A 72,089-nucleotide genomic window follows, 5' to 3' on the forward strand; every position below is an offset into this window, starting at 1 on the left:
ATGTTGAATGTTACACGGCTTTGCCTACATTCCAAGGACAGCTGAAAAATGTACAACACCACATTGTCCTTGAATAAATTTCAGTCAATCGAGGCAGCTGCGTCAGGCCACTTGCGTGTGGGAATGAGTTGGCCAACACCTGTTTTAGGAGCCCAACGGGCTGCCTGAAGTTGAGAAGCCACAGGACCTTCTTTGCTCAGGAATTCCTCGTGTGGAAATGGCCAACCAGAAACCAGCAGCAAAATTCATATGGTGACAATAGGACCATGAATGCACTTCCCGGCTCCACACCAATCCTGCTGGATGTTACTAAACCAGTGGTTCCCAAAGGGTGCTGCGCGCCACACTGGTGCGGCGAGAGAGGATGGCAAGTGTGGCAGGAAGATTCAAGGACAATCAAAGAAACATTTCAACATGGATTAGATATTTTCCAAAGTGATTGTTTTATACTTTCTGGATGTCCCATGACCATATTATAATGTAGTTGTGTTCTATGCTATGAATCAAGCACTGCTAGGAGTTGTTTTTTTTTGTTTTTGAATGTATTTCTTATCAATACAAAATTCGGTGTGGCGCAAGCAAATTTTTATTCCGAAAGTGCGGCCCAGTGAAAAAAGTTTGGGAACCGCTGTACTAGACATTACTGTTGCCTTTCTGCTGCCTTTCCCAAAGACTCCACCCCCACCCACCTCCTCCCCCAACCCCACCCACCTCCTCCCCCATCCTTTCACTGTATTGCTATCAGCAAAGCAAACAGCAAAGATCCAACTTCTGAAGTGAACTGTGGAGGATCAACACATGCTGGCAAGTTGCTTAAATTACTGAAATTAGGTCTAAAGTCCAATTTCAGACCAGATTCAGGACTCCTGTTTGGGATGTATGTTGTCCGTGTAGCACTGATTCCAGGCCTAAAACGCAATATGTGTCGCAGCACAAGCATAGAAGGCACTGAAAATGTGTGTAAATTGATGTGTTTCCCATATGTGACTTGCACGGTGGCACAGTGGTTAGCTCTGCTGCCTCACAGCGCCAGGGACCCGGGTTTGATCCCCGGCTCGGGTCATTGTCTGTGTGGAGTTTGCATGTTCTCCCTGTGTCTGCGTGGGTTTCCTCCCACAGTCTGAAAGACGTGCTGGTTAGGTGGATTGACCTGAACTGGCACTGAAGTGTGGCGATTAGGGGAATTTCACAGTAACTTCATTGCAGTGTTAATGTAAGCCTTACTTGTGACTAATAAATAAACTTGAACTTTATTTCAAAAGTTCTTCATTCACTCTATAGTGCTTTGGGATACGTTGATGTTATGAAAGGCTCTATGTTAATATCAGATCTTTTTTTCCAGATTGAGTCAATACTTTAGTTATATTTGTTGATGCTTAGACAAAATTCTGACTACAAGAACAGTCTTAATCACTTATTTTTCATTAGTTCATTAGGATTCCAACCATTTAAGGAAGAAACTGACATTGTAAATTTTATGGAAATATAGGTACAATTTCCAAAAACGCTCAGGATCATGCTGGATTTTGCTGGATTTTGCCGGATTTTGAATGACCAGCCCGTGCAGTGCCTGAAACTATTAAAGACGCTGAATAGAATGAAGGCCCCCCGCGGGGCCTTAAAAAGACCCTGACATTAATACCCACCTTAAAACTAATGTAGACCCTGAAACTGATACAGACCAGCACACCATTTCAAAAATATCCAGTTTCCAGATTATTCCAGTTTCCTGACAGCTAGAGTTTGGGGACTGTACCTGCAGGTTTTTCCATTAGGCATTTCTGATGTAAACAGCTTAACAATTTCCACACCTCATACAAACTGGAACGTGGATATTTTACTCTCGCCCATTCTGAATTAATGTAGTTCAGATCTAACAATTACACTGAATAGTGATGAATTGGAGAGCGTGAAGAATGCCCACAGTGGTCTCCTGCCAATTTGTAAGTTTGAAAACCATTATCCTTTTTATACAGTCCCACCTTCTTTAATCTTCTCTCAGTTTTGTATCACTTAGAAATGTGACCAGTTTGCATTGAGTTTTAGCAGCTGAGACATTAATGTGCATTGGGAAGAGTACTGAATGCTGGGGCTCTCCATTCGATATATTCCCCAACCTGAAATCACTCCCTAAACAAGTACCTTTGACTATTCATCCACACCAAGGATTTACCCTGAATTTCCATTTCTTTTAGCTTCAGTTGCAGCTTTTCATAAGGATTTCCTTTTGTAAATTTTACCCCATATCACTGTGCACTCAACATTTAAAAAGGCACATAAATAATTAGAAACGCAGCACGGTGGCACAGTGGTCAGCACTGCTGCCTCACAGCAAGAGTTTTAACAACACCAGGTTAAAGCCCAACAGGTTTATTTGGTAGCAAATGCCATTAGCTTTCGGAGCGCTGCTCCTTCGTCAGATGGAGTGGATATCTGCTCATAAACAAGGCATACAGAGACACAAACTCAAGTTACAGAATACTGATTAGAATGCGAATCTTTACAGCTAATCAAGTCTTAAAGATACAGACAATGTGAGTGGAGGGAGCATTAGGCACAGGTTAAAGAAATGTGTATTGTCTCCAGACAGGATAGCCAGTGAGATTCTGCAGGTCTAGGAAAGCTGTGGGGGTTACCGATAGTGTGACATGAACCCAAGATCCCGGTTGAGGTCGTCCTCATGTGTGCAGAACTTGGCTATCAGTTTCTGCTCAACGACTCTGCGCCGTCGTGTGTCGTGAAGGCCGCCTTGAAGAACGCTTACCCGAAGATCAGAGCCCGAATGCCTCACAGCGCCAGGGACCCAGGTTCAATTCCCGGCTTGGGTCACTGTCTGTGTGGAGTCTGCACATTCTCCCTGTGCCTGCGTGGGTTTCCTCAGGATGCTCTGGTTTCCTCCCAGAGTCATGATGTGGAGATGCCGGCGTTGGACTGGGGTAAACACAGTAAGAAGTTTAACAACACCAGGTTAAAGTCCAACAGGTTTATTTGGTAGCAAAAGCCACAAATAAACCTGTTGGACTTTAACCTGGTGTTGTTAAACTTCTTACTGTGTTCCTCCCAGAGTCCAAAGATGTGCAGGTTAGGTGGATTGGCCACGCTAAATTGCCCCTTAGTGTAAGGGGCACTAGCTAGGGTAAATGCATGGGGCTATGGGGATAGGACGTGGGTGGGATTGTTATCGGTGCAGACTTGATGGACAGAATGGCCTCCATCTGCAGTGTAGGATTCTATGAATAACAATCATTTATCTTAGGTGCCGGAGGACAACCAGTTCTTATGGATTTGTAGCCTATAAATAAATTAGCATCTTCAGGAGAAGAGGGAGCAAAAGAATTGGCAAGAAAAAATAATAAAAGATTTAAAAGAAACTAATGGTACGAGAAATGGTTCTGTTCTGGTAGAGGGCAGTCTGGGAGTTGGTCCCAGTCCTGAGTTTGGACAATCTGTTTTGCTGATTACCCTCGTGAAGCCTGCTGCAGCCAGTTCTAAATCACGGCCTATCCTGTGACCAGCCTCGGTTCAACCCTGTTGCTGCAAACAGGAAGCACAATTGTAGCAAGCTTTGTCAGCATTTCCCCTGGCCAGGAATGGAATGTCCTACACTTCTAAAGTAACTCTAATCTGTTGCCTGGAGCCCACATTGCGACATGCACTGTGTTGCTATTTCAAAAATGCTCAAGGACTTTATGTACAATAGTATGTTTCTGTTTCCCTTCATGAAAGGGGCTGGGTTTCCACGTTAGGCACAGTTGGGATATTGCTTCCAAAATATTTATGCAGTTGTGTCGGTTAGATTGCAATTCAAGTTTCCCATTCAATTAATTTGCATAACCACGAAAGTAAGATTCCATAAACCAGCACATAATAGACGTAACTGTTTTTTTTTCCATGAAAATGTATTTCTTGGTGTATTTAAGCGTTGTAACCTGGTGCAGTTTCATAATGCAGCTGACAATGTGCATATCACCAAAAATCGATATTTTTAGTAAGTGCCCAGCCCTGTGAGTAACCTGATTTAAAACTACAAAAAATACTTTAACAAAACAATGTGCAACCATTTAATAGTTGATGTGCACTAATCAGTTTCTTACATTTGATATGTTTGATAACAGCTGAATACACTGGATACTGCAAAGGCTATGGGCTTTGACAATATTCCGGCAATAGTCCTGAAGACTAGTTCTCCAGCATTTGTCGCACCCCTAATTAAGCTGTTTCAGTATAGAATCATAGAATCCCTACAATGCAGGAGGCCATTCGGCCCATCAAGCCTGCACCGACCACAATCCCAACCAGGCCGCATCCCCATAACCCCACGTATTTACCCTGCTAATCCCACTGACACTAAGGGGCAATTTAGTATGGCCAATCAACCTAACCCGCACATCTTTGGACTGTGGGAGGAAACCGGAGCACCCGGAGGAAACCCACGCAGACACGGGTTGAGCGTGCAAACTCCACACAGTCACCCAAGGCTGGAATTGAATCCGGGTCTCTGGCACTGTGAGGCAGCAGTGCTAACCGCTGTGCCACTGTGCCGCCCCAATGACAATTTGGAGTTGCAAGTTGGTTGTTATCCATCAGCCATGCCCTGAGAAGCATCCACCTTCCTCCCTCCTTCCATCCCTACCTCTAACTGCAGCCAATGGCAAATGGCACAGAATGAATGGCAGTGCCACACTTTGCTGGGATCTCGACGTTTTGAGACCCATGAGTGGAAAGCAGACCTGCAGCAATGCGGGCTTAACGATAGAAAGTAGAACACAACTGAGCATCTTTGACATCCAGTTGCCTCATAATTATTAGAATGTCCCTTGAGGCAGCCACATGCTGAACTTCTAATAGCTACAACACGCATCTACTCAACAATATGGAAATTCGCCTAGGTATGTGCTGTACACAAGAAACAGGACAAATCCAACCCAGCCAATTACCACCCCATCAGTCTACTGTCGATCATCAGCAAAGTGGTGGAAGGAGTCATCAACAGGTGCTATCAAGAGGCACTTACTCAATAATAATCTGCTCACAGATGCTCAGCTTGGGTTCCACCAGGATCATTCAGCTCCCCTCCTCATTACAGCCTTAGCTCAAACATGGACAAAAGAGCTGAATGCCAGAGGTGAGGTGAGAGAGACTGCCATGACTTAAAGGCAGCATTCGACCGATTGTGGCATCAAGGAGCTCTAACAAAACTGACGCCAATGGGAATTGGGGGAAACCCTCCACTGTCAGAGTTGTAGGTGGCACAAAGGAAAATGGGTGTGGTGGTTAGAGGTCAATCATCTCAGCTCGAGGACATCACTGAAGCAGTTCCTCAGATGAGTTTCCTAAGTCCAACCATTTTCTGCTGTTTTATCAATGACCTTCCTTCCATCATAAGGTCAGAAGTGGGGATGTTTGCTGATGACTGCACAATGTTCATCACCATTCACAACTCCACAGATAATGAAGCAGTTCATGTCCAAATGCAGCAAGATCTGGACAATATCCAGGCTTGGGCTGACAAGAGGCAAGTAACATTTGAGCCACACAACTGCCAGGGAGTGACCATCTGCAACAAAAGAGAATGTAATCATCACCCCTTGGCATTCAGTATCATTACCATCACTGAATCTCCCACTAATGGGGGTTATCATTGACCAGAAAATGAACTGGACTGGCCATATAGATACTGTGGCTATCAGAGCAGGTCAAAGGCTAGTAATCCTGTGGCGAGTAAGTCACCTGCTCACCCCCTGAATCTTGTCCACAATCTGCAAGGCACAAGTCAGGAGTGTGATAGAATACTTTCCACTTGCCTGGATAAGCACAGCTCCAACAACACTCAAGAAGCTTGACACCATCTAGGAGAAAGCAGCCCAGGTGATTGCTACCCCTTCCACGAACATTCAGTCTCTCCACCAACGTAGCAGCTGTGTGTACCACAGTGTTATGAATTCTCCTTCCTTGGCCATCAAGATGCACTACAGGAAATCACCAAGGTTCCTTAGACAGCACCTTCCAAACCCATGATCACTACTATCTAGAAGGACAAGAGTAGCAGATACCTGGGAACACCACCACCTGAAAGTCTGAAAGATGTGCTGGTTAGGTGAATTGACCCAAACAGGCACCGGAGTGTGGCGACTAGGGGAATTTCACAATAACTTCATTGCAGTGTTAATGTAAGCCTGACTTGTGACTAATAAATAAATAAAATAAACACCTGGAGGTTCCCTTTCAAGTCACTCACCATCCTGACTTGGAAATAGATTGCCATTCCTTCACTGTCGCTGGGTCAAAATCCTGGAACTCTCGCCCTAACAGCACTGTGGGTGTACCTATGCCCCAGGGACTGCAGCAGTTCAAGAAGGCAACTCGCCACCACCTTCTGAAGGGCAACTAGGGATGGGCAATAAATGCTGTTCTCGCCAGCAACACCCACATCTCATAAAATTATTTTTTTTTAAATGAAAAGACTTCAAAAATGTGTCTGCTAGTGTCTGTGAACTGAGGAAAAGGAGCACAATTTGAAACACGTTCTCCAACCAGGGCAATTATTCCAATTCTCTTCCCGCACCTATCCCGCACTAAGGCAGAATTTCATTTGTTTCCATAGCTAGTAATTCCTGAAACATGTCAGTAGTTTGTTGCCACTCCACATCAAGGATGGCTGACCAGGAGTCTCTCCCACTCTCACAGCCTGCCATTGGTGTGTTGGAAGGATTTGCAGATTGACATTTAACCTGTTTGACCATGTTATGAATGCTCCTTCCTGGACCATCAAGTCCTGGGGTTGGACAAACGCAGAGCTTCTGGCTCAGAGGCCGGAACATTACGCACTGCACAAGACCTCCTAGAGTAATTGTTGGAATCTTACAGTTTTGACCAGGGCATGGCCAGTTTCATAGGAGGCACCTGATCCAGGTAAGCTGAATCTTAAACCAATGGAAGAGATCACAGAGTACATTAACATTAGTGGTTTTGGCGTAATTCACGTCAGTTTAAAGTTCCCCAATTTTTTGCACTGACTTTCCTGATTGAAGGTTGATAATGCTAATTTGACAAGCTTAAACAAATTGTAACTAGCCAATTATGCTGTTGTGAAAGATGGGAATTAAAATAAAATAGGTCTGATTTGAAAACATATACATAAACCATACATTCAAGCAGTTACAATATTTAGTGCCTGGTTGGCTGACAACCTAACCATCAATGGTGGGATGAAAGAAATGGGAGGTCACAAGAGGCCAGGGATGGTGGAATGTCGAGTTCCTGTAGAGTTTTATAGTTGGAGGAGGTCACGGAAATATCTAAGGGTGAGACCACTGAGGGATTTGAATACAAGGGTGAAAATTTTTTGATTTGATTTGTTATTGTCACATGTATTACCATAAAGTAAAAAGTATTGTTTTTTGCGCACTGTACAGACAAAGCCAACCATACATAAAGAAGGAAAGGAGAGAATGAAGAATGTAGTGTTACAGTCATAGCTAAGGTGTAGAGAAAAAACAACTTAATGCGAGGTAGGTCCATTCAAAAGTCTGATGGCAGCAGGGAAGAAACTGTTCTTGAGTCAGTTGGTACATGTTCTCTGACTGTTATATCTTTTTCTCAACGGAAGAAGGTGGAAGAGAGTATGTCTGGAGTGCGTGGGGTCCTTGATTATGCTGGCTGCTTTTCCGAGGCAGCGGGAAGTGTAGACAGTGTCAATGGATGGGAGGCTGGTTTGTGTGATGAACTGGCTTCATTCACGACCTTTTGTAGTGAGATTATGAGACTTTGGTGAACTGGGAGGCAATGTAGGTGAGCAACAACAGGCATGATGAGTAAACAGGCCTTATGCCAGGTTAGGGTATGGCAGCATAAATTTGGATTCGCTCAGGTTTATTGAGGATGCAAGGTGGGAGGACAGCTAGAAGAGGGTTAGAATACTTGAGTCTGGAGGCAGCAAAAGCGTGAATGAGGGTATTGAGGCAGCAGATTGGGCTGAGCCTGGGTGGGGGTCAGAGCTATGGGTGCCAGTGATGGATGATGTTAAGGAGGTGGAAGGAGGTGGTATTTGAGATGGAAAGGTTATGAGGTTGATAGCTCGGGTTAGTGACAGGCAAAGGTGCACATAGTGTGACTCAGCTCGAGACGCCAACCAGGAAAAAGATATAGTCAGTGAGTAGGGAATGAAGTTTCTGCTGGGGGTAGAAGTCAGTGGCTTCAGTCTTCCCAATGTTTAATTTGGGAATATTGCAGCTTATCCAGGACCGGATGTTGGATAAGCTGACAATGCAGAGACATTGAAAGAGTGGAGCAAGAAGTAGAGCTAAGTGTAGTCAGCATACTTATGGAACCTGCCATGTTGCTAAACTAAATGAGTGGATAGAAAATAGGATAGGACTGAAAACGTCTTTAGACATAGAGGCCCAGGGACAAGAGGAGAAGCCAGTGTAACAGATTTGCTGACTACCACTGGATAGGTCCAATGGCAGCTCCATGAGGTCATGTGAACAATGACAACCATGTCAAAGTCAACAGACAGTGAGAAAGATGAAGAGGGTTTGTCTGCCACATTTACGGTAGCATAGAATGCACATTCTGAGCTTGGTAAAGACAGTCTCCAGTGCTGTGGCAGGGCAGAAACCTGATTAGAAAAGTTCAAATATAAAGTTACAAAAGAGAATGGCATGTTGGAGTTTAAAAGGATGAGGGGGGATCTTATTGAAACTTACAGGATACTGCGAGGCCTGGATAGAGTGGACATGGAGAGGATGTTTCCACTAGTAGGAAAAACTAGACCCAGAGAGCAGAACCTCAGACTAAAGGGACAATCCTTTAAAACAGAGATGAGGAGGAATTTCTTCAGCCAGAGAGTGGTGAATCTGTGGAACTCTTTACCGCAGAAGGCAGTGGAGGCCAGGTTATTGAGTGTCTTTAAGATAGATTGATAAGGGGTTATGGGGAAAAGACAGGAGAATGGGGATGAGAAAAATATCAGCCATGATTGAACAGCAGAGCAGACTCGATGGGCCGAGTGGCCTAATTCTGCTCCTATGTCTTATGGTCTTATGGATACAGGAAATGGCAACATGTTGAGGATTTTGGAGAGGAATTACAGATCACTATGTATGCTGAAATAAAATTCCTTAAATATTTTAATGAAAACTTCTAAAATTCATAAATTCTTCTTGTATTGCCATTTGCATGTACTTTTGAATATAAATGGTGCAAATGTTGTGATATGGGAGTTCTTCCCTCTTGGGAGATGCACTTGAATTTGACTGCAAATGTTCTATTACTCCACTGGCAGGAGTTGTCCATGGCCTCCAATTGTAATTTATAGTAATGCCTCTTATTGCAAAAAATGCAGGAAGAGAAAAAGACTTTCACTCTATGTATTTTTCTGATTTTGATACATTTGCTGAAATTATTTTCCAGTACCAGTGTATAATCAAGTACAATTCAATCCAAATTTTGAAACAGCAAAGTATTGCAATCGTAGGGTTGGCCTACATTGCTTAAATATATTACACTTGAGGTTTTAATGACGAAAACACTGGAGCTTGTTTTTGAAAGAGTAATTAAAGTTTATTTCAATCGATCCTCTGTGGTTTCAGAGAATGTGCACCTTTAGCAACCTGCAGAATTAGGTGCATTGGCCATGCTAAATCCTCCCTCAGTGTGTCCCAACAGGCGGCACGGTAGCACAGTGGTTAGCACTGCTGCTTCACAGCTCCAGGGACCTGGGTTCGATTCCCGGCTTGGGTCACTGTCTGTGTGGAGTTTGCACATTCTCCTCGTGTCTGCGTGGGTTTCCTCCGGGTGCTCCGGTTTCCTCCCACAGTCCAAAGATGTGCGGGTTAGGTTGATTGGCCATGCTAAAATTGCATCTTAGTGTCCTGAGATGTGTAGGTTAGAGGGATTAGTGGGTAAATGTATGGGGGTAGGGCGTGGGTGGGATTGTGGTCGGTGCAGGCCCGATGGGCCGAATGGCCTGTTTCTGCACTGTAGGGTTTCTATGATTTCTAGGCCAGTAGGGGATTTTCACAGTAACTTCATTGCAGTGTTAATGTAAGCCTACTTATGACACCAATAAACTTTTAAAACTTTTTTAAAAGTATGCAATTGCAAGACGATGACGAATTGACTCAGTGCATATTAATTTTAATGCATTCCCCTCCTCGCCCTATAAGTCGTTAATTAGAAAATCAAAGGTCATCTTGTTTCAAAACCACCCTCGCTTAAATTCCCCCCTCCCATGCAGACTTTCCAGGTTACTGCTTTGGAAATGATGAACAGGATGCATAACTTTGAATGCCAAATACAACAGCCCCTACCAACTTTTTTTTGGACTGTCTGTTCCCGTGCACACAGTACACCAACGAATGGGACTTTCTTTAATATGTTCACACAGCTTCCGAAATTTCCACCCACTGCACCAAACCTCACCACAAAAAAAACCGGAAAAGCTCCAGTAAATGTAATCCAAAAAAAAATGAATGAATGCAGAATAATAAAATGTGCATAGGACACAAATCATATCGGTGCTAACAGTAGTGAGAACTTTTTTTAAATTACAGGGTCTTCCTTCTGGGATGTCCTGTGCATTTCTGACCTGAGGATATGGTAGGGATTTTCCCCCCTTTCCCCATTCGGTACATCTTGGTTTTTTTTCTAATTGAACACACTAACTGCTCTGGAATTTCCCAGCCAAAAGCACAGAGACACTTTGCGGGGACTGGGCGGAGACATGAAACTCCGCCCCAAATAGGATTTCATAAAATCGCTGCTTGCAAAGTAACCTCTACAGTCCAGAGTTGTGTTGCAGAAGAATTTGGTGTCGTGTTTCGCTCATTGCCTTTCCTTTTGAGGGTTTTTTTTGTTGGCTTCTCCTTCACTGAGGAAACTTCTGGTGCAAGAAGTGATGGCCGATCCCATGTTGTTTAATGTAGATGAGCAGAGGCAGTACGGTGGGAAGCTGGATTATCCGGGCGGCTCCGTGCAGCCTGGAGCCGGGAAGCAGGCTCCGCTGTGTGAGGAGCGCTGTGACAGTGGCATCGGCTCAATGAATGAGAAAGACGAGGAGGTACTGCGGGAGATCCGGGAGTTGAGCCTGGCTGACAAGCCACAGGCACCACAGTACTGGAAAGACTTCGTCTCGGAGGATGGAGACACGTAAGTCATCTGGAGACCTTTTTTAATAGAATAAGATTAAACTTTAAACTAATAAATAAACTTTAAGATAACTTGTTTTAAAATAAATTCAGATGTAGAAACTTAGAAATGTTCCCAAAAATCGCGCATTGGAGAAATTCAGTTGAAGCTAGCTGGAAAAAATCCTCTAAAATAGCTGAATGTTTCCAAACACCCCAACCAGTTTAAAGGAAGATAACCAAAGATTAAGTCCACGGTGTAAAGTGAATACTTAGTGATGGCGTTTTACTCCGATTGTTTGTATTTTTGAAAGGGTTTAAAATGAGAAGGTTATAGAAATGAATCTCTTGACGATTATTTTAAAAAAAACCCGTCGTGTGGCGGCGCTGGGCGGTGCAGTTCCTGTTCGAGGTTGGAAAGTCCCTGGCAGGCAGCCAGCTCAGTGACTGATAAATATTTAACTGTGGAAAGTACCCAAAAAACCCGAGCTTGCGCAATCCTGGAGAGTTCCAGTGCTGAGTTGCTGCGCCGAATTCCCCTGTTGTAGCAAGTTTTTTTTTTAAAGTGGCATTCCCCTTCTGTTTTTCAGATTTCTGCATTTGGCCATTATCCATGCAGCCAGTGATATTGTGTTGGAAATCCTCAACAACACCCGTGCTGGGGATCCGTACCTTCACCAGCAGAATAACCTGAAACAGGTAAATATTTGTAACTGATTCACAACGGGGTTTTGTACTGAATTTAACAGGAGTTTTGCATTGTGGTTTTAAACCTAATGAATTGGCGAGGGCACTGGGGCTGATTATAATGTCAACGCATTGTTCTCGCCAGGAGCAGCTAAATGGGGTGGTTCCTGTTTACACTGGAAAGTCCCCAGCATATTAATAAATGCAATAGCTGGCTGCTGGAGCATTACTAACTCCTGTATGTTGCAGCTTTCTTTAGTTCACTGTTTCCATGGTTTGATCTGCAGTATTCTAACTGGCATTCTTCGTGTTTTTTTATTCAGACTCCCATGCATCTGGCAGTGATCACCCAGCAGCCTGAGGTGCTACGTGCTTTGCTGTGGGCTGGAGGAGATCTGGGACTCAGGGACATTAATGGGAACACTCCTCTGCACATTGCTTGTGAGATGAATTTGGCCTTGTACGTGAAGACCATCAGTGACTTTCTAACCAGACATGATATCCGAAACCTTTTGGACAGCAAGAACTACAATGGTAAGGTTCTCCGCTATATGGTTCAAATAGGAATTCTAATTTTCCAGAATAATTTCTACATTTTCAAAATTTAAATTAGTGTGAAATGCAATTTTGGATTTTCTTTAAAATCAATATCTGTAGCTATCCTTTAGCTAACTGGTTTGGAAGATTCCTGTTCTTGACAATAAGCATGCAACTTAAAATTTTAATATAATGACCAGAAACTTAATGGGCTAGGATTATTTGACGAGTTACTTGCATATAGTTAAGACTTTTCCATTTTACATTATAGGTCTTACATGTTTGCAGTTGGCAGTCAAGAAAAGACTTCATGAGATGGTGAAATATTTAACTCAGCTCGGGGCTGACATTAACGCTCAGGTATTAATTGTTTATTTTCTAATATCTCAGTTGGCACATTGAGCAGTGACTTTCTGGTTTTCTCTTGCATGGCAAGTACTAATGGTGAGCTTTGTTTTCTCCACAGGAACCATCAAGTGGTCGGACAGCCCTCCATCTTGCAGTGGAAGAGCAGGATCCTGAGATGGTGTCACTATTAGTGCACTGTGGAGCAGACCCCAATGTGCTGATGTACAATGGCTGTACACCTTATCACCTGACCTTGGGAAGAGATGCTTCCAGAATACAGACAGAACTCCTCGGGGTGACAGATCCATCTCTATGCAGAGTTTGGGAAGAAGAACAGATGTGGGAATCTGAATCACCTGAATGGGATGTAAGTATGCTGAAAATGAACTTATTTAACTGCTGAAGAGTAGAAATAATGTAATTAATATGGTGCACGTCTAAGTAAGCATACTTTGTAGATTAATACCATCACCTAATTATTTGTCTAGTATAACTTGAGGTAATGACATGATAATGTTTGCCACTGGAATTGTTGCTAATGTGTAATTCATTATTTCCTAGGCATCCTTTTCTTATGATGACTGTGCAATTGGAGGACTCCCACTCAGGTGTTGAAGCTGCTCTTTGCATTGCTATTCCTGAAATTTCTGTACATCAATTCATCTGCAAAGAACTGGCAATGCGTATTGAAGTGTGGTTACCCAATCATTTAATTTGATGAATATCTTCAAATGACGAACACTAAGATTTCCAAGTCAGGGTCAGGTGGCCAATGTCTTGCCATCCTAAATAAATTATGAGCCATCCAAGAGCAGAGAACAGTGTTCCAAGCCTTGCTGTAAATGAGATAGTGTAAAGTGATCATTTGTATGCACTGTTTTCAATTGCTATAACTGATAGCAGGAGACTGAAATGTGTAAGTTTTTCTACATTAAGTTTGTGCATATTTTTAATGTATAGTTTGTAAATGTGTAAAATATTGTAATTATTGTACATATTTTTCTACCCATAAGACCATAACTGAAGCATCCTTATTTATTTTTGCCAAATAAAGATTATGAAAATAAAAACTGTTCATGGGTTGAGATTGTGAATTCAATTTAAGTTACTATTTTTCTTAGCTTCCTAATACTTTTTCTTTGAACTTGCACCTCATAGAAAAGAATCCCCTCTGTGCAGAAGAGGCAATTTAGCCCATCAAATCTGCACCGAATCTCTGCAGTATCTTACCAAGGCCCTATTTACATAACCCCACACTAATGGCTAATCTATCTAACCTACACATCTTGGGACTAAGGGGCAATTTAGCATGGTCAATCCATCTAACCTACACATCTTTAGACTGGGAGGAAACTGGAGCACCCGGAAGAAACCCATGCAGACAGAGGAAGAATGCGCGAACTGCGCAGTTACTCAAGGCTGGAATTGACCGGGTCCCTGGCACTAAGGCAGCAGTGCTAACCACTGTGTCACCCTCCTGCACTTAATATTGTTTTGAGTATCTATGATTATAACTTCCAAATTGACCAAAATTCCTAATCTACATCTCCAGTTATCAGTACTACATTATAGCTAAGTATTGTGGAGAATTGAAAAAGTTCACTCGACAAAGGGTTAGAAGAAACAGCGTTGTCATTGGGATAAGTCAAAACTTGTAATATATCTGATTAGTAACCATCCAGAGGAACTCCATGTATGGAAAATAAAAATAAACTTTTAAAAATTAACAGATATAACTTTTCATTTGCAGTTGAACAATTCTATTTCATATATATTGTAGAATCCCTACAGTGCAGAAAGAGGCCATTTGGCCCATCAAGCTTACATCAAAAGCAATCCCACCCAGGCCCTACCCCATAACCCCATGTATTTACCCTGCTAATCTTCCTAACTAAAGGGCAATTAAGCATAGCCAGCAAACCTAACCTGCACATCTTTGGACTGTTGGAGGAAACCAGAGCGCCCGGAGGAAACCCACGCATACACGGGGAGAACGTGCAAACTCCACACAGTCACCTGAGGTCAGAATTGAACCTAGGTCTCTTGCACTGTGAGGCACAGTACTAGCAACCGTGCACCCTTTACCATCTGTATGGAGTAATGGTTGAAGTGCTCCACAGCAAAATGGAAGTACGCGCCTTCCATTATTCAGGCCCTGGGAAGAACTGCAGGTGAATGGAATATGGACTTTATATCCAGCAAAGTACCTAACCCCAATTGCTATTGCAACACACACTGGATCTCAAGTTTGTGCGTGCAAGGCCTTTATTAGTCATGTTCATGTAGTGCAGTGTGAATTGGATATTTAAGAGCTGGAGATGGGTGGCAATTGCCCCTTTCCCATTATGAAAATGGGAATGACATTGCAAAAGACAAAGATATAACAGAAAATGTTTAATATTTGTATGTGGGTGGTTACACAAGGGGACACAGGTCCAAGGTGAGGGGGGGCAAGGTTCAACACAGATGTCAGGGGGACGTATTTTACACAGAGGGTGATGGGGGCCTGGAATGCACTCCCAAGCAAGGTGATTGAGGCGGACACGTTGGGATCATTTAAGACTTATCTAGATAGCCACATGAACAGACTGGGAATAGAGGGGTACAAATGAATGGTCTAGTTGGGCACATGAGCGGCGCAGGCTTGGAGGGCCGAAGGGCCTGTTCCTGTGCTGTATTGTTCTTTGTTCTTTGTTATATACTTAGATTGAAGTACAGTAACCAGATTAATTTTTAAGCATTTAGGATAATAAGGGAGTAAGATAGATGTTACATAAGAAAACTACAACATGGTTTGTTGTATCTGGACACATCTTGGAAATACACATTAGATCTGTCAGTTTCTAAAAAGGTTTACATTTCAGGCATGGATCCTTCATCAGACTAAAGATTTCACACAAAGGCTGGGCCTGCTACATGCTTCCAAAAAACCTGCAATCCAGATTTCCAACATTTGCAATTTCTCTTCATTTTACAAATTAATTCCCTAGAACATAGAGAATGTTGTACAGTTTGTTTTCTGTTTATGAAATCTGGCACATTTTAGAAGAAGTCACATCGCTAGAATAATGGAGATGGCATTCTAACAATCCTAATAGATTGAGATTTTAAATTGTGATTATATTACATTTGGAATGAACGTCCTGAGAAAAAGTGAATGTAATTGCACTGATATTTAGATCAGGGTCACAACCAATGATAGATGCTGGTCACCTTTAAGCAAGTTTTTGGGTCTTTGTCTCAATGCAGCAAATGCAAGTTCAGGTGTTTGCTGAAATTGGACTTGAGTTTAGTTATTTCACACTTAGAAACAGCTCCAACAACATCTTATGGAGACAACTTTATGAAGACAAATGAGATGATGTACATGGCTAAATAGTACGTGTTAAATTTTACATTTTTAATATCATGTAGAACCTAATTGTTGTCCACTTGGTCGGGACGGCACTCGGCTGGTTCTGAGCTCCCCAGTTATAATTCAAGAATCATCAACAATCATTTCTCTTCTTGCTCCTGATTCTGGTGTCTCCTAAGGATCGATACTTAGCAGTCCCCTGTTCCTTAGCTACATGGCGACATCATCTGAAAATGCTCTTGACGATATCCAACTGTATCTCACCACCAACACTCTCAACCCCCACCATAGTTTTTAATTTGTCAGACTGGTCATTGATGTCCAGTACTGGGCGAGCAGAAATTTCCTCCAACTAAATACAAGGAAGATCAAAGCCATAGGGTGGGATTTTCCAGCTGCACTCGCCCAAAAACTAGAAAATCCCACCTGAGGTCAACGGACCTTTGCAGGGTATACCCCCGCCCGCTACGATTCCCGTGGTGGGTGGGATGGGAAAATTCCACCCAATGTCTCAGCCTCTGTTCCTTAGACATTAATTCCATCCTTCACATTTGAAATTGCTTGAGGCTGGAACAGATTGTTTGCGACCAAGGTTTCACATTTGACCCTGAGATGATCTTCTGACCACCTGTCTCAGCCATCACTAAAACTGATTTATACCTTCCCAACATTACCCAAATCTGCCCCTGCTTCAGATCATCTCCTGCTGAAACCTTCATCCATGCCTTTGTTATCTGTTGAATCAATTATTTCAATGTACTCCTGACCAGCCTCTTATCTCCCCCAGTCTCTAAACTCACAGTCATCCAAACTATCATTGCCTGTGTCCTATTTTGCACTAAGTTTTTTCATCTATCATATTCATCTCTGCTCGCTCATCAATGCTGGCTCCTGATTGTGGAACACATTGATTTTAAAATTCTTATCCTTGTTTGCAAATTCTCTCCCATGGCCTCCTCTTTATCTCTGTAACCTCCCGCAGCCCCACAAACCTCCAATTCTTGCTTTTAATTGGTCTGTTATTGGTGGCTGCTATACAAGTTACCTAGACCCTAAGGCCTGGAAATTCCTCCCTAAACCTCTCTGACTCTCAATCTTCTGTTAAGATGCTTCTTAAAACCTATCTCTTTGACCAAGATTTTGGTCAACTCCTCATGTGATTCGGAGTCTAATTTTGCTTGATAATGCTCCTGTGAAGTCCCTTGGGACATTTTACTTTGTTAAAACACAAGTTGTTGTTTGTTATTTTCTCCCTTTTAAAGATTGGCCTTTGACTCTACTGATCTAGCCACTCATTTGCCAGTTTCTACCCTCTGACCAGAACGTGCCTTTGCTCCATTTAGCAGTTCTTCAAAGCTGAGAGACATTTGCTCAAACCATCTTCCTTAGTTGGACTTGCCTGGATTTTCCCTCGAAAAGCCTATAAAATAATTGACTTTTTGTTGTCTTGAGTGAGCATGCTAAAATTCAAATATTTTGGAAAACTTACTCCAGCCAAGTCATTGGCCAGGATTTTCTTTTGTATCAGAGGGAAGTAGCAACTCATGGTATCAATACAGAGAAAGTACAGGGATCCTGCAATAGAAACAAGGTGTTTTCTGAATGTTACTTTAAAACTGTACTGGAAAGATTAATCTGTCTGCTGTGCACAGGTTTTCCTAAACTCTATTATAAACTTTAATGTTTTGAGTAAAGTCAATCATTTCAAAGTAATGGTTGGGGTCCGAAAGAATGCTGATTGATGGCTGTTTCAAAGCCACATGTGTTACTGCAGCCTCTTTGTTGCCTTGGGATACAGTGAGAAAAATATATTTTGTTCAGAGAAACTGCAAAATAGAACAGGTCATTACTGATACAGTAATCACATAATAATCCCCAGTTATAGTCTCGACATGTCATGGTTTTCTACTCACGGCACAGTGGCACAGTGGTTAGCACTGCTGCCTCACAACGCCAGGGACCTGGGTTCGATTCCTGGCCTGGGTCACTGTCTGTGCAGAGTCTGTATATTCTAACCGTGTCTGCGCGGGTTTTCTCCCACAGTCCGAAAGACGTGCTGGTGCATTGGCCGTGCTAAATTCTCCCTCAGTGTACCTGAATGGGCACTGGAGTGCGGCGACTAGGGGATTTTCACAGTAGCTTCATTGCAGTGTATGTAAGCCTACTTGTGACATTAATAAATAAACTTAAACTTAAACATCACTCTAAAAAAAACTTGAATTACCATTTGTGAATGGTCCTTGTTGTGATCTTCAAGAACAAGCCTCTCTGTATCAATGCATGGCTATTCATTTAATAATCACTAAAATGAGGTTATATTAAAATAGATGGAACAGAATGAATCTCTTCTGTTAATCAAGGATGATGTGCTGGATTTTCAAATGCTGGTGGGAGCAGGAATAAGTGCGGGTGCACATTTTTGTTTATTATTCATTTGTGGGATGTGGGTGTTACTGGTTGAGCCAGCATTTATTGTCCATCTCTAATCGACCTTGCATTGAGTAGATCGCTTGGCCATTTCTGAGTCAACCACATTGCTGTGTATCTGGAGTCACATGTAGGGCAGGCCAGGTAAGGATGCCATATTTCCTTCCCTAAAGGACATTATTAAACTGGATGGGTTATTACGACAATCAACAATGATTTCATGGTCATCATTAGAATTTTAATTGTAGATTTTTATTGAGTTCTAATGTCACCATCTGATGTGTTGGGATTTGAACCCAAGTCCCCAGTCCCCTGACAATAACACTATGTCATCACCTTGCAAAGTACATTCCCTAAGGGCAGCACTGGATCCTGCGAGAGCAAAAACAGAAAACGCTGGAAAATTTCATCAAGTCTAACAGCGTCTGTGGTGGGAGAATAGAGCCAACGTCAGCCTGACTCGAAACATTAGCTCTGTTCTCTCTCTACAGAAGTTGTCAGACCTGCTGAGATTTTCCAGCATTTTCTGTTTTAGTTTCAGATTCTAGCATCCGCAGTATTTTGCTTTTATCTTTATGTTTAGTTCACTAGATCCCGCTGCCGACAGAACATGATTTAATTTTCAAAGGGGAGAGGGATTCTGAAACCTGCACACCTCACACCCCCCAATCAAATGCTTGTTGAGTTCATTGATAAGCTCAGGTCTCTGGGATGGGGATGCATTTTGAATTTTCAATTGTTGGGCATGGGGAGCATGCAGCATCTGGGATGGGTCAGGATGCAGCTGGTAGGGAGTCATGTGGGAACCCTGATCTAAATATCAGTAGGGAGCCATGCGAGCTAATGGTGAGACTTGTCAACTCACTTAAAAGGAGAATAAAGCATGGTTGGCTGACTGGTGGTGCAGAGTTGCCATCGTCTGTGAGCAGAGTCTTGTATTTCCCACCAATGAGAGATTGAAATCTTGAGAAGGATGTCTTGGGCGGAATGGTGGCACAGTGGTTAGCACTGCTGCCTCACAGCTCCAGGGACCCGGTTTCAATTCCCGGCTTGGGTCACTGTCTGTGTTGAGTTTGCACATTCTCCCCGTGTCTGCGTGGGTTTCCTCCCACAGTCCAAAGATGTGCGGGTCAGGTTGATTAGCCATCTTAAATTGCCCCTTAGTGTCAGGGGGACCAGCAGGGTAAATATGTGGGGCGAAGGGGATAGGGGCTGGGTGGGATTGTGGTCGGTGCAGACTCAATGGGCTTAATGGCCTCCTTTGACACTGTAGGGATTCTATGATGCTAGATTGCTGTTATCAGGGTAGGAGAAGTCGGCAGAGGAAGCCTTGGTGAAGAAATGAGCAGGAGCTGAAGGAATTAAGATGACATTTTACAGCGTAGTGAGCTTCCTCCTGATCAGGAGGAGGACAGGTGAGCACAGCTCCAATCTGAGAAGAAGGTGCTATCCAAGGCACTGGGGGTACTCGCAAATGACAGAACACGAGTGCCGGAGGAGGCTGCACTTGTCGGGGCAGTTGACTTTGGACATTTGTGCTCTGTTCTAGAATGTCCTCTGTTAGTGACTCAATTAGGGCATCTGAAAGCTCTGCCGCTGCCCAGGCCAGTGCTGGCCTAATCAGCATCCTCCTGCAACATGTCCCCAGCAATGGCAGGTCCAGTTATGTTTGTCGCTGGCCTTTCCAAAGGGCCTTCAGTTTCTATCATCAGTCTGCTCCCGGTGACGCTGATTGAGCCAGTTCTGTGTTTTACATTGGAACATAGCGTCTCATAGCTGGAGTTGTGAGCCAAAATTATCGATTCCAAAACCTGGATTGAAAATCCAATCTTTGGAGATCTTTTGCATTAAAGATGCCACAATGAATAATCATTTATTAGTTTATTCAATCTGCTTCTTACTTCCATATGTTGTTAACCTGTTTTAATTCCCTTTCATAAATACATAATCTGCCAATGGCTCCAGGGGCGCTGAGACCAATTGCTTACCCAGTTCAAATCAGTGGACTCAACACAGGTCAAGGACAGTCCCTGCAGTCTTCTTGTTTGTATAGGTTAACATCATATGATTTATATTTATGATGCACTTACGCATGGAACCCAAGCACTTTACTTAAAAATGAGATCCTTCGTAATGGACTTATAGTGACAGTTGACATGAAACCAGGGAGACTAAAATAGGGAAAGGGGAAGGGAAAGAAAGACAGGTGTTAACACAATAAGAGGTTAGAAAGTCATTTGGGAAAGCTGCAACAGAAGGAATGGGGATGCAGAGAAAGGTTTTCTAAGGTAAATGAAAGAAAGCTGTGTTCAAATTAACTGCAGGAAAATGAAGAAAATGTACAGGAGTGTACAGTTAGATCAGAAAAAGAAATCTAGAGAAAAATCTCCAGTCTCTTATTAAAAAAATCAAAAGGACAAACCAACTTACCGTGGTTCTGCTGCTGAAATGAAATAATATAAGTTGATCACTGCTAGCAGCTGGAAGCAATGCCACAGTAACATTTCCCAGAGAGTATAATAGTGAATAATGACAGCCATAAAACAGAATTAGAGCATCATCTGATTCACACAGTATATAATGAGGTCTTTTATAAAGATTCGCAGAATCATTCTGTGGTTTCTATGGAGAATAAAGAATACCTCAAGAGTGTTACAAGGCTGCAATCTAATGAAGGGGCCCAAGTGACATTATAAAACACAAGAACAGTTGTAACTGTTATTTGAATGCTGAGATTAGGTTTGCAGGTTGGGGTCTAATAATAGATTTTTCCCTTGCTCTTTCTTCATTACTCATTTTCTAGCAATTTTCCTCTCAACCTCAGTCAAAGAGCAAGTTAATCCGAAACCAATTGCACACAGTATTCCAAGTGTGGCTTTACCAATGTCTTGTACAACTTTAACAAGACGTCCCAACTCCTGTATTCAATGTTCTGACCGATGAAACCAAGCATGCCGAATGCCTTCTTCACCACTCTGTCCACCTGTGACTCCACTTTCAAGGAGCTATGAACATGTACCCCTAGATCTCTTTGTTCTGTAACTCTCCCTAACGCCCTACCACTAACTGAGTAAGTCCTGCCCTGGTTCAATCTACCAAAATGCAACACCTCGTATTTGTCTAAATTAAACTCCATCTGCCATTCGTCAGCCCACTGGCCCAATTGATCAAGATCTCATTGCAATTGGAGATAACTTTCTTCACTGTCCACTATGCCACCAATTTTAGTGTCATCTGCAAACTTACTAACCATGCTTCCTATATTCTCATCCAAATCATTAATATAAATGACAAATAACAGTGGACCCAGCACTGATCTCTGAGGTACACTGCTGGTCACAGGCCTCCAGTTTGAAAAACATCCCTCTACAACCACCCTCTGGCTTCTGTCAAAAAGCCAATTCTGTATCCATTTAGCTACCTCACCCTGGATCCCGTGAGATTTAACCTTATGCAACAACCTACCACGCGGTACCTTGCCAAAGGCCTTGCTAAAGTCCATGTAGGCAACATCAACTGCACTGCCCTCATCTACCTTCTTGGTTACCCCTTCAAAAAACTCAATCAAATTTGTGATTCACGTACATTTTGTGAGTAGCATGGATAAAAATTCAATTTACTGACCTTTGATCCCTATCCTTTGATACCCTTACCAAATTAAAATCTCTCATTCTCAGTTTTGTAAATTTCAACTGAATCGGCAGACATAAACATTTGGGGAAGAGAATTGCAGGTTGTCCCCACCCCTAATGTGTGAGAAAGAGTTTTGGATTACACTCTTTGTAATGATGCACTTTCAGAGACTCCATTAGTGAAAGTCCAAAGGATTTATTAATAAGAATTGTTCAGCAGCTGCACAGCTGCACCTCAGTCTCCGCATGTCTCTCGCCTAAGAGATGACTCCACCCCCTGGGGTGATTACCCATTCTGGCTCCCAATTTGTCCCCCAAGCCAAGTGGCCCTTACGCTGCTGTGTTGCCCTCAAGGGGACAATCACCACAAATCACCACATTCTTCAACGGCCCATTTCTAAGTTTAAGATTGGGCCTCCTTTTTTTTGGATTATCTCAACAATGTCTCTGTATTTACTTTATTAAGTCCGTTTAGAAATTTAAGCACCTCAATTGGGTCATCTCTCAACGATCTGTGGTCAGGTGACACATGACCTTCAGGATTGTTGCAGAAATATTGATATTTTTTCATGAGCATGGATAAAATCTCAAAATGTGGAAGCCAATTTTAAACTCAGTTGGACTCTGTAATTTGCAAACTGCAGAGCTGGAACAACCAGTTCTCATCCAGGCCTTGGACAATCAAATTTCCATTGAAATCAAACAAGCCTGGAACTGCCTGGCCAGGTATTAACAGCCACATTGTTTCAGAATGAACCAGTGTTTACACCTCCAGTGAACCTGCTTTGTTAGAAGAATGCTATGCAGACTTGGTGGCACCCAGAGGCCAGAGGCATAGCGTGATAAGGATAACGCTTGACAGTTGAAGGTTCAAAACCATGCTTGTGACCTCCAAATATGAAAAGTAGTCACCTCACTGGATCTTCCTGCTCCCACCCGATGCTAGCATTAGACACAGAGCACAGAATCATTGAAAAGGGTACAGATAGGGGGATAAAAGGAGCAACCTGGAGCTCCAGCTTTCTCTGCCTTATGCACCTTCTTCAACAGCATCTCCAGAAAGCACCTTCGACTGGCACCCGAGCAGCCCATCATCTCCAGCTCCTTGTACCTCATGGCAAGCATCATCAGACTGACCAGACCCAGAAGACGACCCCAGTGAGATGACCCGAAGACCAGAAGCAGTCCTAGGCAAGAGGGGAAGCCCAAATGGACAACTGCAGACCCTGAGACATCAGCCAATGCTCAAAGACCGATGAGCAGCCTGTCCCAGCCTTTATGAACGGATATTACCAGTCTTTTCAGACAAACAGTTCAAATTACAGTTCAGATCACAGTTCAAATAGAGTGATAGGGTGTGGATAGGGTGTAGCAAATCCTTGGAAGCACATGTTAGAAGTAGATAGCTAGTGTAGATTTAAGACTGTTTACTTAGGGATTTAAGATTCTTTACTGAAGAGTCCTGTAAAGAGATTGATAGAGTTAGATAGAGTTTAATTAAAATATAATAGTAGTGTCTGATAAATGTTGTTTTTCCTTGAGAAAGTGGTCAAAAACGTTGTCTTAGAACTTTACCTGACTCTTGTCCCCTTTTTACCACACAACACACCTGAGTTAAAAATAGTTACTGCAAACTGGTCAAGGTTAGTTAAGGCACATTTACCCACTTTTTCACTTTACAACACATCTAAACTCAAGGGAGTGCAAGCTAAGGTCATTCAATCTACACTCATTATTTAAATATTTAAGTAAATTTGGTGACTCTGGCCTATGACTTTTCCAAGGTTAATGGGTGGAATTTTCTGGCCATTCACGCCGGTGGGATTTTCTGGTCCCACTGCAGTGATCGGAGATTTGGCTGAGCGCCAAATTCTCCGCCCTTGCTTGCAGCAGCAGAGGGATGTGAACAGCCGGTAAGATCCCGGCCCTTATGTCCTTCCTGAGGAGCAGTGCCAAAAACTGACGTAATGAACACAGATGGGATCTGACCAAGGCAACTGAAGTATCATTTTATCATAGAAATCATAGAATCATAGAAACCCTACAGTGCAGAAAGAGGCCATTCAGCCCATCGAGTCTGCACCGACCACAATCCCACCCAGGCCCTATCCCCATATCCACTCGCTAATCCCTCTAACCTATGCATCCCGGGACACTAAGGGGCAATTTAGCATGGCCAATTAAACTAACCCGCACATCTTTGGACTGTGGGAGGAAACCGGAGCACCCGGAGGAAACCCACGCAGACACAGGAAGAATGTGCAAACTCCACACAGACAGTGACCCAAGCCAGGAATCGAACCCAGATCCCTGGAGCTGTGAAGCAGCAGTGCTAACCACTGTGCTACCGTGCCGCCCCGAAGATTTTATCATCTTTGTATTCCCACCTTCTTTAGATAAAAGCCTACTGGCCTTTTTAAAAAAAAAATTCTACTAACTTTTAGTAATCTTTGTGCCCAGACATACCGTTACCATGTCTAGTCTGTAAGGGGAAATACATTTCTGGGATTTTTCAGTCTACTGTTCCTTTTTAGCAATAAGTACTTGGGTGATTTCCACCCACTGAAGCATGCAGCACATCTTCCTGAAACTGCAGATTCACAACCGAGAGCTTATTTCCCTTTTATTGGGAAATGGCAAGTACATAAAAGGGAATTAATCATTCTTATTAGGTTCAGATCTGCATATTTTCAAAGGTATTAGATTTTGATGACATTCCCTACTGATTTTATTCATCCCGGGGATGTGAGCATTGCTGGCAGCGCCAACATCTATTAATGAGAACGCAAGAAATGGGAGCAGGAGTAGACTGTATGGCCCCTCGAGCCTGCTCTGCCATTCAATATGATCCTGGCTGATCTTGTTAGAAGATCAACTTCATTTCCCAGCCCATTCCTCATATCCCTTAATTCCCTGAGAAAACAAGTATCTCTCTATCCAAGCCTTACATATATTCAATGATGGAGCATCCACAACCCTCTGGGCCAGAGAATTCCAAAGGTTCACAACCTTTGAATGAAGTAATTACCCATCATCTCAGTCCTAAATGACCAGTCCCTTATCCTGAGACTGTGCCCCACATTTTAGATTCCCCGACCAGTGGAAACAATCTCTCAGCACCCACCCTATCAAGCCCCTTCACAATCTTTGACGTTTCAATGAGATTGCTTCTTATTCTTCTAAACTCCAGAGAAAATAGACCAATTTGCTCAGCTTCTCATTATAGGACAACTCCCTAATTCCAGGAACTAATAATTTAGTGAACTTTCATTGTGCTGCCTCCAATGCAAATGTATCTATTCTTAAATGTGGAGACCAAACCTGCACAGAGTATTCCAGATGTGGTCTCACCAAAACCCTGGACAACTCTAGCGAGACTTCTTGATTCCTAAACTCCAATCCCCTTGCAATAAGTGCTATTTGCCATCCTAATTGCTTGCTGCATCTGCATGCTAACTTCCTATGTTCATTGTACCCACACACCCAAGGCTCAAGAACATCAACACTCATAAATTTCTAATCTTTTACAAAATGTTTAACTTTACTACTCTTTCGACCAAAGTGAATAACTTCACACTTCCCTACATTATAATAGATCTGCCATCTTGTTTCCCACTCACTTAATCTGTCTTTATCTCTTTGCAGTCTCTCTGTGTCCTCCACACAGCTTATCTTTTCACCTAGCTTTGTATCATCACCAAACGTAGATGCGTTACTCTCTGTCTATTCATCTAAATTATAAATATGGATCAGGCTTGTCCAAACCCTGGTCTACAGGCCCCTCCATGTGGCTCCTGGGGCAATTGTTGAAAATGCTGGTAGGACGGGTCAGTGAGCTTGAAGAGTTCTGCAGGGGACTGCTCCTCCAATCACAATCAGTTTTGTTCCCACATTCTCTTCCCCAGTTCCTCCCATGTTCCCTGACTCAGGCTGTGCTCCCCCCAGTTCTCCTCATGTTCTCCCAGCTCAGGCTGTGCTCCCCCCAGTTCCCCCCATGTTTCCCTGACTCAGGCTGTCCTCCCCCCAGTTCTTCCCATGTTCCCCCGGCTCAGGCTGTGCTCCCCCCAGTTCTCCCCAAGTTCCCTGACTCAGGCTGTGCTCCCCCCAGTTCTCCCATGTTCCCCTGGCTCAGGCTGTGCTCCCCCCAGCTCCCCCCATGTTCCCCGGCTCAGGCTGTGCTCCCCCCAGTTCTCCCCAAGTTCCCTGACTCAGGCTGTGCTCCCCCCAGTTCTCCCATGTTCCCCTGGCTCAGGCTGTGCTCCCCCCAGCTCCCCCCATGTTCCCCGGCTCAGGCTGTGCTCCCCCCCAGTTCCTCCCATGTTCCCCCAGCTCACGCTGTGCTCCCCCCCCCCCCCCCCCCGTTCCCCCCATGTTCCCTGACTCAGGCTGTGCTCCCCCGGTTCCCCCATGTTTCCCTGACTCAGGCTGCACTCCCCCCAGTTTTCCCCATGTTTCCTGACTCAGGCTGTGCCCCCCCCAGTTCTCCCCATGTTCCCTGACTCGGGCTGCATTCCCCCCAGTTCTCCCCATGTTCCCCCAGCTCAGGTTGCACTCCCCCCAGTTCTCCCCATGTTCCCCCAGCTCAGGCTGTGCTCCCCCCAGCTCTCCCCATGTTCCCTGACTCGGGCTGCATTCCCCCCAGTTCTCCCCATGTTCCCCCAGCTCAGGTTGCACTCTCCCCAGTTCTCCCCATGTTCCCCTGACTCAGGCTGTGCTCCCCCCTGTTCTCCCCATGTCCGTCAGCTCAGGATGTGCTCCCCCAGTTTTCCCCACATTTTCCTGGCTCCTCTCGCTTTCTCTCAATTTCACTCCATTTCACCTGATAGTTCCCTCATTCAACCAGCTCTCAGAGTTTCCCTTGGTCAGCACACATATTTGAGTACTGCTAGACCTCAGGCCTCGTTCCAGGCCACTCTTCTGCTCTCATTGCACCTACCCCGCCCCTGCAGCCGATTTGATGAGTGAGGGCAAGTTAGTGAGTGTGAGGGTGAGTGAGGGAGTGAGTGAGGGTGGGTGGATAAGTGAAAGTGGGTGAGTGTGATGGTGAGTAAGTGTGATGTCCAACTGTTGGAGGACCTATAGACCACTCCCACTAGTGTTTTCTGACTTTTGCTATTTCTAATTTCTACCCAAAAAAACATATTCCACTTCATGATCTTCTGAGCCAGATCCCTTCTCTCGATTCTATGTCATTCTTTACTACCAGACCTACCCCCACTCCATTACCAGGATGTTGCCTGGTATGGAAGGGCTTAGTTATGAGGAGAGATTGGGTAAACTAGGGTTGTTCGCACTGGAAAGACGGAGGATGAGGGGTGATCTAATAGAGGTGTATAAAATTATGAAAGGTATAGATAGGATGAACGGTGGGAAGCTTTTTCCCAGGTCGGTGGTGACGTCCATGAGGGGTCATAGGTTCAAGGTGAGGGGGGGGAGGTTTAACACGGATATCAGAAGGACGTATTTTACACAGAGGGTGGTGGGGGCCTGGAATGCGCTGCCGGGCAAGGTGGTGGAGGCGGACACACTGGGAACGTTCAAGACTTATTTAGATAGCCACATGAACGGAGTGGGAATGGAGGGATACAAAAGAATGGTCTAGTTTGGACCAGGGAGCAGCGTGGGCTTGGAGGGCTGAAGGGCCTGTTCCTGTGCTGTATTGTTCTTTGTTCTTTGTACCCCTCCTCCATTATCAGACCTACCCCCTCTCCACTACCAGAGCTAACCCTCCACTATCAGCTACCCCTTCTCCATTACCAGACCTATCCCACCTCCACTATCAGACCTATGATACATAAATATACTACATATAATACATAATATAATACATACAATACATAAATACATAAAGGGCAAAAGAGTAACAAGGGAGAGAGTAGGGCCTCTTAAGGATCAACAAGGACATCTATGTGCAGATCCACAAGAGATGGGTGAGATTCTAAATGAATATTTCTCATCAGTATTTACTGTTGAGAAAAGCATGGATGTTAGGGAACTTGGGGAAATAAATATTGATGTCTTGAGGAGTGTACATATTACAGAGAAGGAGGTGCTGGAAGTCTTAAAGCGCATCAAGGTAGATAAAACTGCGGGACCTGATGAAGTGTATCCCAGGACATTGTGGGAGGTTAGGGAGGAAATTGCGGGTCCCCTAGCCAAGATAATTGAATCATCGATAGTCACGGGTGAGGTGCCTGAAGATTGGAGAGTGGCAAATGTTGTGCCTTTGTTTAAAAAGGGCTGCAGGGAAAAGCCTGGGAACTACAGGCCAGTGAGCCTCACATCTATGGTGGGTAAATTGTTGGAAGATATTTTGAGAGACAGGATCTACAGGCATTTAGAGATGCAAGGACTGACTAGGGACAGTCAGCATGGCTTTGTGAGTGGAAAATCATATCTCACAAATTTAATTGAGTCTTTTGAAGGGGTAACCAAGAAGGTAGATGAGGGCAGTGCAGTTGACGTTGTCTACATGGACTTTAGCAAGGCTTTTGACAAGGTACCGCATGGTAGGTTGTTGCATAAAGTTAAATCTCACGGGATCCAGGGTGAGGTATCTAAATGGATACAAAATTGGCTTCTTGACAGAAGCCAGAGGGTGGTTGTGGAGAGTTGTTTTTCAAACTGGAGGCCTGTGACCAGCGGTGTGCCTCAGGGGTCAGTGCTGGGCCCACTGTTATTTGTCATTTATATTAATGATTTGGATGAGAATATAGTTAGTAAGTTTGCAGATGACACCAAAATTGATGGCATGGTGGACAGTGAGGAAGGTTATGTCCAATTGCAGCGGGACCTTGATCAATTGGGCCAGTGGGCTGATGAATGGCAGATAGAGTTTAATTTAGACAAATGCGAGGTGATGCATTTTGGTAGATTGAACCAGGGCAGGACTTACTCAGTTAATGGTAGGGCGTTGGGGAGAGTTACAGAACAAAGAGATCTAGGGGTCCAAGTTCATAGCTCCTTGAAAGTGGAGTCACAGGAGGACAGAGTGGTGAAGAAGGCATTCGGCATGCTTGGTTTCATCAGTCAGAACATTGCATACAGGAGTTGGGACGTCTTGTTAAAGTTGTACAAGACATTGGTGAGGCCACACTTGGAATACTGTGTGCAATTCTGGTCACCCTATTATAGAAAGGATATTATTGAACTAGAAAGAGTGCAGAAAAGATTTACTAGGATGCTACCGGGACTTGATGGATTGAGTTATAAGGAGAGGCTGAATAGACTGGGAGCGTAGGAGGCTGAGGGGTGACCTTATAGAGGTCTATAAAATAATGAGGGGCATAGACAAGGTAGATAGTCAATATCTTTTCCCAAAGGTAGGGGAGTCTAAAACTAGAGGGCATAGATTTAAGGTGAGAGGGGAGAGGTACAAAAGTGTCCAAAGTGGCAATTTTTTCACACAGAGGATGGTGAGTGTCTGGAACAAGCTGGTAGTAGTAGAGGAGGGTACAATTTTATCTTTTAAAAAGCATTTAGATAGTTACATGGGTACGATGGGTATAGAGGGATATTGGCCAAATGCTGGCAATTGGGATTAGTTTAGGGGTTTTTAAAAAAAAGGGCGGCATGGACATGTTGGGCCGAAGGGCCTGTTTCTATGCTGTAAACCTCTATGACTCTGTGATTCTATGACTACAACTGAATGGCTTGTTTGACCATTTCAGAGGACAGTCAGTCCACCACAGTGCTGTGGGACTGGCCAGACCAGGTAAGGATGGCAGATTTGGGGGCGGCATGGTGGCACAGTGGTTAACACTGCTGCCTTACAGTTCGATTCCTGGCTTGGGTCACTGTCTGTGTAGAGTTTATACATTCTCCTTGTGTCTGCATGGGTTTCCTCTTGGTGCTCCGGTTTCCTCCCACAGTTCAAAGATGTGCGGGTTAGGTGGATTGGCCATGCTAAATTGTCCCTTCGTGCCAGGGGGACTAGCTAGGTTAAATGTATGGGATTATGGGGATAGGGCCTGGGTGGGATTGTGGTCAGTGCAGACTCGATGGGTCGAATGGCCTCCTTCCACACTGTAGGATTCTATGATTCTATGACTTTCTTTCCTTCAGGGCATTAGTGAACCGGTTGGGTAATATGCATGATTCTTGCAGCCAAACGCCTGTAGTAGGAATACTGTTGCTAAGTTACACTTGTTGGTATTCTACTACTTGCAATATTACCTTCCAGTTAAAATGCTTTTTTTCAAACTATAAACTTGGTGAGTGTACTCCAATATATATGGAATTTGTTGTGTTTCACACAGTTCTGAAATCCTTTCCCTGAGCTGTTATCACAGCTCTAATTACACTTAAATAACTTTAACTGAAAAGAACACACACAACAACCAAGAGAAAGAATGAGAGGAATATGTTTTATTTGCAATCACCTCAAAATGAATAGATCTTTACTCATTATTCAATTTAATATTCTATTTTTCTTTTCGTTCTTTGCCCCTTTGTTAAATGAGACACAAGCTGCACTCTTCCATTTCTCACTTTGGAAAATAGAACTCAACACAGTGCTCATGAAACAATTATCTACTGAAATGATTGCCTTAACATTATGATGTATCGCCCAAAAATTCTGATGAAAAATGCCGATTTCCTGTGCGGAATTTCTCAGAAGCAATTTAAAGTCTTACTCGGAATGAACATCAAAAGAGTGGACATAGTTGCCCTGAATAGCGACACTACTTAACGTGTGTCGAGAAATTCAACTCATATTAATCAAATTCTGCCTAAGAGTGAGCAAAGTTTAAATCATAACATGAATACAGTTACTCAGTACAACAGGGGTGTTCCAAATATGGCTGAGACCCAACAATATGGCCCTTGCAGTTCAGATCATCATGTCTTACATTGATCATTTTGTATTTGCTGGTTTGTTAGAATATTATAGAACTGGAGGTTTGGAAAAGGCTGCTCTCAGTGCTGCTAATTCACTGGTGGGTACATTCCGCAATGGGGACACCCGTTTATGTCAGTAACTTGAGCTATATGCAAATTAATGGTAATGAGGGCTGAAACATTATAGGTAACTGAGGCTCCATGAGGCACACCTATAAGGCTCAGAAAGACAAAGAACTTAACCAACCTGAAATGTTACCAAACACCTCTTTTTAACAATTATCAAAAGAAAGACGGAAAAGCAAAATATTATCTTCAAAATATACAGCCAAGTTTGCAAGCTTAAGAACTTTTAAAGCAAAGTATCGGAGACTGTGTATGCTTATTACATATACGCCGGGCGGGATCTTACGGCCTCACTCGTCCCGAAACTGGAAAATCCCGCTCGAGGTCAACCCGACCTTTCCATGGACCGCCACTCGCACGCTCTAATTCCCCGGGCGGGTGGGATGGTAAAATTCAGGCCATTGTCTTTTTTCCCAGTCTTTGTATTGGTGCCACAGTGAGAGATTATCGAATAATATTTTTTTATATTGTTTTGAGACTCTTTACTGGAAAGTGCTGATGTTTTTACAATGATGCGAGAGAAGGTGACAAGGCATTTAAAAAAATATTTGTTCATGGGATGTCGGTGTCACTGGCTGGGTCAGCATTTATTGCCCTGAAGGCATTTAAAGAGTCAACTACATGGCTGTGGCTTTGGAGTCACGGGTAGGCCAGAACAGGTAAGGACGGCAGATTTCCTTCCCTAAATTTTGCCCTCCGCCGTGGTGGGATTCAAACCCAGATCCCCAGAACATTACCCTGGGTCTCTGGATTACAAGTCCAGCAACAAAACCACTACCTCATTGGCTCCCCTTAGAAAATCATAATATTATTAACAGGGACAGCACAGATTTCCAAAATGGAAATTGGATTTGACAAATTTTGTCAGAATGTTTTTGAAGACAAAGTGGTAAAATGGATTAGTGGGAACCAGTCGATTTAGTGTATTTGCATTTCAAAAAAAAAATTCAATACAGTGACACACACAAAAGGTTATTGTGCAAAATTAGGATTCATGGCTTCTCGGGGTAATTTGAGCATGGATTGAGGATTGGTTAATGGATTGAAAACAGAGAGTAGGAATAAACAGAACATTTTTGGTTTGGAAGTCTGTAATTACTGAAGCACCACAAGGATCAATATTTGGGCTTCAGCTAGTTCCAATTTATATTATTGATTTAGATCAGGGATTGATCAGGGATTGAGTAACAAAGTTTGTTAACGATAAAAAGTTAGGTAGGAAACTAGGAAGTGAGGAGGATGTAAAAAGGTTGCAGGAGGACGGCACAGTGGCAATGTGGTTTGCACTGCTGCCTCATAGTGCCGGGGACCCACGTTCGATTTCAGCCTTGGATGACTGTACATGTGGAGTTTGCATGTTCCCCCGTGTCTGTGTGGGTTTCTTCCGGATGCTCTGGTTTCCTCCCACAGTCCAAAAATGTGCAGGTGAGGTGGATTGGCCATGCTAAACGTGTGGGGTTACAGGGATAGGATGGAGGGAAAGGCCTGGGTGAGATGCTCCTCTTTGATTTGATTTATTGTTGTCACATGTATTGGTATACAGTGAAAAGTATTGGGTTTCTTGCGCGCTATACAGACAAAGCGTACCATACATAGAGAAGGAAAGGAGAGGGTGCAGAATGTATTGTTACAGTCATAGCTAGGGTGTTGAGAAAGATCACCTTAATACAAGGTAGGTCCATTCAAAAGTCTGATGAAGGCAGGGAAGAAGCTGTTCTTGAGTCGGTTGGTATGTGATCTCAGACTTTTGTATCTTTTTCCTGATGGAAGAAGAAGGTGGAAGAGAGTATGTCCAAGGTGTGTGGGGACTTTGATTATGCTGGCTGCTTTGCTGAGGCAGCGGGAAATGCAAACAGTGTCAATAGATGGGAGGCTGGTTTGCGTGATGGACTGGGCTACATTCACGACCCTTTGTAGTTTCTTGCGGTCTTGGACGGAGCAGTAGCCATGCCAGGCCATGATGCATCCAGAAAGGATGCTTTCTATGGTGCATGTGTAAACGTTGGTGAGTGTCGTAGTGGACATGCCAAATTTCCGTAGCCTCCTGAGAAAGTGTGGAGGGACCAGGACACGTTATTGGTTATCTGGACACCTAGAAACCTGAAGCTCTCAACCATTTCCACTTCATCCCTGTTGATGTGGACAGGGGCATGCTCTCCACTGCGCTTCCTGAAGTCGATGGTTATCTCCTTCATTTTACTGACATTGAGGGGGAGATTATCATCGTCGCACCAGTCCACCAGATTCTCTATCTCATTCCTGTACTCCATCTCATCATTGTTTGAGATTCGACCCACTACGGTGGTGTCGTCAGCAAACTTGAAAATTGAGTTGGAGGGGAATTTGGCCACACAGTCATAGGTGCTAAGGAGTATAATAAGACACTGAGGACACAGCCTTGTGGGGCACTGGTGTTGAGGATAAGCGTGGAGGAGGTGTTGTTGCCTATCATTACTGATTGGGTTAGGAAGTCCAAGATCCAATCACAGAGGGAGGAGCCGATCCCTAGGCCATGGAGTTTGGGGATGAGTTTTGTAGGAATAATGGTGTTGAAGGCTGAGCTGTAGTCAATAAATAGGAGTCTGACATGGGTGTCTCCCATGTGCTTCAGATGCTCCAAGGTTGACTGTAGGGCCAGGGTGATTTCAGAGAGTCGGTGCAGACTCAATGGACCAAATGACCTCCTTCTGCACTGTAGAAGTTCTATGGTTCTATGGTTCTAAGGATATAGACAGGTTGGATGAGTGGGAAAGAACATGGAAGATGGAATGCATCGTGGTGAGTTCTGAAGAATATTTTTTGAATGATGAGAGATTGGGAAATGTTTGCATTCAGAGGGATCTGGGTATTTTTCTACATGAACCACTGGAAGTTAACATCCAGGTACAACAGACAATTAGGAAGGCAAATGGCATGTTAGCTTTTATTACAAAGCGATTGGAGCATAAAAGTAAATCTTACTACAATTATACACAGTATTGTTCAAGTCACATCTGGAGTACTGTGTACAGTTTTGGTCTCCTTAACTAAGAAAGGGCATACTTGCCTAGAAGAAATTGCAACAAAGGTTTGCCAGACTAGTTCCTAGGATTAGGGGATTGTTTTATGAGGAGAGATTGTGTAGACTAGACTTACATTTCCCCGAGAGGTGATCTAATTGAAACATCCTTGAGCAGTTCTCAGGATTGATGCTGAGAAAATGTTTCCCTCGGGCATTTGAAACAAATTATGGAATTAAGACATCACTGGCAAGGGCAGCATTTGTTGCCCATCCCTAATTGTCCTTCAGTGGTTTGCTTGGCATTTCAGAGGGCAGTTAAGAGTCAACCACATTGCTATGGGTCTGGACTCTCATATAGACCGGACTGGGTGGAATCAGCAGATTTCTTTCCCTTAAAGGAAAACAGTTAGGTTTTTTTAACAATCAATAATAGTTTCATGTCACCATTACTGAAACTATTACTAGTATGAGTTAAATTTGATTTGATTTGATTTATTATTGTCACATGTATTATCATACAGTGAAAAGTATTGTTTCTTGCACGCTATACAGACAAAACATACCGTTCATAGAGAAGGAAATGAGAGAGTGCAGAATGAAGTGTTACAGTCATAGCTAGGGTGTAGAGAAAGATCAACTTAATGCAAGGTAAGTCCATTCAAAAGTCTGACAGCAGCACGGAAGAAGCTGTTCTTGGGTCGGTTGGAATGTGACCTCAGACTTTTGTATCTTTTTCCTGAAGGAAGAAGGTGGAAGAGAGAATGTCCAGGGTGCGTGGGGTCCTTAATTATACTGGCTGCTTCGCTGAGGCAGCAGGAAGTGTAGACAGAGTCAATGGATAGGAGGCTGGTTTGCGTGATGGATTGGGCTACATTCACGACCTTTTGTAGATCCTTGCGGTCTTGGGCAGAGCAGAAGCCATACCAAGCTGTGATACAACCAGAAAGAATGCTTTCTATGGTGCATCTGTAAAAGTTGGTGAGAGTCGTAGCTGACATGCCAAATTTCCTTAGTCTTCTGAGAAAGTAGAGGCATTGGTGAGCTTTCTTAACTATAGTGTCGGCATGGGGGGACCAGGACAGGTTGTTGGTGATCTGGACACCTAAAAACTTGAAGCTCTTGACCCTTTCTACTTCGTCCCCATTTATATTCAACTTGGTGGGATTTGAACCTGTGTCCTCAAGGCTTTAACCTGGACCTCTGGTCCAATGTACCACTGCGTCACTATCTCCTCTGTGGGGTCATAGTCTCAGAATAAATTGACATGAGAAATATATTTTTGCGGCTAAGAGAACTGATGAATAACTGGAGTTGAGATTAGCCTTGATCAGGGTGCTACGGCAGAGCAAGTGTGAAGGACAAATCTCCCATTCCAGCTCCTGCCTGTTATGTTTCTTTGCCCTCAAGCAATTTCAAAAATGGAATGCTATTCAATCCTACCAAATAGTACTATGGGATTGGCCACTTCCTGTGCATTTAATGGACTGTTATGTTTTCGGTATTTATAACATTTCCTTACAAGAGATTTATCTGGCATGATTCCATAGGTACTAGTTATTTTGCTGCAGCTCATACAAAGGGCCATTATTCTTAAGTAGCCCTGAAAGGTGCATTTGAAGTCATTTTAGGGGCAGCCTTTATTTAATGTTGTCCCATGATCATTTCAACATGTTATACAGTGACCAGGAGCAGGCACCCTAACTTCTCTAAGCTAAAGAAGCTGTTGCTAAAGTTAAATAATTAATTACATTGTCAGAGATTAAGTATTGAGCTTGAGACCATCCTGGTTAGTAGCACGAGCTAGAAAGTAAAGTTTTTTAGTGTCACAAATAGGCTTACATTCACACTGCAAATACTGTGAAAATCCCCTACTCGCTACACTCCGGCACCTGTTCGGGTACACTGAGGGAGAATTTAGCATGGCTAATTCACCTAACCGGCACACCTTTGGAGTGTGGAAGGAAACCGGAGCACCCAGAGGAAATGCACGCAGACATAGGGAGAACAGGTATTTATAGATGCAAGGACTGTTTAGGGACAGTCAACATGGCTTTGTGAGTGGAAAATCATGTCTCACAAATTTGATTGAGTTTTTTGAAGGGGTAACCAAGAAGGTAGATGAGGGCAGTGCAGTTGATGTTGTCTACATGGACTTTAGCAAGGCCTTTGACAAGGTGCCGCATGGTAGGTTGTTGCATAAGGTTAAATCTCACGGGATTCAGGGTGAGATATCTAAATGGATACAAAATTGGCTTCTTGGCAGAAGCCAGAAGGTGGTTGTAGAGGGTTGTTTTTCAAACTGGAGGCCTGTGACCAGCGGTGTGCCTCAGGGATCAGTGCTGGGTCCACTGATATTTGTCATTTATATTAATGATTTGGATGCGCATATAGGAGGCATGGTTAGTAAGTTTGCAGATGACACAAAGATTGGTGGCATAGTGGACAGTGAAGAAAGTTATCTCCAATTGCAATGGGATCTTGGTCAATTGGGCCAGTGGGCTGACAAATGGCAGATGGAGTTTAATTTAGACAAATGCGAGGTGATGCATTTTGGTAGATTGAACCAGGGCAGGACTTACTCAGTTAATGGAAGGGCATTGGGAAGAGTTACAGAACAAAGAGATCTAGGGGTCCATGTTCATAGCTCCTTGAAAGTGGAGTTACAGGTGGACAGAGTGGTGAAGAAGGCATTCGGCATGCTTGGTTTCATCAGTCAGAACATTGAATACAGGAGTTGGAATGTCTTGTTGAAGTTGTACAAGACATTGGTAAGGCCACACTTGGAATACTGTGTGCAATTCTAGTCACCCTATTATAGAAAGGATATTATTAAACTAGAAAGAGTGCAGAAAAGATTTACTAGGATGCTACCAGGACTTGATGGATTGAGTTATAAGGAGAGGCTGGATAGACTGGGACTTTTTTCTCTGGAGCGTAGGAGGCTGGGGGGTGACCTTATAGAGGTCTATAAAATAATGAGGGGCACAGATCAGCTAGATAGTCAATATCTTTTCCCAAAGGTAGGGGAGTCTAAAACTAGAGGGCATACGTTTAAGGTGAGAGGGGAGAGATACAAAAGTGTCCAGAGGGGCAATTTTTTCACACAGAGGGTGGTAAGTGTCTGGAACAAGCTGCCAGTGGTAGTAGTAGAGGCGGGTACAATTTTGTATTTTAAAAAGCATTTAGATAGTTACATGGGTACGGTGGGTATAGAGGGATATGGGCCAAATGCGGGCAATTGGGATTAGCTTAGGGGTTTAAAAAAAAAGGGCGGCATGGACAAGTTGGGCCGAAGGGCCTGTTTCCATGCTGTAAATCCCTATGACTCTAACGTGCAAACTCCGCACAGACAGTGACCCAAGCTGGGAATTGAACCCAGGTCTCTGGCGCTGTGAGGCAGCAGTGCTAACCACTGTGCCACCATGCCAGGATAGAATCCTGTCACCCTGTGGATAAAATGTCTTTGAATCTCTAATCCTGCTTGTACTTAATCCTATTCCAGACTGCGTAGATTACTGTGTCCCCAAATCTTTCATGTCCTTGTGTTCTTTATACATGGACATTGTATTGTATTCTCTTTATTCAAAATCATGGAAATCACAAAATTGACACAGCGCAGAAGGAGTCTGCACTGGCTCTCCAAATGACTTTAAGCTGGTGTTGTGAGACTTCTTACTGTGCTTACCCCAGTCCAATGCCGGCATCTCCACATCATGGCTCCAAATGAGCATCATGGCTTAGGAAATAAAGTTATTTTTTAAACTCTCCCAGTCATTCTATTACTGATGGATGGAAAATGTCAGAAAAATCTGCACACGTTAACAAATAATGGCTCAATGCTTCAACCTCTTCAAACCCCTCTAATTTACCTCAAGTTCATTCTGTTTTGTAAACAGTTATATTTAGAATTTTGTTTTATTAGTCTCAACTACACTCCAACAAATATGAAAAAGTGTCTTCATTAGGTTACATTCTGCAAAAAATCTGCTTTAAATTGCTCAGATGTGGAGAGAATTGTATGTATGGAGACATCAGCCCCATCCTTTCCAAACGCTCAGATAGAAATGAGTTCACTAATCTGTGTAAAATACACCACCAACATTTCCACTCTCACAAATTTCCTCTCAGATGTACCTCTGCAAAGAGCACTAGCCTTTCATGTGATCAGCCTCATACTTCCGCTACTACAGCTCTGAGGAAGTAACTAAAAGATAAGCAGATCAAAAGTAAAGCTGTCGCCTCAAGTCAACAGAGGCCTCAAATGAAAGCTTTTGTACTGTCATTCGACTATTGTGCTGGTAGACAGTTATTTTTAAGGGACGTCATTACTTGGAAGGCAAATACAGCAACAGATAACTTGGAAAGGATGTTTCTGTGGTGATACACCAGTTCGGCAGGAATACAATTTTCTTAAATAAACAATCGTTATTCGTTTTCCTTATTCTCAGTTGTATCAAGTTCAGAGAAACATTAGCAAATGTTGTTTTTCCCACTTGCAGAACTGCAAAGTTAAGTCTAGCTTCTACTGAGTATAATTTTGAAGCTTTTGAATGCCATCAAACTGAAAATAGTCCTTATATATTTAGCATCAAATTGAATGCCTCCCACTTTTTCAGTTGCTCCCCTCCCACCTCAGTACGTTATATAAAAGTTTACCCGAGAGAATGGTTGGGTGGCTTCTTCTCCTAACTTTAGAACAACCTCAGCATCAACTCACATTTATGTAAATGCTTTGACATAATAAAATGCCTCAAGCCACTTCACAGAAACATAAAAAATGACAAGCCACATATTAGGTCAGATGACTAAAAACTTGGTCAAAGAGGTAGATTTTAATGAGTGTCTTTAAGGAGCAAGTGACATAGAGAGGCAGAGAAGTGTAGGCCAGGAATTCCAGAACTTGGCCTCTTTTAAGGTAGAAAAGATGTTGGGGTGGTACCAGGATTTGAACCTGGGTCCTCATGCTGCCAAAGCACACACTCCACCACTGAGCTGTGTCACCACCCTAGAACTTGGTGCCTGGGTAACTGAAGGCACGACCACAATGGTGGAGCAATTATAATTGGGAATATGCAGGAGGCCAGAATTAGAGGAGCGCAAATCACTTGGAGGGTTGTGGAGTTGGAGGAGACTATAGGGATAGAGAGAGGATAGGGAGGATCCAGCCCGTGGAAGGCTTTGAAAACAAGGATGAGAATTTTAAAGGCAAGATGTTGCTCGACTGGGAGCCTGTTTAAGTTATTGAGCACAGCGCTGATGGGAAATATAGAGGATATGGGCGTATTACAGTGTCAGTGTTTTGAAGTTGTGAAATCAGACTAAGTCGATGTATTTCATTTACTTTAGATACCCCCAGCAAAACAAACAGTTATCTCCTGTTGCACAATATCAAAAGAATCGACCATCATCATAGCAAAAACTAAATTCAAGTTAAATTGCACGAACCTAGAATTATCAAAACAGTAATTTCAAGCTGGGTGGAAGAGAGAGGCATACATTTATTTTGCTTGTTTAGCAGTATTTTTTTAATTCCTTAAATATTTGTGCTCAAAGCAAAAGATTTTTACTTCACTTTTCAGGCACTCAATACCAGGAATAAACACTCCTAGGTCAGGGGGACGTCTAACTTTTGGAGTAGAGGCTAGTTCGGAAAAGTTGCAGCTAATTAAAAATCACAGCCTTCGCCAGACTAAAAATCGAAACCCTTATACTAAAAGTCCTAGTGGTGTGACGCATAAATTGTTGGCCTTAAAAAATTAAAACACCCTGCACCACAAACCCAACACTTTCATGTAAAAATCCAAATAAGCTGCAAATCCTCTTCCTTCCCCTTTGCCACACAGAAACCTCTCTATTTCATCTAGTTTTGCTTTTCCTGGACTGTCCACATCTGATCTGTATCGCACTGTCTTGTTCTGCAACTTTGCCTGGTACACCATTGTCTGCTTCTTGTTGCTCTTCTGGTTCACAAAATGGAAATCCTTTTAAACTGTCCAAACTTCTGGGTATGGAGTTTCTCCTTCATTGTTTTAAATACATCAAATCAGAAAAAAACTTTTCTAATCGTCAAAGTACAAACTGAAGACACAAACATCAAGGTAACTTGAAGGAGATCATGGGATATGGGGACAACAGAGTATGGCATTGAAATAAGAGGATCAGCCATCATGTTAAATGGCTTAAAGGGCTGAATGGCACGCTCCTATTTTCTATGACAGTGCGCTTTTGTTCACTGGCATGGGACAACACAGTAAGAAGTCTCACAACACCAGGTTAAAGTCCAACAGGTTTATTTGGTAGCACAAGCCACTAGCTTTCAGAGCGCTGCTCCTTCATCAGTTGAGTGGGAGTTCTGTTCACAAACAGGGCATATATAGACACAAACTCAATTTACAAAATAATGGTTGGAATGCGAGTCTTTACAGGTAATCAAGTCTTAAAGGTACAGACAATATGAGTGGAGAGAGGGTTAAGCACAGGTTAAAGAGATGTGTATTGTCTCCAGCCAGGCAGTTAGTGAGATTTTGCAATCCCAGGCAAGTCATGGGGGTTACAGGTAGTGTGACATGAACCCAAGATCCTGGTTGAGGCCATCCCCATGTGTGCGGAACTTGGCTATCAGTTTCTGCTCAGCGATTCTGCGTGGTCATGTATCGTGAAGGCCGCCTTGGAGAACGCTTACCTGAAGATCAGAGGCTGAATGCCCGTGATTGCTGAAACGGGCATTCAGCCTCCGATCTTCGGGTAAGCGTTCTCCAAGGTGGCCTTCACGACACATGACAATGCAGAATCGCTGAGCAGAAACTGATAGCCAAGTTCCGCACACATGGGGATGGCCTCAACCAGGATCTTGGGTTCATGTCACACTATCTGTAACCCCCACGGCTTGCAAAATCTCACTAATTGTCCTGGCTGGAGACAATACACATCTCTTTAGCCTGTGCTTAACCCTCTCTCCATTCACATTGTCTGTACCTTGAAGACTTGATTACCTGTAAAGACTCGCATTCCAACCATTATTTTGTAAATTGAGTTTGTGTCTTTATATGCCGTTTGTGAACAGAACTCCCACTCAACTGATGAAGGAGCAGCGCTCCGAAAGCTTGTGGCTTGTGCTACCAAATTAACCTGTTGGACTTTAACCTGGTGTTGTGAGATTTCTTACTGTGTTTACCCCAGTCCAACGCCGGCATCTCCACATCATGGTACAGCACATACAGGTGCAAAAGTAAAGCTCCAACAATTTCCCACAGAACAACACTTTTTCCTCCAGTGTGATATATATTTTTCTTTTACTTCCACATCTGGCATCCTGTGGCTTTGCTGAATGAGTTTGCAGGCTAATGGTGAATTAGGTTCACTTGTGTGCTGGATAACAGTGATGATCCCCCCTTTGGTTCTTTTGCTCTGTTACCTTAAATCTGGTACCTCTGCCCACTAACACTGAATACTCTTATCAAAACAGCCTGGGATGCTACCTGTACCTCAAAATACACATGGGTGGCGATGCACTTGGATTTATTTAGAATGTAGCCCTTTAGTGAGAGGCGGGATTTCTGACTATCATCAAGAGGACATCCCACGTCATAACTGCCTGCCAGAGACCAGCTGCTCTGCACCACATTGGACCCTCCCACCATCTGTAAAATAGTGGCTGGAGAGGTGTGCAAGCCACCAATGGCCAGTTCCCCAACTTACTGGCCCATCTACCCATAACATTCAGCCCCTTAATTTTGAATACTTATTAAATTTCCCCTTAACCTTCTCTCTTCTATGGAGAGCAATCCAAGCTTCTCCAGTTTCTCCACATCTGAAAACCCCACTTACACCTGCATGAGAAAGATACAGCAAGTCCTCACTTAAAAGTTGTAGAGTTAGTTGCGTTTCTAAAGAGTGCAACTTTAAATGAAACAACTTAAAGTGAATCACATCTTCCCATTAAAAGCTGTAGTCTTCTTTAGAAATTTTTTAAAAAAACATTATAAACCTGGAAGTTGAAATCTTTTACAATGCTGAATTCCTATGTTGGTAAATTAAATAACTTTTAAAATCGAGAAGAAATACAGTGCGGCAACTTTCCACTTACTTCCTTTTTGCCATTGCTCCTGCTCGCCGCACATCCTGATATCTGACCCTCTTGGTCATTGTGGATCCTTCCTGTCACTGAACCCTCCAGTTCATGGCCTCTCCTGCTCCCGATGCTGCAGACCCTGCAATTTGTGGCCTCTCCTGCTCCCTAACCCACACTCTTGCTGCCAACCCTCCAATATGCCACCTTTCCTGTTCCCTTGTGGAGAAAGGCAGGAGCAGCTTCAAAGTCGAAACTGCTCCTCCTGCATCTCACCGCTCAAAGCCCTCTCTCACAGCAATAGTTCAGGAGAGGGACGCAGTGAGCAGGAGAGTCGGGGGTGGGGCTAGAAGCTCAGCAGAGGGCGGGTTAGGGAGTGGGAAAGGTCACATGGAGACATAGCAGTGAGAGAAGGGTCGCCACATAACCAAAAGGATGTGGAGGCTTTGGAGAGGGTACAGAAAAGATTTACCAGGATGTTGCCTGGTATGGAGGGCATTAGCCATGAGGAGAGGTTGGAGAAACTTGGTTTGTTCTCAATGGAACGACGGAGGTTGAGGGGCGACCTGATAGAAGTCTACAAGGTTATGGACAGAGTGGATAGTCAGAAGCTTTTTCCCCAGGTGGAAGAGGTTTAAGGTGCGAGGGGCAAGGTTTAAAGGAGATGTATGAGGCAAGTTTTCTTTTAAACACAGAGGGTGGTGGGTGCCCGAAACTCACTGCTGGGGGAGGTAGTTGAAGCAGATACGATAGTGACAAATACATAAACATGATGGGAATAGAGGGATACGGTCCCCGGAAGGGTACTGGGTTTTAGTTCAGTCAGGCAGCATGGTTGGTGCAGGTTTGGAGGGCCGAAGGGCCTGTTCCTGTGCTGTAATTTTCTTTGAGCGGGAGAAGCCATTCCAAAATGGTACAGATTGGGTCACATGTCCCTATATCAGATCGTTGCAAAAAGACTTGAAAACTGAACTCATGACACTAACAAAAATATGGGCCCCATTAACTGATCAACATTAAAACTAAACATAAAACAGGAACTTGCAGTACAGAGATTTAATTCATTTTTTTAAAAATTAAAGGATTTTAAATTGATTATCGGTCTGTTAAAATCTTCATCTAATTGCATTACAAACAAACCAGAGGTGTTTTTAAACTTTTTAGTAACTGTGGATGAAAGTCACTGGTGCCCAAACTGTTCTTTAACACACTCCCAGAAGCTTGTCAAACAATTCCTCTGTAATGTTCAATGGGCTGAAATAGTTACATTCTGCACCTAATGATTCCAGGACATTCCATTTTATTCACCTCCAAATAATAGGTTCTGGCTGCAGTGAGAGGTTTGGGAGTTTAGAAGCAGCATGAGGAGAGATAGGCTCCTTCTCTCTCCCTTTTTTTACATAGAAAAGGCCAACACCCGACCTCTCGGTGAGATGAGAGCATATTGTGTAAACATGACTTTAATCAATAGCGTGTTCCAAAATCTCAGCTTTATTTGTACGGATTAAAATACAGTGTAGATGGCATACTGTTACAGCAATCCAGTCTTCCATTAACAATGCTCTCTATGTAACAAATAAAGAATCTTAAACTAAGTGGAATTTCAGTCTCTCTCTGCTAGAGCAACCAGATGTGTATCAATTTCAGCTTCTGAAAGAATCCTGGGGCAAAAACAAAAATTGTCAGAAAAAAGGCTTTTCATGTTCAAACACATTTTAGAAATAAAAATTCAAAGATAGATTACAGAATTAAATCCATTTGTATTTCATACTATTTTAAAATTTCTAAGCTGCTCAAAGTAAAGTCGAACTATTTAAAGAATGAAGGCTGTAGAGAGAAACGTTAAAGACATGAAACTGTTCTGGAGGTAATAATGAAGCAGTTCACTTGTTTAAAGTTTTAACTCTGAAGGATAATTTACTCAAGTGCTGAGTACTGGCCTAATGTCACACCTGAGGAAAGGCACCATTCAGGGATTAGTTTATACCATTTTCTTTGGGGCCAATTTTCACATTGTGATGCCTAGTAAACTGCGAGTTGCAGGTTGGCTGCCTGTTAAGTCTTTCCAACAAAGTCAAATGAGGAAGGGTGTATGCTGTGCAACCAATCAGCAAGTACCTTTCTCCCCCATGCCCAGGTCGGTTATGTTAGTACCTTTGCAATCCCAACATCTAGTCTCAGCATCTCCCGATTCCATATTAAGGTTCCAACTCCATTTATCCAATTATGAGACTTAAACCCAACTTCAGCAAAGGATTTTGAATTGTATTAGTATGGATTTTTCCCTTTTCTATTATAAACGTACGATGGCCTCTTAAGTTACCACTTCATGCCAATTTACAAATACTGCATATAGGAAGACCAGGCCTAATTGCGACTCCAGTTGATTCTGAGTAAATAGTTAATGTGTAGCCCAGAGAACAAGCTTACATATTATTTCAAGGTGAATCACATTCGAATACAGTTTCTATAGGTGCAAAGCTAATGTTTTAACACATTGCACTACCCTGTTTCACCGTGTTGTAACCCAAAAGATGTGATAAACATATATTTTAACCACTATCTTTATCAAAAGATTACCAGATTTCACACAAATCAAAATTAAAAGATGCATTCCAAAGAACGAATATCTTAGGGTTCAAAGCAGGTTTTGTTTCCGATGTAAGATTGCAAGTGAAAAGATTTTATTTTTGATTAGAAAGGTGCCCTTTAACTTGTATTTATCAATATAAACTGCCATATATAGGGTTAAATTTTATTTTAGACCATAAGATATAGAAGCAGAATTAGGCCACTCGGCCCATCGAGTCTGCTCTGCCATTCTATCATGGCTGATATGATTCTCATCCCCATTTCCCTTGATCTCCTTATTGATCAAGAACCTATCTATCTCTGTCTTAAAGACACTCAATGAACTGGCCTCCACCGCCCTCTGTGGCAATGAGTTCCACAGATTCACCACCCTCTGGCTGAAGAAATTTCTCCTCATCTCAGTTTTAAAGGAGTGTCCCTTCACTCTGAGGTTGTGCCCTCAAGTTCTAGTCTCTCCCACTAGTGGAAACATTCTCTCCACGTCCTCTCTATCTAGGCCTCTCAACATTCTGTTGTTGTAAGAGGAGCAACTAAGTGCAAAGATATAAAGTTGAGGTCAGGAAAAGCACAGAGGTCAAGTTCTCGAACATTCCAGTAGAGCTGATTCAAGTTCAATGTATTTTAACACACATGGCCCACATTCTGACAAAGATGTTGTCAAGTTCCTCTAACTTTGAACAACTCATGTCTTCTGTAATGGTGCATTCTACAAATCACCAAGGAATAAATAGTTTACTGAAATTAGACAATTAAGTAAATATGATCTTTAATTACCTAAATTTAGGGTTATCCACTGTAACCACCCCTACTTCAATTTCAGAGGGCTTGAAGTCAATGGACAGCACTGTGGACAGGCAAGTTATTGCTGTCTGAAACAAAAGAAAATATCATTTCAAAACCAGAACTACAAAAATCACTAGTCTACAGCTGATCACAAAAAAGAGAAAAAAAGGAAATTCAACCTAATTATTGGTGCAAGGGCTTAATACTTTCATACCTCTACAGTTTGTGCATATATCCAGTCAAGCTTTTTCTTAACTTTCTTTTCCAAGAAACTTGTGGCCTCTGTCTGTTTGACTCCTGCGGCAGTGGCCTTGAAACCACAATAATAACCTGCAGGGTCACACTTGTAAACCTGCGCACCAAGCTCTTCGTCAACACCTACCAGAATCATACCTGTAAAACGGAACATTCAAACTGAATTTTTGTTTTTAAAAACATTTCATTTCTGTTTAGCATTTAACAGAATCACAGAAACTCTCAGCACAGAGGGCATTTAGCTTGCCACGCCCTTGCAGGTTTTTTGAAAGATGAGCCATGTTTAATCCCACAACCCCACCCTTTTGTCTATAAACCTGCAAATTCAGCATCAAATATTCGTTCAACTATCTTTTAAAATGTTTGGAATCGGCTACCATCTTTCAAGTAGGGTGTTCCAGGAGCAGTCAACTCAGTTGGGAAAAAAAATTAGATTGTGAACTATTCAATGGAAAACAAAAGATCTGACTAAATCTTCCTTCAACATTTTCTCTGCTGCCAGAATACAATTTGATCTTTGTTACTTAGTTGCTATTGTTATTTAATGTCTTTAGAATCCAGTAGAAGTATGAATCACACCATGACAAGATTTCTACATTCTTTCACAGAAGTCTAACAATTACCTGAATTCTATAAGGATTGGAATTTGCTCAGCATTTTCAGGGAGTACATCATCGCAGGATGGCATGAAGCCACTAGCTTCCTTTTTTGAATTCTAAATTTAAGAAAATACTACATCGAATTAACAAACCTGATCCCTCAATGAATTCTACCTCTTGCCCATTTTGGAGAATAGATGTAAATACAGATGATCCAACATTGTATCAAAATAATCAATTGAAGTGACATTGCTGGAGATTATTTATACATGTCTTGTCTGCTGATTTCAAAGACTGACAGTACAGTCAGCACAAATGGCCAATATTCATGCAAGAGACTCGACAGTGAATATACAATTGAGGGGCACCACATTCCTATCTTGTCCTCAGTTAAATTTAGAATTTCAGCATGGAGGAGCAATCAAGAATTAGAGTCCTGTCCAACATTTATCCCCATCTAACATCACTAATTCTGATTCTCTGGTCAGCACCTCGCCTTACGCATGGGACGACTTTGTGGTGAGCAAATTGGTTGTTCTATTTCCCTACAAGAGTGACTTTAAAATTACGTTTTAGGATTTAAAGGCACTGTATAATGCAAATCCTTTCCTTTTTTAATACAACAGAGAATTGAGAATAATTGAGAATTTCCGGCTCTCTATAGCTCAGCTATTCATTATCTTAAATCCACAAATTCATTGGGAGAGTCACTCATTTTTTTCAAATGCAGTAAGGGTATGGTAATAAACCTCTCAGCAATGAAGGATCACCTAGTTTAACAGGTTGATGTTTTCTCAATTAATATCATTAAGAAAATCATTTGGAAAGTTATTTTTGATAGACCATTAAAACACGATTGTATATGACTTTATAATCTACAGGTACTTGCAAACTGCGATTTGAAGCAGAAACCCAATGTTGCATTAATCTTATACTACATATAGAAGTTGCTTACAGCATCCCAAGGGTCTCATTTCAGCATTTTGTGTGTATACTTGGGAAATATCTGCAATCCGTTTGCACAACATGTCCACTGGGATATCATAGCCATACTTGTACTTCCAGTTTGCAGCTTCATACCGAGCTCTCTGAACCTGGGACCTGCTGTCTGCTGCAATTTAAAAACAAAAAGAAATTAAAAGGTGAAAAAGATCAACATTCAAGGAACAGTGTAAATAATTGTAAGCAAGGTTCATTTATTTTCATTGTTAATTTTAGATACTCGAAAGGTGAAAGAGCCACCATGATAATGGACAGTACCAAGGGTGAAACAAAAGACAGAGAACAAATCAAGTAGTACTGGTTAGGTGACACTGAATCTGGGTTTACAAATACAAGCAAGGAAGACCACTTTGCAAACAAGAGTCTCATCTTATACAATGACTCTCTCCTTAACTATGTTCTTCTTTTCAGTTATTGGTAAGAGTACTTGTTGGACGTTATTGGCCATGTTTCCAGGCACAAGATTTGGTCGATACTCAGATGGTTTCAATAATATAAACAGAAAGTACTGCAAATATCTTTCATCATCAACCTGAAAGATCAAGTCTGCTTCTCTCTCCACAGACTCTGTCTGATCAAAGTATTTTCAGAATGTTTTTTTAAAATTTCATGCATCTTATTGTATTGTTGACAAGATTCAGTTTCCATTGTTGACATTAATTAAATAGACTTGATATCCAAAAGCAAAGTCAGCTAGTCTAAAAAGAAGAACCTTAATCTGAATCAGTTTTTTAGGTTCTTACCTGTCATTCCTGTCATTACACATCCTATGTTTTCAGTTATTCGGAACAGATGAGTGACTGTGTTGGCATCCAATAACTTATCCTGAAAAACAACAAGTTGAACTACCGGATTAAGGAGCGTACACAATAAAGAACTGAAGGCTGCACCTTAAATTAAGTATGAAGCGAGGACAACAGTAGAGTGAGAGAGAACCCAAAGCCAGCTGCAGACAATCCCTCCATCAGCCATGGGCTCAGCAGGCCCATTGCTTTGTGAGTTCCCATTCGTGGCTTGCAGGTTCAAGTGTTGTTCTGGCTAAAACCAAGGTTAACACAGATTAAAATTGTAAATGTGAGATTAATCACAATGGAATTTAAACATTTTACCTGACAGCCTAAACAAATGACAGATATTTTTGGATTTAATTGGGTTCTGAAAGGCAATTTTAAGAATCCCAAAACTCAAAGTATAATACTCCTATGATCCAAGATAATCTCCAATTATATAACTTCTCTGCTAGAGGCAGCCATTTCAACACACTACATGGGATATCTTTGGGTAGCCCACCCGCTAACCAAGCTTGATTGTCTTGTAATTGCTTTTCAGGGTAGTCGAATTGCAGCTACTCTTAATTCAATCAATGTAAGTTTTGCCATGCACCTAATCTCAGAAGGTGATTCCAGATCTTATTAAATTTCAATATTTTAGAAAGTAGTGAATCGTAGAATCAGAGGCAAATTAAAGACATCAATGGCACAGGAAGTGGCTATCTCCCTATTGTGTTTGTGCCAGCCAAAACAGCTCTCCAGGCTAATCCCACTCTGAAGCTCTTGGTCTATAGGCTTATAGGTGGCAGCATTTCAAGTAAGCAGCATGGTGGCACAGTGGTTAGCACTGCTGTCTCTCAGTGCCAGAGACCTGGGTTTGATTCCAGCCTTGGATGACTGTGCGGAGTTTGCACATTCTCCCCGTGTCTGCGTGGGTTTCTTCCCACAGTCCAAAGATGTGCGTTTAGCCACTTGGTATTCAAGTTTGATAATTCATTCACATCAGTCATCTGCCAGTAACATAAGAGTTATCTTTAACAAATTTATCGCAGGCAAGGCTGGCATTTATACCCATCTCCAGTTGCCCTCAGAAGGTAGTGGGGCAACAGAGTGGCTTGCTCAACCTCTCCAGATGGGCAGTTAAGATTCAACTATGTTAGTGTTGGAACAGAATCGTACAATGGACAGAGTAGACAAGATTGAATGTTTCCTTTCCTAAAACATGCCATTGAACCAATGGGTTTTTAAATAACAAATGCATATTTGCTTTCATTTTCACAGCATCCACACTTGTATTTCCTGACTTCGCCATTTAAATGCAAATTTCCAAACTGCCATGTTGGAATTTGAACCGTGTAGTTAATGTAACATCTGTACATTATTACCTTTAGCAACAGTTTCTTCACTCGACTGGATCTTGGTTAGTTAAACCACATCAACTCCTCCCAACAGCCTTTTCAAATAGAGCCAACATTTCAAGTCTAGATGACCCTTCGTCAGCTCTGATGAAGGGTCATCTAGATTCGAAATGTTGGGCCCGATTTTATCATCAGGTTGCGCCCATTTTTGGGCGCAAAAAAACTTGGTAAAGTTGGGCGTGAAGCGAGTAGCGCGATCTGCGACTGCCTCCATGCCCATTCCCCCTTTACCAATCGCCTAAAATGGCCGTGATCGGGACTTAATGGGCTGGATGCCCAAACTTACCGGCATTTCTCCCTTTACCGCCGCGTTCGCCTGTCCAGATTCGGCGCGAAACAGACATGGTCCACAAAGGTCCAATTCGGGTGTTCCAGCTTCTGAGGAGGTAATTTCAGAGCTTCCAGTGGCTCTCTGACTCAAATCGGTGGTGGTGGTGGTTGGGGTCAGATGGCTGTCTGGTGGAGGGAGGGAGGTGGGTCAGGTGGCTCTCTGGTGGGGGGGGGGGGGGGGGGTCAGATAGCTCTCTGGTGGGTGGGGAGGGAGGGAGGTAGGTCGGATGGCTCTGGTGGTGGGGGGGGGGGGGGGGGGGGGGGCGCGGAGAGGAGGGAAGCGGGTCAGATGACTCTGGTGGGGTGGGGGAGGTGGGTCAGATGGCTCTCTAGTGGGGGTGGCTCAGATGGCTCTCTGGGGGGGGGGGGGCGGAGGCAAGTCAGATGGTTCTCTGGTTTATGGGGGGGGGGGGGGGGGGCAGGGAGCCACGATTGGTCTGGTTGGTGGGGGGGGGGGGGGGGGGGGGGTGAATAAGTTGGACAGTTATGTTATGGGGGTGGGGCAATGTCTGTGGGGACCAGGGGGGAGGCATTATCGGGGCCCGGGAGCGATGTGGCAGGGGAGCGTTTTTCTATTTTTTTTACTGCACATGCGCAGTTGAAGGCTCGGATCGGAGCAGCAGTGTTTCGTGCGCGATAAGCCCCAGGATTCCACAGCGTGATTCAGAATCGCTGCTTTTTTTTCAGGCAGAGTGCATTTGGGGGTGCCTGAGAACGGGTCAAAAAGTCGGATCTGAAACACTCCCAGATTTAGCACTTGGAACCAAAATGGTAAAATCGGGCCCTTTGGCTCCATTCTCTCCCCACAGTAGCTGTCAGACCTGCTGAGATTTTCCAGCATGTTCTATTTTTGTTTCAGATTGCGGCATCCGCAGTATTTTGCTTTTCGCCGTTTTAAATGCTGCCACGACAGGTACTTCAGTTTACACTTACCGGTACTTTCTTCTGTGTAACTATTACAGCACAATCCTTTCCACGAACAGCAACTGAAGTGAGACCACCCTGGTTTATAGCCTTAAAAGCATATTCTGCAAAAAAAAATTCAAAACGTCTTAGGCATCAATAACACGGAAACCCAAGTTCAAATCATGCTGCTACAACAAAATGATTTACTACAATGAATCTCATGCAGCAAACTTAACTTGGTCTTTACATCACAAAGCCACTGCTAACATTTACCAGATGTTAAACGTCTCGACAAGTTACAGTCTAGGTATTAGCAGCTATGATAGAGCTATGCTGCCCTGACTACCCAATCCCACCTGACACACCCTCTGATGAGGGATCTCCCCCACCGCCCCAAATGAAGGTGCCCCCCCACTCCCACATAGTGCCTGAAAACAGTACCAGGCCCTTTCTCTACTACCATTTGCCCCCCACTGCCCTTAGACTTCCATGTCTCCCCTTATCCCAGACTCTCTCTCTCCCCCACCCCACAGACTCTCCTACTCCAGAACAAGCCCACACCCCCAACTTGTATCCCCAACTCCAGCACAGCCACTTTGCCAGTCTCCCCTACCAAGCACACCCCACCCCCCACATCCCCTTCTCCCCACCACATCTCTCCTCCCAAAACCCCAGGCTTCCCCCAGTCCATTGTACTGAAGAACCTCCCAACACTCCAGCTCCTCTCCTCTGCCCCTGAACCCATCACTCCCAGTGTCCCCTACACCAGCACCCACCCTTAGTCACCCCCCCACCCCAGTCGCCTTTAGCCCAGCACCCCGCCCCAGTCGCCCCAACTCAGCATCCTCGTCCCAGTCGCTCCAATCGTAGCAATCCTGCTTCTAGTCATCCCTCCCATAGCCCCCTACCCCAGCGCCCCCATTGCCCCTATGTCTCCCCTACTCCAACGCCACCCGTTGCCCCATGTCCCGCATCGCCCTACCCAAGCATCCCCATTCCCAGTCGCCCCTACTTCCGTACACCTGCCCCCAGACATCCCTCCTCCCAGTTTCCCTCCACTCGGAGTCAGAGGTTTACAGCATGGAAACAGGCCCTTTGGCCCAACTTGTCCATGCTGCTCTGGTTTTACCATTAAGCTAGTCCCGAATGCCCACATTTGGCCCATATCCCTCTATACCAATCTTACCCATGTAACTGTTTAAGTGCCTTTTAAAAGACAAAATTGAACCCACCTATACTACTGACTCTGGCAGCTCATTCCACTCACAACCCTCTCTTTGAAAAAACTACCCCTCTCGACTCTTTTGTATCTCTCCTCTTTCACCTTAAACCTATGCCATCTAGTCTTAGACTCCCCTACCTTTGGGAAAAGATGTTGACTATCTAGCTCATCTATGCCCCTCACTATTTTATAGACCTCTAAGATCACCCCTAAGCCGCCTACTCCAGGGAAAAAAGTCCCAGTTTATCCAGCCTCTCCTTATAACTCAGTAAGAAGTCTCATAACACCAGGTTAAAGTCCAACAGGTTATTTGGAATCACAAGCTTTCGGAGTGCTGCTCCTTCATCAGGTAAGTGGTGAAGGAGCAGTGCTCTGAAAGCTCGTGATTCCAAATAAACCTGTTGGACTTTAACCTGGTGTTATGAGACTTCTTACTGTGCCTACCTCAGTCCAACACCAGCATCTCCACATTTTTAATTCAAACCATCAAGTCCCGGTAGCATCTTGGTAAATCTTTTCTGCATTTTCTCTAAGTCAATAATATCCTTTCTACAATAGGGTGACCAGAACTGTACATAATATTCCATGTGTGGCCTTACCAATGCCTTGTACAACTTCAACAAGACGTCCCAAATCCTGTATTCAATGTTCTGACCAATGAAACCAAGCATGCTGAATGCCTTCTTCACTATACTGTCCATCTCTGATTCCACTTTCAAAGAGCTATGAACCTGCACCCCTAGATCTCTTTGTTCAATAACTCTCACCAACACCCTACCATTAACTGAGTAAGTCCTGCCCTGGTTCGATCTACCAAAATGCATTACCTCTCATTTATCCAAATTAAACTCCATCTGCCATTCATCTGTCCACTGGCCCAATTGATCAAGATTCCGTTGCAATCCAAGATAACCTTCTTCATTGTCCACCATGCCACCAATCTTGGTGTCATCTGCAAACTTACTAACCATGCCTCCTATATTCCCATACAAGTCATTAATATAAATGACAAATACCAGTGGACCCAGCACCGAGCACTGAGGCACACCGCTGGTCACGGGCCTCCAGTTTGAAAAACAACCCTCTACAACTACCCTCTGACTTCTGTCATCAATTTTGTATCCAACTGGCTACCTCACGCTGGATCCCATAAGATTTAACCTTATGCAACAATCTACCATGCGGTACCTTGTCAAAGTCCTTGCTAAAGTCCACGTAGACAACGTTGACTGCACTGCCCTCATCTACTTTCTTGGTTATCCCTTCAAAAAACTCAATCAAATTTGAGAGGCATTCCACTCACAAAGCCATACTGATTGTCTCTAATCAGTCTTTGTCTCTCTAAATGCCTGTAGATACTGTCTCTCAGAATACCTTCTAACAACTTACCCACTACAGACATTAGGCTCATCAGCCTGTAGTCCCCAGGCTTTTCCGTGTAGCCGTTCTTAAGCAAAAGCACAACATTTGCTACCCTCTGATCTTCAGGCACCTCACTTGTGGCTCACAATGATTCAAATATCTCCGCTAGGGGACCCGCAATTTCCTCCCTAGCCTCCCACAACATCCTGGGATGCACTTCATCAGATCCTGGGGATTTTATCTATCTTGATGTGCTTTAAGACTTCCAGCAGCACCTTCTCTGTTAGATGTACACTCCTCAAGGTATCACTATTTTATTTCCCCAAATTCCCTAACATCCATGCCTTTCTCAACAGTAAATACTGATGAGAAATATTCATTTAGGATCTCACCCATCTCTTGTGGATCCACACATAGATGACCTTGTTGATCCTTAAGAGGTCCTATTCTTTCCCGAGTTACTCTTTTGCCCTTTATGTATTTGTAGAACCTCTTTTGCCCGATCTGCCAAAGCAATCTCATGTCCCCTCTTTCCCCCCTGATTTCTCTCTTAACTCTATTCCGACATCCTCTATACTCTTCAAGGGATTCACTTGGTCCCAGCTGCCTATGCACGTCATGTGCCTCCTTCTTCCTTTTGACCAGGGCCTCAATATCCTGAGTCATCTAGGGTTCCCTACTTGAACCAGCCCTGCCCTTCAGTCTAAAAGGAATGTGCTTAACCTGAACCCTGGTTAACACAATTTTGAAAGTCTCCCACTTACCAGACGTCCCTTTGCCTGCCCCAATCAACTTTTGAAAGTTCCTGTCTAATACCATCAAAATTGGCCTTGCCGCAATTTAGAATTTTAACTTTTGGGCCAGCACCTTCCCCCCAGTCTCCCCTATCCAAGCACCAATACCACCCCATCCCCTCCCCAGCACCAATACCATCCCATCCCCCCCCCAACCAATACCACCCCATCCCCCACCCCCAGCACCAATACCACTCCATCCCCCCCTTCCCCAACATGCCCCCAACCCGTCTTCCTTACCCCAGTTTACCCCCTCCCTTCAGCTTCTCTACCCCCCTCGCCGCGTGGCTGTGGGGGGTGGCACTTATTGTGCTTATCCCAGTCCAACGCCGGCATCTCCACATTGTGGGGGGATAGGCCCCGGGATGACTGAGCGGGTTGTGTGTATGTGTGCTGCCGGCTAGGCCCCGGGCGGGCGGGATGGCGAATGGGCCTCACTCACCGACTTGGTACAACCTTCCCTCCGGGGAGAAGATGGTGATGTGACGGTCAAAGCCGGCGCTCGATCCCCGGGACATTTTGACCAAAAACTCAACCAAAGAACAACAACATGCAACAGCAGCAGCAACACCCGGAACTAATTCCCAACCCGACAGGATGTCCGGTTTGCAGCCCTGTCTGACCCGGAAATATTACCGTGGAGCTGTCAATCAGACAGCAACAAAGCAGCAGCAATGAGCATCCAGAGCATCAAATACTATGTCAATCTCAAGGACAAACAGTGTAGATACTGGAAATATGAAATATAAACAGAAAATATTGGCAGAGTAAGATAGGGTTAAAATTTTACCTCTGTGACTTGGAAGTCACAGGGTGGCACAGTGGTTAACACTGCTGCCTCACAGTGCCAGGAACCTGGGTTCGATTCCCAGCTTGGGTCACTGTCTATGCACAGTGTGTATGTACTTCCTGTGTTTGCGTGGTTTTCCTCCGGGTGCTCTGGTTTCCTCCCACAGTCTGAAAGCCATGCTGGTTAGGTGCATTAGCCATGCTAAATTCTCCCTCAGTGTACCCAAACAGGTGCTGGAGTGTGGCAACTAGGGTATTTTCACAGTAACTTCATTGCAGTGTTAATGTAAGCTTATTTATGACTAATAAATTAATTTTAAAGCACAGCAACCTGAATTATCTCTGTGTTTTTGCACAAATGCTGTCAAACCTACTTCCAGTTTTTCCTATTTTTTATTTGTTTCAAACCATATTACATGTAGATTCATATAGATTCAGGAGCATCTTGTATCCAAATGAACACTTTCACTAATTAGTTATAAAAGTATTGGAGGTGAGGGAAATATGAGAGTCAAGAATCATTCAATAGGATAACAAAGAGGTGATGGCATTGCAATGTCCATCACATAATAACCATCACAGTATCATGAGTATTTTTTCACTCAAGAGGGTGGTGAGAATCTGGAATGCACTGCCTGGGAAGGTAATGGGGGCCGGAAACCTTACCATTTAAAAAAAAGTGTTTGGATGAGCACTTGAAATATCATAACCTTCAAGGATATGGGACAAGGGCTGGAAAATGGGATTAGCATGACTTTAGTGGTAGTTGTCAGTGCAGACTCGATGGACTCGAAGGGTCTTTTCTGCACTGTACGACTCTATGACTAGTCATCCAGAGGCCAAGTCTAATGCTCTGGGTACATAGGTTAAAATCACACCATGGCATGCTACTGGAATTTAAATTTCATTCATAAACCTGGAATTCAAAAGCTAATCTCGGTAATGGTGGCCATGACCGATATCATGATTTGTTATTTTAAAAAATCTGGTTCACTAATATCTTTAAGGGAAGGAAATCTGCTATCCTTACCTCGTCTGGCCTCCATGTGACTCCACACCCACAGGTTTACTTTTATGTGCCTCTCTGAAATGTCTTAATGAGTTATGCAGTTCAAGGACAAATTGGGATGGGCAATAAATGCTAGCCTTGCCAGCAATGCCCACATCAAAATAATTATTTTTTAAAATCAAGTTTCTAATAGACCTGTATTGTAAATAGGAGCTGTATTTGTAAAATGTGAAACAGTTGTCGTAAAAACCCAACTTGTTCACAATTCGGTGGCACGGTGGCAGAGTGGTTGGCACTGCTGCCTCACAGCACCAGGGATCTGGATTCAATTCCAGTCCTGGGTGACTGTGAGGAGTTTGCACATTCTCCCTGTGTCTGCGTGGGTTTCCTCCGGGTGCTCCGGTTTCCTTCCACAGTCCAAAGATGTGGCCATGCTAAATTGCCCCTTAATGTCCAAAGATGCATAGGTTAGGGGATTAGTGGGATAAATACGTGGGGTTACGGGGATGGGATGACATGGGTAAGATGTTCTATCAAAGAGTCAGTGCAGACTTGATGGATCAAATGTCCTCCTTCTGCGCTGTAGGGATTCTATGACTAATGTCCTTTAGGGAAGGAAACCTGCCATCCTTACCAGTTTAGCTATATGCAACTCCAGACCCACAACTTTGTGATTGACTCCTACATGCCACACAGTTGTATCAAACTGCTGCAAAGTCTACAAAAAGGAATGAAACTGGACAGACCACCCGGCACCAACCTGGGCACCAGAAAGGACAGCGGCAAACTCAGCCCTGTCAAACCTGTAAGGTCCTCCTCACTAACATCTGGAGCTTGTGCCAAAATTTGGAGAGCTGTTTAACAGATTAATTAAGAACATAAGCACTAGGAGCAGGAGTAGGGCATATGGCCCCTTGAGCCTGCTCTGCCATTCAATAAGATCATGGCTGATCTTTCTGTGAACTCAGCTCCACTTACCCGCCTACTCACCATAACCCTTAATTCCATTACTGTTCAAAAGTCTATTTATCTTTGCCTTAAAAACATTCAACGAGATAGCCTCAACTGCTTCACTTGGCAGGGAATTCCAAAGATTCACAAACCTTTGGTGAAGAAGTTCCTCCTCAACTCAGTCCGAAATCTGCTCTTTATTTTGAGGCTATGCCCCCTAATTCTAGTTTCACCCGCCAGTGGAAACAACCTCTCTGCTTCTATCTCATCTATTCCCTTCATAATTTTGTATGTTTCCATAAGATCCCCCCCTCATTCTTCTAAATTCCAATGAGTATAGTCCCAGTCTACTCAGTCTCTCCTCACAAGCCAACCCTCTCAACTCCAGAATCAACCTAGTGAATCTCCTCAAGTGCCAATACATTATTTTTCAAGTAAGGGGACCAAAACTGAATACACTACTCCAGATGTGGCCTCACCCGCACCTTATACAACTGCAACATAACCTCCCTGTTTTTAAACTCCATTCCTCTTGCAATGAAGGACAAAATTCCATTTGCCTTCTTAATTACCTGCAGCACCTGCAAAGCAACCTTTTGCGATTCATGGACAAGAACACCTAGGTCCCTCTGCACAGCAGCATGCTGCAATTTGTTACCATCTAAATAATAGTCCATATTGCTGTTATTCCTACCAAAATGGATGACCTCTCATTTACCAACATTGTACTCCATCTGCCAATCCTTGCCCTCTCACTTAAACTATCTATATCCTCTGCAGATTTTCATTGTCCTTTGCACACTTTGCTCTACCACTCATCTTAGTGTCATCTGTGAACTTTGACACACTACACTTGGTCCCCAACTCCAAATCATCTATGTAAATTGTAAACAACTGCAGTCCCAACACTGATCCCTGAGGCACACCACTAGTCACTGATCGCCAACCAAAAAAACACCCATTTATCCCCACTCTTTGTTTTCTGTTAGTTAACCAAAGCAACAGTTTCATACTTGTGGAATCCTACAGGCAATGTCCCAGACACCACTATCACTAGGACAAATCAAAAAACAGGACAAATCAAACCCAGCCAATTACCCGCCCCATCAGTCTACTCACAATCATTAACAAAGTGATGGAAGGTCTGGGTCATTAATTGTGCTATCAAACAGCACTTACACAGAAACAACCTGCTCACTGACACTCACAGGTTCTACCAAGGCTACTCAGCTCCTGATCTCTTTATACCTTTAGCTCAAACATGGACAAGAGAGCTGAATTCCAGAGCTGAGGTGAGAGTGACTGCCCTTGACATCAAGACAACATTCAACTAAACATGGCATCAAGGAGCAAGAATGCAGTCAATGGGGATCAAGGGAAAATTCTCCACTGGTTGAATCATACCTATCACAAAGGAAGATGGCTGTGGTTGCTAGAGGTCAACCATCTCAGTCCTGGGATATCATTGCAGGAGATCCTCAGGTAGTGTCCAAGCATGTTCAGCTGCTTCATCAATTATCTTCCCTCCATCATAAGGTCAGAATGGGGATGTTCATTGATAATGGCACAATGTTCAGTACCATTCACAACTCTTCAGACACTGAAGCAGTCTGGTCAATATACAGCAAGATCTGGACAGAATTCAAGCTTGGGTTGATAAGTGGGAATTAACATTTGTGTCACCTAAGTGTCAGGCAATGACCATCACCAACAAGAGAGAATCTAACCATCTTCCTACTTAGAATCCCTACAGTGCAGAAGGAGGCCATTCAGCCCATTGAGCCTGCACAGACATCAGTCCCATCGAGGCCCTATCCCCGTAACCCCTCATATTTACCCTGCTAATCCCCTGACACACTAATGTGGAAGGAAATCAGAGCACCCATAGGAAACCCACGCAGACACAGGGAGAATGTGAAAATGCAAATCTTTGTCTCGTCACTGGACGCAGGTGAGGTCCCAGAGGATTGGAGGATAGCCAATGTGGTCCCGTTATTTAAGAAGGGTAGGAAGGATAACCCGGGTAATTATAGGCCGGTGAGCTTGACGTCCGTGGTGGGGAAGATTCTTAGAGATAGGATGTATGCGCATTTAGAAAGGAATAAACTCATTAACGATAGTCAGCATGGTTTTGTTAGAGGGAGGTCATGCCTCACTAACCTGGTGGAGTTTTTTGAAGAAGTGACCAGAATGGTTGACGAGGGAAGGGCCATGGATGTCGTCTATATGGACTTTAGTAAAGCGTTTGACAAAGTCCCTCATGGTAGGCTGGTGAAAAAGGTTGGATCTCATGGGATAAAGGGGGAGGTGGCTAGATGGGTGGAGAACTGGCTTGGTCACAGAAGACAGAGGGTGGTAGTGGAAGGGTCTTTTTCCAGCTGGAGGCCTGTGACTGGTGGTGTTCCGCAGGGCTCTATATTGGGACCTCTGCTGTTTGTGATTTATATAAACGATCTGGAAGAAGGTGTAACTGGGGTGATCAGTAAGTTTGCGGACGACACAAAATTGGCAGGACTTGCAGATAGTGAGGAGCATTGTCAGAAGCTACAGAAGGATATAGATAGGCTGGAAATTTGGGCAAAGAAATGGCAGATGGAGTTCAATCCTGATAAATGCGAAGTGATGCATTTTGGTAGAAATAATGTAGGGAGGAGCTATACGATAAATGGCAGAACCATAAAGGGTGTAGATACGCAGAGGGACCTGGGTGTGCAAGTCCACAGATCCTTGAAGGTGACGTCACAGGTGGAGAAGGTGGTGAAGAAGGCATATGGCATGCTTGTCTTTATAGGACGGGGTCTGATGTTGCAGATGTATAGAACGTTGGTTCGGCCGCATTTGGAATACTGCGTCCAGTTCTGGTCGCCACACTACCAGAAGGACGTGGAGGCTTTGGAGAGAGTACAGAGGAGGTTTACCAGGATGTTGCCTGGTATGGAGGGGCTTAGTTATGAGGAGAGATTGGGTAAACTGGGGTTGTTCTCCCTGGAAAGACGGAGGATGAAGGGAGACTTAATAGAGGTGTATAAAATTATGAAAGGCATAGATAGGGTGAACAGTGGGAAGCTTTTCCCCAGGTCGGTGGTGACGTTCACGAGGGGTCATAGGTTCAAGGTGAAGGGGGGGAGGTTTAACACAGATATCAGAAGGACATATTTTACACAGAGGGTGGTGGGGGCCTGGAATGCGCTGCCAGGCAAGGTGGTGGAGGCGGACACACTGGGAACGTTTAAGACTTATCTAGATAGCCATATGAATGGAGTGGGAATGGAGGGATACAAAAGAATGGTCTAGTTTGGACCAGGGAGCGGCACGGGCTTGGAGGGCCGAAGGGCCTGTTCCTGTGCTGTATTGTTCTTTGTTCTTTGTTGTTCTTTGTACACATAGACAACCACCCGAGGATGGAATCGAACCCGAACCCTGGCGCTGTGAGACAGCAGTCTTAACCACTGCCCCCTTGACACTCAATGGCATTACAGTCACCAAATCCCCCCCTATCAACATCCTTGTGGTTACCATTGACCAGAAACTGAACTGGACTAGCCACATAAATACTGTGACTACAGGAGCAGATCAAAGGCTAGGAATTCTGTATCAAATCACTCAACTCCTAACTCCCCCGTCCACCATCTACGAAGCACAAGTCAGGACTATGATGGGATACTTTACTTGCCTGGATGGGTGCAGCTCCATCAACACTCAAGACACTCAACACCATCCAGGACAAAGCAGCCTGCTTGATTGGCACATCATCTACCACCTCCACCAGTCACTCTCTCCACCACCAACGCACAGTAGCAGCAGTGTGTATCATCTACAAGATGCACAGCAGCAACTCACCAAGGCTCCTTTGATTGCACTTTCCATATCGCAACCTCTACCACTTAGAAGGACAAGGGCAGCAGATTCATGGGAACACCACCACCTGCAAAATCCCCTCCAAGTCACACACCATTCTGACCTGGAATTATATCTTCATTCCTTCACTTTCATTGGGTCAAAATCCAGGAACTTCTTCCATACAACACTGTAAGTGTACTTACACCACAAGGACTGCAGCATAGAATCATAGAATCGCTACAATGCAGAAGGAGGCCATTCAGCCCATAGAGTCTGCATCAACAATAACCCCACACAGGCCCTGTCCCCGTAACCCCATATATTTACCCTGCTAGTCCCCTTGACTTTCTCTAAGGAGAAATTTAGCATGGCAAATCCACTTAACCTGCCATCTTTGGTGTGTGATAGGAAACTGGAGCACACAGAGGAAACCCAAGCAGACACGGGGAGAACATGCAAACTTCACACAGACAGTCCCACGAGGCTGGAATTGAACCCAGGTCCCTAGGGCTGTGAGGCAGCAGTGCTAACATTTCAAAAAGACAGCTCATCACCATTTTCTGAAAGGGAATCAGGGATGGACAATAAATGCTGGCTTTGCCAGTGCTGCTCACATCCCATGAATAAAAAAGGTCAGAAATTTATAAGTATTTCCATCAATCTAGCATGCTGGATTCACTCCTTTACATTAGAAGGAGCTAATACAAATTGGTTGGCAACTTCAATGAAAACTTCCATTTTGTAATGCTGCTAATGACTGTAAGGCAGCACGGTAGCACAGTGGATAGCACTGCTGCTTCACAGCTCCAGGGACCTGGGTTCGAATCCCGGCTCGGGTCACTGTCTGTGTGGAGTTTGCACATTCTCCTCGTGTCTGCGTGGGTTTCCTCCGGGTGCTCCGGTTTCCTCCCACAGTCCAAAAGATGTGCGGGTTAGGTTGATTGGCCATGCTAAAATTGCCCCTTAGTGTCCTGGGATGCGTAGATTAGAGGGATTAGCGGGTAAAATATGTAGGGATATGGGGGTAGGGCGTGGGTGGGATTGTGGTCGGTGCAGACTCGATGGGCCGAATGGCCTCTTTCTGTACTGTAGGGTTTCTATGATTTCTTTCTATGATTTCTAATTTGAGATGCCCCTTCAATTCCCCATCCGATGCTGATCTTGCTATCTTTAGCCTTCTGTGGTTTTCCACTGAAGCTCAGAACAAGTTCAAGAAACAGCATGTTATCTTCCATTGTTCACTGTTTCCTTTTGAGATTAATATTGATTTTTAATTATTTCTTGCCTAATCATTGCTTCCAGTTTCTCGTCAGCAAGAAATTCCGGCAGGATGGCAATGTGTTAATGCGTGAGGTGGAACTCCATGCTTGTGGGCCAGCTTACACCATTGGTGGCCTATATTGTTCCTTCTTGTAGGTAGCTATTTGCTTTGCATAATTACACTGCTTTTTCCAATCCTGTTGATGGCAAAGAGAATTTTCTCTTTTAAGAACAAACTTCCCAAAACCTAGCAAAGCAAATATCTCAACATGAATAAAAACCAAAAACTGGATGATAAAACTGTCTATGTGGTGAAGTGGATTCCTATTGTATTTAATCAGTGTGTGTCTAGAATAATCTGCATGACAGTAGGACTGTTAGAAATATTTTAGTGATTTATTAAAACACAGTCCAATATTCAACTCTTCCCTAACCAACAGCTGAATGAATGTATTCCTGTATGAACTTGCAGAACACTCTTGTGGTTAAGTTGACTTCCCTTACTATATGTTGACTCATCTCCTCTTCCCTTTCACCACCACCAGTATTTCCCTTTCTATTTCACCAATGCAATTAAGCATACATCTGGTTTTTACTCATATAATCTGCAAAATACGACTCTCACCAATTTTTACAGATGCACCATAAAAACGCCCTTTCTGGATGTATCACAGCTTGATATGGCACCTGCTCTGACCAAGACTGCAGGAAACTACAAAGGGTTGTGAATGTAGCCCAGTGCATCACACAAACCAGACTCCCATCCATTGACTTTGTCTATCCTTCCCACTGCCTCAGAAAAGCAGCCAGCAAAATCAAGGACCCTATGCACCCCGGACATACTCTCTTCCACCTTCTTCCATCGGGAAAAAGATACAAAAGTCTGTGATCAACTGACTCAAAAATAGCTTCTTCCTTGCTGCCATCAGACTTTTGAATGTACCTACCATATATTAAGCTGATCTTTCTCTACACCCTAGCTATGACTGTAACACTATATTCTGCACCTTCTCCTTTTCTTTTCCCTATGTACTCTATGAATGGTATGCTTTGTCTGTACAGTGCACGAGAAACAATACTTTTCACTGTATCCTATTACGTGACAATAATAAATCAAATCAAATAAATCAAATATGTGCACTCTAAAGCAACAAATAGAAATAATTAATTGTTTAAAAATCTAAACTTCATTGGCCAACATACACTGCAAACAATGCATGCATTTTAGTGTTGTTTAGTTTGCATTACTTGATAGATGTATTGAAAATTAATATAAAGTGATTAGTGTTGAAGAAATGTAAAATATTGATTGAAAATTAAACCACAAAATCTACTATTGAGGTTACAGCTTCCTGGTGAAAAAGGTCAAATAGTGAACTTCCTAATTGAGAGTTCCATCTAGAAAATTGACCCTCTATGAGATAGAATCTTGAGGTAATCTGCTGCGACGGATTTAGAATTAGCTGAGTCTTTGTAAGTAAAAATTGCAGATCAATCAATTAGGATTAGCTTGCAGTGATATCCTGTAGGGATCAATGTTCGTATCTTTGTACTTTCTAGTTGTATATGTTGAAGAATCTACTGCAAGCATTGTGTCCAGTTTTCATCTCCTCATGTAATGGGGGTTTTTTAAGTTTTAAGAAAGATGTGATGGAAGGCTGCAGAATTAATTCTCAGTCAAAACATCTTAGTTATCCAGATAGACTGTATGGTGAAATGTTGACTGGTCCCTTGCATGGGGCATTGTCCTATGATGGGAGGCTGACCAAATGGGGCCTATATTCTCTGGAGTTTCGAAGAATGAGAGGCGATCTCATTGAAACTCACAAAATTAGAAAGGGGCTTGATAGGGGAGATGCTGAGAGATTGTTTCCACTGGTCAGTGAATCTAAAACATGGAAGCACAGTCTCAGATAAGAGTCTGATCATTTAGAGATGAGATGAGAATGTTTTTCTCTCCAAGGATTGTGAATCATTAGAATTCTCTGCCCCATGTGTGCTCCATCATTGAATTTATGTAAAGCTGGGATAGGTAGATTTTTAGTCTCTCAGGGAATTAAGGGGGAAAGCGATTGAACAGGAAAATATAGTTGAAGCTTAAGATCAGCCATGATCATGTTAAATGGTGGAGAAGACCAAATGCCTCAAGAGGCATATGGTCTACTCCTGCCCCTGTTTCCTGTGTTCTTATGATCATGAGCTTGTGGGGCAAGAGGGATGGGTGACAAGGAGATCAGAAGAATTGGGGTCAAAATTAGAATGGATTGGATACATAATTGCATTTCATTGATGAAGCAGGTAAACAGGATCCGGTAGATAAGTGGAAAGGTACTTACCTCCTGGATCCAGTAGTCCTTCCTTCCTTTCAGCTGCTGGGTTTCCTCAGTGTTTAAGGCTGAGGACTTAAACACTCAGCCAGTCAGTGTTAAATTTTAAATGTTTGTTAAATATGAGTCGTGTGGCCTCACTATAATATTGAAATTGGCAACTCATTACCTCATTGTGGGTTGCTTGTCCATCCCATGTCCCTGTTCTACTGAAACCAGAAGTTAGGGTGAGGATTAAAATTTTCAAAATCTGAAATTCCCACCTGCCCATTTATGTGTTTAAAATTTCCCACACAGAGCCCGGAACAGAAACTGTGAATTAGAAAAGTAAACTCAATGCCACACACAGGAAACAATGTAAGAAAGATGGGGATTAAGTGGGAGGCAGATAGAAGGGACAGAATGATAAATAAAAAATACATTTTTAAATTTCTTTTAATCTTCAACAACAATTAAAATCTAAAAGAATGATTCTCCACACTTGCAATGACAGGGAGGTTGTTTGGCAGCAGTTATGATTTACCACAACACTCAAAATTCATTTAGACTGAAGTAGACAAGCCCGAACAACTCTTGCATGTTTGGTAGGTAGCTATTACAACAGTACAGCAATTTCACACCCTTCCATCCATTTGAATGCCAAGTTTCTCAGCTATTCTCTAACAATCCCTGATTTTTATTCAATCATTTCAAAATTAAGAAATGTTTGCCTTACCGTGTTAACAGAAGCAACTTGATCATATGTACTTATCAACTCAAGTTATTTACAATATATAACTATCAAATCTAGGTAATACACATGCAGTCGTGTTTCAGGTTTACGGCTGAGATTTTCTGGGCTGGTTCACCGTGGGCACTAATCCCATCATGGCTGCTAACTCTCGTGAGTTCCCCACTCCCCTGCCAGCAATGTAATCAGATTCACGCCCAGCGAGGGTGTGAGCCTGATTAACATTCATTTGTAGGGATTTAAATATTTCTAAATGGCCAGGTTGGCACGGCCAAAGTTAGGGGCCAGGGAGTGGGGCGACGATGGCCTTGGGACGGCACAGTGGTTAGCACTGCTGCCTCACGACGCCAGGGATCCAGGTTCGATTCCCCGCTTGAGTCACTATCTGTGCAGAATCTGCACATTCTCCCCGTATCTGCATGGATTTCCTCCCACGGTCTGAAAGACGTGCTGGTTGGGTGCATTGGCCATGCTAATTTCTCCCTCAGTGTACCCGAACAGGTGCTGGAGTGTGGCGACTAGGGGATTTTCACAGCAACTTCATTGCAGTGTTAATGTAAGCCTACTTGTGACAGTAATAAATAAAATAAAACCTTACAGATGTAACCTCACCAAAGGCACATAAAAGAACCAGGTGGTTATTGTTAACTGTTAAAATTCAGAATCTCTAATTTATTTGTATAAACTGTTGCAACACTGCAATGTTTTACACTTGATGGTTAAGCTCTCTGATCATTTATTTACCAAACATTTTTGCTGTGGTTCCAAATGTGCAAGAAACAGCTGTGGGAAAAATACTATCACAAATTCCAATTCTTCCTCAATTTAATTGCTGTTTATCATTTTTGATTGGATCTAAGCTACGTAAGAGTGCATCAAATTTGGAGTGACAGCAAAAGTTAGTTTCCTGCTGACAGGAAATTAGTTTGGAATTCTGTTCTCCCAACTTCCTGCCAGTCAATGTCAAGAAATTAAAAGACCAACACACTGGAATTGTGTTCTCTCTCTAAATTAAGCATCCCACCAGCGGATAATTAGGACTGTATTTTTCCTGACCGTATATAAATGATGTGCACCTGGTGAGCTTCACTTCATCCTTGACTTTGATGCACGCAAACCTACCTTCAACAGCGTTGCTGCAAGATTTCAGTGCTTGTTTTACGAGCTGTGTCCAGACTGGGCATAGAAGGCAAAACCAGCAGGGATGGTGACAGCAGAGGCAGGACTGGAAAGTGGGGTATGGGATAATGGAACATAGAAGGGAAGGGGGAACACAGTGGCATGATGGGGTGGTGGAAAAGGAACAAAGTGGAGTAGTGAAATATTGTCCTGGAGAAATAATTATCAGACTGTCCAAGGTGCCAGATTGCTCTGAAGCTGAGGCCACAGTGCCAGGAGGGAGATATGTCGAATTGTCCTGGGGCTATGCAGTCCATGTTAAAGAGCTCTGCATGGCATGCATGTCTTGGTCCTGTTCTTGGGCTGTAGAAGGATTCTCTGGGCAGTGACAGTCATGCACAGAATGATGTGTAGGGCATGGTCAGTCACCGAAAGAGTTTGGTCCCAGGGAGTGTATTGCACCTTTACTCATGGAGAACATTCATGCAGCAATCAATTAAGGTTGGGGGTTACATTTGAGGTGGTCTGATTGGGTAGCTGTCCTGGACAGAAGCATGCAAAAAGCAAAAGAGTATCAAACAATCAAGGGCTAGTCAGGAGCTACATGTGCACTACAAGCCTCAATATTCTAATTTCAATGGCCATGGCTTACAGGGCACAATGCTTACTGTTATGACATTCGTACAAGATGAGAGCAGTCTCTAGGCTAACGGAGACAAGGTGACAATGGGCTGACTGAGGTGCACACATCCTGATCAAGACCCTCTGTGTTAATGCGCTGCCAAGTTAGCAACTTGTGGGCATTCTGAATGTTCTTTGGGTGCAAGGAATGGCCTGGGGATGCCGGGAGATGGAGGGAGAGCATTCCAGGGAAAGGTGCAATCATGCCTTTAATCTACTCATGCACAGATACAAAGAGAAGTGGAGAATGCAGGCTGTAGGCTATGCTGCCTTTTTGAAAGGTTTGATGTGTGAGAAGAAGGGGAGCCTGTTGCCCTTTGCACAACTCAGGGATGACTGCTGCCTTGAGGACCAAGAGCCAGCGGGGGGTCCATGAAGACTGAAGAAGAGGAGGGATTAAATCCACTGAAGCATTTGGTGTGACCAAGGGTCTACAGAAGATGCCTCCCATACATGGAGATGAGTGAATCACAGTGCTGCAGACACCTTTGCTTGTCTAGGGATGTGGTGTTTCATATTTGTTATTCTCCCATAATGTACCAGGCTACCATCCTTAATAAAGTGGTTATCCCAGTGGTGGTCTCTTCACTGGCTGCTGCTGGTACAATTTCCTCTGCGGTCCCACATTTGCCTGCGCAGACTTGGGATTCGCTTTTGGTTCCAGTGGTGGAATCCTTGATGTGCTGGCAAAATTCCAGTCATTGTGTCAGCAAATTAGCATTCTGGAGGCACTACAATTTGGTCTCATAAAAGTGCCTAGTTCTTGCCTATTTGCTGTCTCAGAAGCCCTGCTGGAAAGTGCATGTGTGTGAATTCTGGATGTAGGTGGGATTAGATTTCCATGTGATGGCATCTATGATGGCATAGCAAATGGATACTTTATGGACTTCATGAGGTCAATGATAATTTGCCAAAATCAATGTTACTGTACTTGGTAATGGTCTCAGAATGGAATCAGTTTGCTTACAGCATTGTTAACATCGATCTATTGCAGCTATTGAAGGAGTTTACACCTCTTGGCGGACATAGTGCCTGCCTATTTCATGAAACAGGCCGAAGAGTTTAAATACAAATTTAAGTCCTATGATGTACTTTTTGGATAGAAGGGTTATCCAACCAGTTCCACTGCTGATAGAACTGAAGATGCCCTGGAAAAGTTCATTTGAAATAGGTTTTGTGGGTCCAGGAGCAGTAGAATTGTTCATTTGATCTCAACAAAAGTAGACTGGCCCAGTGTCACATTAGGATTCTCTCCTTCATCGTTCCCAAACTACTTTTTGCACTTTTGACCTAGTGGCTTTTGAAAATATATTTTTTCAGATGATGTGGACATTACTTGCAAGGTCAGCATTTGTTGCCCATCTCTAATTGCCCTTGAGAAGGTGATGGTGTTAAGACCTAGGCCAGAAACTCCAAGGTTTTTTGTGAAGTTAGCCTAGACCACAAGACTTGCATTTGATTTTGGCATTGGTGAGCATAGTGTTTCACTTCAGGTATGATTCAGGTGACCCACTAGGAAGTTTTTATCAAACTAAGTTTATTTAAGAACACGGTTAGAATATAGAATAGAAAAGAACTGGCATAACTTTTACCAATTACAAGACTTAAACATGATACAACATAACTCCTAACAGCTAGCTTTCTCTGTTGTTTCAAGTTAAAGCACCATCCCACAGACATGCACCCTTCTTCAGACTTAGCACAAAAACAAGAATGTTCACATGATGTTGGAGTTTCAGCTTTGTCACACCTATGGACAGAAATCTAAGCCAGTCATTTTCAGAGAAGGATACTTCCTCAAAACAGCAAAACCTCAGAGAGGTAAACCCAGTCTCTGGCAGCTTCCAACACACCAACACTTAAACAGCAAAAAAACTCCAACTCCAGAGAGGGGAAAACACTGCTGTTTCTCTCAGCTTCAAACTGCTTTTGAAAACGAAACTAAAAACTGGAATGCTCTGTGAAAAATAGCTGTCCTCAGTGACATGACATGTCAATCACCTCTAATCACGCTCCACTCAGCAATTCCAGGGGAGCATTAAAACCACAGAACACTGCATTAATTCAGATTAAAATCAACATGATGTGAATTATACTACCTCAGTAACAATAAAGAACACTGGTTACAGACAACACAGTGCCGACAAAAATCCTGGGGACTTGCTAAAACATCCTGCAGAGAAACATGACTAAAATACATTTCTTAAAGGCACAGTACCAGCACAGTGGTGAACTGCCTCCTTTAATCACTGCTGTCCATGTGATGTCGGTATAACCACACTGCAGTTAGGAACCAAGTTCCAGCATTTTGACCCAATGACAGTAAAGATATGGTGACATAATTTCAAGTCAGGATTGTGTGTGGCTTGGAGGAGAATTTGCAGGTGATGGTGTTCCCATGCATCTGCTGCCCTTGACCACCTAGGTGCTACAGGTTGTGGGTGTGGAAGATGCTGTCAAAGGAGTCTGTGAGTTCCTGCAGCACATCTTAGATGGTAGGCGCTGCTGCCATTGTGTGTTTATGGTGGAGCATGTGAATGTTGAAGGTGGTGGATGGGGTGCCAATCAGGCAGGCTGGATGGTGTTTTGACAGTTGCTGGAGCTTGAAAACGGAAATTATTAACCAGCTAGTAAGGTTTTAGACAGAATCCATAAGACACTGATACACTACTAGCAAAGAGTTAAATGATTCTTGAAACAAAGTTAATAAGCTAACGAAACAAATAGTTTACACATATATGGATGCAGTAAGAGAATTAAATAAATAATTCTGATTTTAAAACATATATGCTGATATTTTAAATGTACTTTAAGTATCGAATGAATCATTGTCCATTTCAGCCAAAAGCAAGTTACTTCATGGTATGATAGTAAAGGCAAATAGTTTCGAGCCATAGGCCTGGGAACCCTGGTAGTTAGCTGAATTCATATTAAAGTTTCTGGTGAGGGAACACATCTTGCAACATTATGAATAGGGATATTAATTGTCTAGACATAGAATAGATATGCACCTGGACACAGGATCACATGTCTATCCAGTTTGGCAAGAAGCCAGTGGAAATGTTCACTTTGAGTTATGATGAGCATCTAGTTACCTAGCAACAGGCAAATGAGTTCAGCCAAGATGGGAATTAGTGAGCGGATTGAATGGACAAATGAGACATGGTAAAATGCAATTGGCTGAGTTACTTGACAGAGATTTTTAATGATGTGTGTAATAAGAACATAAGAACTAGGAGCAGGAGAAGGCCATCTGGCCCCTTGCGCCTGCTCCGCCATTCAATAAGATCATGGCTGATCTTTTTGTGGACTCAGCTCCACTTACCCGCCCGCTCACCGTAACCCTTAATTCCTTTACTGTTCAAAATGTATCTATCCTTGCCTTAAAACCATTCAGTGAGGTAGCCTCAACTGCTTCACTGGGCAGGGAATTCCAGAGTCACAACCCTTTGTGTGAAGAAGTTCCTCCTCAACTCAGTCCTAAATCTGCTTCCCCTTATTTTGAGGCTATGCCCCCTAATTCTAGTTTCACCTGCCAGTGGAAACTTCCCTGCTTCTATCTTATTTATTCCTTTCATAATCTTATATGTTTCTATAAGATCTCCCCTCATTCTTCTGAATTCCAATGAGTATAGTTCCAGTCTACTCAGTCTCTCCTCATAAGCCAACCTTCTCAACTCTGGAATCAACCTAATGAATCTCCTCTGCATCCCCTCCAGTGCCAGTATATCCTTTCTCAAGTAAGGAGACCAAAACTGTACACAGTACTCTAGGTGTGGCCTCACCAGCACCTTATACAGCTGCAACATAACCTCGCTGTTTTTAAAATCCATCCCTCTTGCAATGAAGGACAAAATTCCATTTGCCTTCTTAATTACCTGCTGCACCTGCAAACCAACTCCTTGAGATTCCTGCACAAGGACACCCAGGTCCCTGTATGCTAAATGTAATTGATTTTTAGCTAATATGCGGTAGGAATGATCGATAAGTAAATCTATGATTGATCTGTTTTAGATTGTATACGTTAGATTCATTAGAGAGGTTCTGCCGCTCTATTCCAGAGCTACTTAACCCTGTTGGTGATCTCCGAGCAGCTGCTTGTTGTGTTTTAGTTTTAAATAAATGTTACGTCTTTATACAGAGATATCTGACTTGTGAGTTTTGTATTGTCTGTAGTTAAGGACAGTATTGGCCATCTCAATTTACCCCACAACAGAGCTGGAATCATCCAGGCAAGTAGAGACTATTCCACCACACTCCTGACTTGGTGCCTTGTAGATGGTAGACAGGCTTTGGCGAGTCAGGAGATGAGTTACTCATCACAGAATTCCCAGCCTCTGACCTGCACTTGTTGCCACTGTATTTATATGGCTAGTCCAGTTCACTTTCTGGTTAAAGATAACCCCCAGGATGTTGATAGTGGGGGATTCAACAATAGCAATGCCATTGAATGCCAGGAGGTGATGGTTAATTTTCTATTGTTGGAGATGGCCATTTCCTGGCGCTTGTGTGGCATAAATGTTATTTTCCACTTACCAGGCCAAGCTTGAGTGCTGTCCAGATCTTGCTGCATATTGACATGAATGGGCGGCACGGTAGCACAGTGGTTAGCACTGCTGCTTCACAGCTCCAGGGACCTGGATTCGATTCCCGGCTTGGGCCACTGTCTGTGTGGAGTTTGCACATTCTCCTCGTGTCTGCGTGGGTTTTCTCCGGGTGCTCCGGTTTCCTCCCACAGTCCAAAGATGTGTGGGTCAGGTTGATTGGCTATGCTAAAAAATTGCCCTTAGTGTCCTGTTTGTGTAGGTTAGAGGGATTAGTGGGTAAAATATGTAGGGATATGGGGGTAGGGCCTGGGTGGGATTGTGGTCAGTGCAGACTCGATGGGCCGAAGGCCCTCTTTCTGTACTGTAAGGTTTCTATGATGATGATTTCTATGACTGCTTCAGTATCTGAGGAGTCAAAAATGGTGCTGAGCATTGTGCCATCATCAGTGAACATCCCCACTCTGACCTTATGATGGAGGGATGGGCAGTGATGAAGCAGTTGAACATAGTTGAACACTACCCTGAAGAACTCCTGCAGCGATATCCCAGAACTGAGATGATTGACCTACAACAACCACAGACTTTGTGCTAGGTATGTCTTGAACCAATGTAGTTTCCCCCGAATCTTATTGACTCGTTTTGCTAGGGCTCC

General features: G+C 43.4%; 2 protein-coding genes across 2 annotated transcripts; one reads left to right on the forward strand and one right to left on the reverse strand.

The window, feature by feature from the left end:
• The first annotated feature begins 10,745 nt into the window (after nucleotides 1-10,745).
• Nucleotides 10,746-13,792, forward strand: nfkbiab (nuclear factor of kappa light polypeptide gene enhancer in B-cells inhibitor, alpha b). Its single transcript, XM_078233801.1, has 6 exons — nucleotides 10,746-11,151; nucleotides 11,720-11,828; nucleotides 12,140-12,350; nucleotides 12,625-12,713; nucleotides 12,820-13,068; nucleotides 13,263-13,792. The coding sequence occupies exons 1-6, from the start codon at nucleotides 10,901-10,903 to the stop codon at nucleotides 13,314-13,316; spliced, it is 963 nt and encodes a 320-aa protein (XP_078089927.1). The 5' UTR covers nucleotides 10,746-10,900; the 3' UTR covers nucleotides 13,317-13,792.
• A 29,830-nt stretch (nucleotides 13,793-43,622) lies between these two features.
• Nucleotides 43,623-55,086, reverse strand: psma6a (proteasome 20S subunit alpha 6a). Its single transcript, XM_078233802.1, has 7 exons — nucleotides 54,627-55,086; nucleotides 50,834-50,928; nucleotides 48,126-48,207; nucleotides 47,336-47,491; nucleotides 45,741-45,919; nucleotides 45,518-45,612; nucleotides 43,623-43,812 (listed from the first exon to the last, which is right to left on the reverse strand). Exons 1-7 carry the CDS (start codon nucleotides 54,700-54,702, stop codon nucleotides 43,755-43,757), a joined length of 741 nt encoding a protein of 246 aa, XP_078089928.1. The 5' UTR covers nucleotides 54,703-55,086; the 3' UTR covers nucleotides 43,623-43,754.
• Nucleotides 55,087-72,089: the final 17,003 nt, after the last annotated feature.

The sequence above is a fragment of the Mustelus asterias genome, chromosome 18 (assembly GCF_964213995.1).
Source record: "Mustelus asterias chromosome 18, sMusAst1.hap1.1, whole genome shotgun sequence".
Lineage (NCBI taxonomy): Eukaryota > Metazoa > Chordata > Chondrichthyes > Carcharhiniformes > Triakidae > Mustelus > Mustelus asterias.

What these genes read in the sequence shown, in the direction of transcription:
- nfkbiab (XM_078233801.1), top strand. Translation starts at nt 10,901, where the DNA reads ATGGCCGATCCCATGTTGTTTAATGTAGATGAGCAGAGGCAGTACGGT. An exon ending in AGCAGAATAACCTGAAACAG is followed by an intron (nt 11,829 to 12,139) that starts GTAAATATTTGT and finishes TTTTTTATTCAG; the next exon opens with ACTCCCATGCATCTGGCAGT. An exon ending in GGGCTGACATTAACGCTCAG is followed by an intron (nt 12,714 to 12,819) that starts GTATTAATTGTT and finishes TTTTCTCCACAG; the next exon opens with GAACCATCAAGTGGTCGGAC.
- psma6a (XM_078233802.1), bottom strand. Translation starts at nt 54,702, where the DNA reads ATGTCCCGGGGATCGAGCGCCGGCTTTGACCGTCACATCACCATCTTC. An exon ending in AATGAGACCCTTGGGATGCT is followed by an intron (nt 45,920 to 47,335) that starts GTAAGCAACTTC and finishes TCCGTTTTACAG; the next exon opens with GTATGATTCTGGTAGGTGTT. An exon ending in GTGGATAACCCTAAATTTAG is followed by an intron (nt 43,813 to 45,517) that starts GTAATTAAAGAT and finishes TTTTTGCCCCAG; the next exon opens with GATTCTTTCAGAAGCTGAAA.